At 44.1% G+C, this 72,089-nt stretch overlaps 2 long non-coding RNA genes across 2 annotated transcripts; both read right to left on the bottom strand.

Annotated features, from left to right (window-relative positions):
• Positions 1–33,226: 33,226 nt before the first annotated feature.
• Positions 33,227–44,220, bottom strand: LOC139076815 (uncharacterized). Its single transcript, XR_011528799.1, has 3 exons — positions 44,136–44,220; positions 38,053–38,223; positions 33,227–34,002 (listed from the first exon to the last, which is right to left on the bottom strand). It is a non-coding gene; the product is annotated as an uncharacterized lncRNA (long non-coding RNA).
• A 10,686-nt stretch (positions 44,221–54,906) lies between these two features.
• On the bottom strand, positions 54,907–71,058 carry LOC139076814 (uncharacterized). The gene is made up of 2 exons (XR_011528798.1): positions 57,579–71,058; positions 54,907–56,433 (listed from the first exon to the last, which is right to left on the bottom strand). It is a non-coding gene; the product is annotated as an uncharacterized lncRNA (long non-coding RNA).
• Between the last annotated feature and the right edge of the window lie 1,031 nt (positions 71,059–72,089).

The raw sequence follows: 72,089 nt of genomic DNA, 5'->3' as shown, positions 1-72,089 counted from the left end.
ATAGAGGGACATTCGAAGCCTGATGCTCAGGGCTTGTAAGATACTTATCTGTCTCTGACTTGAGTGGCTTTCTCAGCCCCTAGAAAGAAAATGAGCTTCATGAAAGGGCCTTAATTGGCCTGGACATCACCAATAGTAACATAAGTTACCATGGTAGCTAATGCACACACTTCTTTCTCAATAAATAATACCTCCTTATCTGCTTTCTAAACAGAATGAATGAAAGAAGAAAAGAAAGCAAGCTACACCTCCTGCAAAAGATGCCCATTTCCTTCTGCTTTTACTTTTCTGGATTCTCGCTGTTGACTGAGAAGCTGCCCTGTGATTATTTGGATCTCAAAGAACAAATAGCACTTACTTCATAACAGACACAGAAAAGCCGTGCGAGGGAACCTTCTACTCTTTGACTGCTGTAAGGTGGAGGGCATTTTGAGGCACCAGAGGGAATTGGGAGGATTATTCAGAGTCCACTCATGATGACATTTGCAGTAATTATAGAAGAAGAAATGGAAACACGAAAGGCTTTTGGAAATGATTTCTCGCTTTACAGTGGAAAGGATGATCTTACCATATTTTAGGATGGCATTATGTATGAATGCTTTTAAAACTTCTTTGGTGGAGACAATCTGGAATCAGAACCCAACTAAAGATGAAAGGGCTTTGGGGTGGAAGGGGTATGAACTTACTTCTTTGTTTCATTGGTTCAGCTCCAGTCTTTCTCCTTCATAGAAACCAGACACAGGAAAACCCTCTGAGGTCATCTTATGGATGCCCCGCAGGGTCAGAGCCGGTCTATTCTCCTTACGTCTGAGTGAAGAGCTTCATTCAGACAATTTTGAAAGGATTTAAGTAATGCAGCTCCCACCACTTCCTTTGGTAAATTTTAGCATTCACAGCCTTAAGCAAAGGTTTGGGTTTTTTTTCTGTTTTTTACAAAATGGCAGGCAGATAATGCTGGCTGTCACTTTCCGGCCAGCAACCTGCAGGCTCTGCTACTGATAGAAATGCCATACATGTAATAGGACCCTTGCTAAGAGCAGGCTCCCGAAATGCCTCAATGTCAGGGGTGCATCCAGCTTGTTGTGGAATGGTAGAAAATTTCATTTTCTTCATTTTCACATTTTGTCTTATCTTCTGGAGGGAACCATCAAGTGCTACAAGCCCTCAGTTTTCCGCTGGGGAAAAGCCCAAGGGCCCCCTGCTATGAGACACGACTGGCAGGCAACCCACAGACTGGTGGGTGGTTTGACAACAAAGCCTCTAGCCAGAAGATTGTTGGTGACAAACCCCAGGCCAGTCAGATTCTGTCTCTTGTAGAATCTCAAATATAAGGTACAAGTGCATTGAATGGCAGTGAGCAGTGAGAGTCCACAAGGGAACCAAAGTTAGGAGGAAACAGAAGGCATAAGTATTCCTGAGCTGTGGGCTAGCAGAAATCCCTGACCTAGAAAAAGATACACAGGATAGAACATGATGCAGGTGGCAGGTAGATGTTGGGAAAATCCAAGGGAAGACAAGAAGAGCTCTGCTACTGTCATGGTGGAGATTCAAAATGTCCCCCTGACGGACTGACAAAATAGGCCCTAGAGAAATTTGAGATCTTTCCAATTCCTGAACTCTATTCCCTCTTCCATTAGGACCCTTTGCCTTCTAGTCTGGGCTCTTGTGGGATCCCCATCTCTTGCACTGCCGTGTCTGTCCTTACAACATCCCCCATTACTTGAGGCAGCCTGATGAACCACCCTACCCCAGAGCCCCAGCTACACCTTGGACGTCACGTGAATGGGCTTGGGCCAAATAGAGAAAGAACAAGAGTAGAAAAAGAAGTTCTAGTGGAAAATCTAGAGGACGTGAAGTACAATTTAAAGGCCAAGTTTTAAAAACTCATTCATGAGCCTTCCCTTGGTCGTTGGCCTCTACTGGTGGAATAGAATAATTTGCCAAATGTTTAGTGTGTGGCAAAACCAGGAAGAGATTCTCTCCATGTGGGGCACATCTTGTCCCTCAGAGATAGACTCTGGTACACAGTCTGCCGCGTGACTCTGAATGGAAGCTCACTGGGACACGCAGGTGGAGTAGAGGCAGAGTCATAGGTCTGCCCAGTCCTTGTCACCTCTTCCCCTCAGGCAGCAAGCCTGGGAAGCCAGCATTACACAATTTCAGGGTGAATGGGGGCCCTGGAGATATACAAGTCAGCCTTGCCTGGTAGCCCTTTAGGAGGCCCAGTGGCAGGAAAACATGTTCCCTCAGCAGCAGCAGATCCTGAGCCTGCCCCCTCCCCACCCCCTGCACCTCTAACCTGTGCCATCTCACTGTGCTTCCAAGAGATAACCCCAACTTGATCACTTTTCAAACACCCAAGTCCTCCTACTCAGTCCCCTTCTCCCCAATCCCACTACAGCTCCTTTTGCTGTGACACAAGAGGTACCCAGAGCAATAGCATCAGCCGACCACGACTTTTAGCCACTAACAAACGGCAACTCTTCCTTCTGAATTAAGGAGAATGTGATGTGGGACCTCCTAGGGAGGGCCCAGGGGGAGCCATGCTGGTGCTCTGTCCTCTGGGGGTGATCCAAAGAAGCAGGGGTGCTAAGGAGGGAGGATCAGCACAGAGCAAGCACATCTACCATTACATTTCTTTACAGAAATTCACTGCCGAATAAACTGTAAAGAGAAAGAAATAGGGTAACTTCAAAAGCACGAATACAACTTATTTGTGTGTCTGATTTCATGTAGTCACCAAGTAGGGAAAGGTGATTGGTCTGTTGGTTTTTTTTAAAGTTTCAAATCCAGTACTTGTAAAGTGAACTCTTTCATGAGAAAGTGGCTGGCAAAGGTTCATACTACTGGGGAAGTGTTTCAGACTCTTTTTTTCCAATGGAGACTTAGAATAAGCAATTCCAGAAGTTTTCTGGAATTTGTGGCCAAAAAAAGTAGGTAGGACAAAAAACGGCCCCCTCCCCCATAGTATTAGTGTTCTTTTATCCGAATGCTGAATTCCTTAAATCTCTATGCGCAGTTTTTGTTCCCAAAATATAGTTATGAGTTCAAGATGGCCTGTTGTTCAGACCCCACATTCTTGACTGTGGATTACCCCTGAGTCCTGGGTCCTGGCAGGCCAGCTACGGGTGCCTATCTGGAAGGTCACTCACAGGCAGGACACATCCAAAGAAAGAACTAGGAAGGATGTAGGCACACTCGGGCCTGCTTCCTCAAGAAATGCCTCCCCTGGGAGTTGGTATTTTAATTGACACAAGGTGCTTCCACCCTCAATGCCAGGATGGGTCCATCAAAAACTATGGAAATGTCTGCAAGTAGCAGGAAGGTCCTCTGGTTCTGAAAGACAGGACTGAAGAAAGGACCTTGTGTTTTAAGAGAGTAAGGAACGGGAACCATCGATGGAGAGAAAAAGAATTCTTCCCTTCATTCAAACTTTTAAAATGCTTCATTCCAAATTTAAAAATGCTTTCCCCTGTTGGAATAGAGTTAGAGTGACCAAGGTGCGGTTTTATTTCAGTTAAGACCTCTCCCCAGGGCCAAGCTTGTTTGCAGTAGGGCTTTGCAATGCATGGCCTTCTATCCTGATGGCTCCATTCCCATGCTTTTGGCTCCCTGAAATTCTTTTGCAAAACACTGCCTCAAATCCCAGCTCGCGGGTCTATCAAGATTCTATATGAGGATTTAGAACAAGGCTCAGCATTCACCAGGACGCCCAGCCTTCTTTTCTCTCCCATTATTGCTATGTTAATGAATCTGTTGGGTGTCGCTGTGACCTACAAGCTCCTACACAGCGGGAGAGCCCTGCATCTGAACTCTGGATCTGTTGCACTTAGAAAGGAAGAGAGGCCCTGGCCAGAGAGAGGGGGCCGGGGCGTTTCGGAAGCCTTCCAAGACTTAGATCATTGTGTGGAGATGCAAAAGATCGCAACTCTCCTGGCTATTACCAGCGATAAATGGCTGGGTGGGTGGTTCTGCACCACAAGAATTGCTGAAATTGAGGAAGCCTCCTGGAATGAACAGCAATTGAGGAGGAAGCAAGAGGCCTATGGTGGAGTGACCTTAGTGGCAGAAAAGCCATGTGTCACATTGCTGTAATAATTTACGACAAATATTGCTCTGTCTGGGATTTGCCTTTAAATAGAAATCACAGAGGATGCAAGCTCAGGGGCATCACCTCCAGGCACAAAGTCCTGCCAGTGCAGAGAACTGCATGGGAGGGTTTCGCGAGTTTGGGGAACGTGGCATGAAAGAACCCAGCTGTTTGAGTCTCATCTGCTATTTTTTAACAGCCACTGAATTTGTGAAAGTTGCAGCTGGGAATGAACAGCCTTTATCTCATAAGCTCTTAAACTCAGGATTTTCAGCTCATCACTGTGCCTGAATTCACCCAAGCAGCTCAGACTTTGGGACTGTCTTTTAGGGGTAACACCTGTGAGGACTTCACGTGTATCTCAGGCCTAGGGGAGGGGTAGCAGTGTCCACTAGTCTGAAGAAGGCATGCATAACCATCGGGTCCCTCTGGCACCATCAGGCACACACATCTTCTAGTTTCATCTCCATTACTTGAGAAAGAATGCTGAAAAGTATGAAAGATGTCTGGGTTGGGTTGGGTTACCTCTTCAACACAGATAAAGAAATGCTCAAGCCCCTAGGAAACTGAGCAGACATTCCAGACGTAGGACTTCCAGGGATTCAGAGAAGGTTCCAGCACAGGGGGCTGGCCATAGGAAGTACTTGATCTAGGAGTCGGCAGAAAGTAGTGTCCATTAGGCTCCTCAGCTGGTGAAAGGAACAGTTGCATCCTTTGGCTCCTACCCAGGGATCCCTAGTCTTGGCCCCAAGTCCTTCAAACTGCAGCACTTGTCAGTCATGAACTTGCCTCCTCTTCCTCTGGATCTCATGGAAAATTTCTATCCCTGCATTTCCTCGGGGAGAATTGTCTCAGATAGTTTCAGCTGAGGGAAGGACTTGACTTGGTCATCACAGCTTAAATACCATGTTCTTCTTGTGCTCCCCATCCCCCTAGTCAAATAGGGCGACTCTGATGGTTATCAGACAGCTTGTGAGGGCAAAGCATTCCACTCTCTAGGGCTTGAAGTGAGTCAACAAGGAAACAGAACCTATTCTATTGTTAAGCAAACAGTCTCTTTGTGGGCATTGGGCCCAAACAAGTTTTGTTATATGGAGCACACTGATAGAATTTAAAATGTAGAATATTAAAAACTTAGTGCCAGGAATCAGTGGCTCAAAATAAACATGGAGGTGAAAGATCGCAAAACACAGTCACAACTCGAAAGTATACAGTGTTCCTAAATAGAGATGCAGAAAAAGATCTGTTAAAATGCAAAACATGGTCAGAAACAAGCTCTGATGTCAGGGCTTACACATACATACACACAAGTGTAGACTTGTGTGTGCATGTGCATTTGCATACATGTATGTATATACACACGTGCATATATTATGTACAAAGAGAGAGGGGCAGAGTGGGGGAAGATCTCCTGGCCACCATTCTCTCTTCTACTAGCTAATTCTAAGAAGCAAAGAAATAGCCCTCAAGATTAAAATTTTAGGTTAGGGGACCCCCCTCGGATATTAGACACAAGGGCATCAGAGCAGCTAACAGAAAGTCTTTTTACTGTCACATGACACGATGTGGTTATCTTGACACAGGACCCTGGTTACCCAGCCCCCTTCCTCTCCCATCCCTTCACTCACCTGGCCTTCATGTCACTGCCCACAGCTGCACAGATCTCTCTGCAGATGTAGTATGGACTCTCTTAGGGAATTACCTGCAAGGAATCCTGTCTACCTGGTTTGTCTTGTTGGACAGCAGATAGATGAATTATTTTCTGGTCAACAGGTGGGAGAGAACAGCATTGAGCCTTGATGCCAAGCTATATTTGCACGGGCAACTGTGCTGACCACTGTCTTCTCAGGCCAAGTAGCAAAGAGGAGTGACTGATGTCAGCTGTCATCAGCCCTGAGAATTCCACATTGAACTGAAAGCAAGACCTCGGAACAGCGGTTCTAGATAGGATCTGCGATAGCAGGATGTCAAGCTTGGGAGCACCTCACAGGAATTCTGCTTGATTGGCCATGGGCATCCCTTATCATTTCAGGAGCTGAGCACTTTCTTCTAGGAACAGATAACTTTCTCAAAGCAGAGTCTTTGCCTGTCCTCAATGCTGCCTTATCGCTATAAGATGTAGGAAAACCTCCAGTGTGTCAGAGTTAGAATGTTTGACCTTTGCTGTTCCAAGACATTTGCTGCATCAGGGCCCCCAACATTCTTTCAGAAAGTTCATAGAACAATATGGAAACAAAAAAACAAAAGGAAAATCCTGGGGCTCTAGGAAGACTGAGATGAGGGAATTCATCTTTCTATTCATTCTCTTTATGATGCCATTACTAAGAATGTGCTAAAGTTGATATGCATTTTTCAGGCATTTGGCCAAAGCACCAAGCCATTTTAAATTTAACTAGAAGGAGAGTTATTCCTTCAAGATCGCTACCTTGATGAATGTTTTTATTTTATCCCCTGGATGGATTTAATTCAAAGTCATCTGCTTATTGCACTGAGAAATTCAAGCTCAAAGATATTTAATTATGCCTGACCTTTATCCCATTAAGTAGATTAAAAGTCTAAAGCATTGGCTGGGCTGCTGTATGGTTAGTCTGTTCGATGGGTATGTTCAATTGCAGCTTGCAAAAAGCAAGAAATTACATCAGACTTAAAACAGTATTTATTCAGGATTTGGTTCTATTTTGAGCTTACACTTGGTATAATTGCACAAAGCAAGAAAATAATATGACGGCGAAGCCACTGAATTCATAAATATGTTTCTATTCACGAGAAAGGCCAAAAGAGTCATCCAATATAAATTTATCCTTGGCTACTGAGTGATTACTCCTTTAAGGACTTGGGAAATTAGCAAGACTTCTGGTTCTGTACCAGCAGTGTTCTCAAATGTTGTCTTATAATAGGGGGAAAATGCCACAACTAAGAAAGGAGACGCAGATATCTTATTTGGGTGAGGCCCCTCATGATACGGAACCCCTTAAAGGGAACTCAGAGAGAAATGTAAGCACTGTGATGTCTAGTAATGTTTACCTACTTGCCCCAATAAGCAGGCAGATAAATATCTTGGTAAGAAATCTTAATCGTGAATGATGCATATACCACAATATTTTGATGCATGACAAGGTTTTCCTTGATACGTTGTGCTGACACATATAGCAAAGGTGGTAATGCCTGTGTTAAAAAGAGTATGGAAGAAGTCCGCATTGAGGGAGGGTGTGTGTGTGACTGTGCAGTGGTATGCCGGTAAATGTTTAAACAACCAACCCTCTGAAATAAAAAGCCCCAGTTTGTAGCATTTGCAAATGTCCATGATGTGAATACTCCCGCCATGGCTGATTTCAAGCCACCAATGTGACTTGCCGGAACACAGTTGGGAAGAGACGCATGGTAGCACGTGGTTATATAGTATTCCCAGCATACAGATATAGTAGGCATAAATAATTAGGAAATGATGAATTTTGAGTATTCATTATTTTTGCTTTTAAAATTATTTAATTATTAAGTTTATATAAATTTTAATAATGGTTGTAGTTAGCTGTTGGCTCGCAAATTTCCTGAAAATTTATCAATTGGCTCTAAGGAGTTGGCTCCAGCACAACAACGTGTGTGTGTGTGTGCGCATGTGTGTGTGTGTGTACACATGCAAACGTGCACATGAATGTAACTGAGGTCTGGAGAAAGTATAAACCTATCTATGGCCCAAGGAGTGTGCTGGTACTAGAGTGCTTCCCTTTGAATCTGAAAAGAATTCCAGAGTAAAGCAGAATGCCTAGTAGATAGAATAGAATTTGGCCATGGTCAGGAATCGGGAGTGACTCCAAAAGCCAGAGTATAAATTCAAGACTCCCCAAGAGTTTGGGTGACATTACTGTCAGGCGGCAATTGAAAAGGTGCTTCCACCTTGGCTGACCCCACCCCACAGCACAGGATCTTAGTACCATCCTTTCAGCTAATTACCCAGAGAACACTGTTTTTCTTTACAGTATCTGAATTTTTAATGAAAAAGATATATTTCTGCAGCTTGAAAATATCCTTGACTGTGGATCAAAGAGCATAAAAGAAAGCGCTGCTAAAATTCTTATTGACCAATTCTTTCATGTGGTGGACTGTGGCCACATATTTTTCTTTCGGTCTAAAACTTCATGTACATCCTTCTTTTGGTAACTGATCCAATCCTCCTGACCAGAGAATTGGGTTTATGACCTAGGTCTGCCAAATTAGAGTATTCCATCCCTCTGGAAACAATAACTGGCCCATAACATCTGTGTTTGACTCCCTGGCTCTAGCTGAAACTAGATCAACCCCTGGACTTCTCAGTTCCCAGTTACATCAGCTAATCAACTTCTCTTCTCGCCCCCTGCCCCCACCTCTTTCTTAATTATGCTAGTTGGTTTCTGTCACTTGCAACCAAGAGACGTAACTAATAAAGAGATTGGAACAGGCAAAAAAAACCCCTCTATTTAAAATCACCGGGAAGGAAGGAAGGAAGGATGGAAGGGAAGAAGGAAGATGAAGAAGAATAAACAAGGGAGGATCAAATTCAAGTGATAAATTCATGTGTGGGAGGTAGTTGGGAGATGTGCCTAATGGATTCTTGGTTATTTGGGGGTAAATATTTATGAATTATTACCAAAAAAGTCGTTACCCAATTATTCTTCTGAAAAACTCAACACTTCCCAGATATGCTTTCACAAATTCTTTCTCAACACAAGTTTTGGACATAAGGACCAGGAGCAGTGGAAGAAGTGATTTGCTCCTAGTGTTACTAGGAGAAGACTGGACAAGAGTGTTCCACCTAAACGTCTCTGAAGTCTGGCCTCCTCACCTTTCCTGTCATTTGCTGTGGCCCTGAGTTGGGCCCTCTGTACTCTTGCCTCGACCGTGGCCATACTCTTCTCTCTGTTCTTCTTAGTTCTAATCTCTTCTTTCTTCACTCAATTTTTATATTACTGTATAAATTATCTTCCTAAATGGAAATCTGATCATGCAAAATAGAGTCTAAATGCTTTGATGTGGCCCATGACATCCTTGACCCTGGCTCTCTAGCCTTAGTGCCACCATGCCCATCTTGCACCCTGGCATTCCAGGCAAATTTTCTGTTATTTCCCAAACACATGGGGCTTTTCCCTCATTGTTGTACTCCTGTTCATGATACTCCTTCTTTCCGGGATAACTTTTCCTCTTTTCTCTTCCTGAAAAAGTCCTTGATTTCCTTAAATACCCAGTTAAATGTCACTATGAAGCCTTCCTGAAATTCTCCATGGAAAGAGCTCCTTTTCTGCACATTAATATTATTGCAATTATTACAACATAGAAGAATAATTTATACATTTATTTTTCTTACTAAGCTGTGACCTCCTTCAGGAGAGGGACAGTTTTCTGGATTACCATTACCCAGCCTGTTATTTGGTATATTTTGGACACTCGGCATATTATTTGATTGAATAATTGCATGAATGATCAAATTAATGGTAGCAGATATTCTATAAGCACTTACTATGTCCTAAGCACTTTACTGGATTATTTTAATTCATTCCAGAACCCCATGAGGTAGCTACTATTACTGCAACTTACCCAGGAGGAAACTAAGAGTTGAGTCACCCAAAGGTCCCACAGAAAACGGTGGTGGAGCCAAGATTTGACCCAGGACATCTGACTCCTACTCTCACTCCTATAGTAAACTGCCTCCCTAGATCAAAAATCTCCCTTTGCTCCAGATATTTGGCTATTTCTTTTTTGCTGTCTAGGATTGGAGATCTACACAGCCAGTTCTTATTCTGGAAGCCATTGGACATCCCATGAAAATTCAATCCACAATCCCAGGTACGCTCTTCCTTAAGCTTGGAAGGAAGGTCTGTCTACTCCACCTCTGAGACATCTGGGTGTAGGGCAGAAAAGGATTACTCACACCCCACAGCAGAGCCCTTTGGGAGAACTCTTTACTGTCCTTCCAGGGTGGGGCTTTAAGATTTAAAGAGCTAGTCTTAATTAGAGCATTTCCTGGCTGAGTAAATATTAAACTCAAATTCAGCTACGCCTTTAGTTAGCAAGTCACAGCTTGAGGCTTCGCCTTCCACGTTCCTCCCAGGTCCTTCATGGGGGAAGGGAGGTGGGAAGGCCAGGGGAGAATGTAGCCTAGGGAGCAGGGAGACCCCAGGCGTGCTGATGAGGCAGAGACTCAGTCCACCTGCATTGCTGATCTGTTATTAAACCCCATACACTCAGTTACCCCTTCCAACTGGTTAAATGTTAATCTGTGGCACTGTTCCTGCCCTTGGGCATTAATTAGACTTTGTTTAAATAAGCAGTTCTGAGAGTTACCTGCCAGGAACGCTACCTTAAGCAAAGCAAGGGTTTCTCCACATTCTAAGAGGCCAGATACTTGTCAGTCACAAATGAAGGACTCTGTAGTTTTATGGGGCAATGAGAACATCCCTGGACTTAATCTCAATTTTCTCATTTTAACTGGAACACTGGCTAGAGGACCAAAAAGAAGAGTGCTACACCTGAAAACCAACCCAGCCCATCCCTCTGAGCTCAGGGGAACATGTCAGACTTTCCAATGACCTGTACATACTAAGAACTGGGGACTGAGGGTAGGACAGGCTGACCAGGCACTCTATTAGAGCTGCTATTATCGTGGGACCTATTGTGTGAACTGATTTGGATCTTTTAGGAAGCCATGGGTCCTAAAATAAGAAAGGGTACAGCTGTGAAAAGTAGAGAGAGGGAACTGAACACAAGGACACACTCCCAGGCATCAAGGAGGTCAGCACCTACAACACTTAGCAGATAGTGGTCCTGCTAACCAATGTCTATCCACTCTTCTGGAAGCAGTACCCTGATTTTACCCTAGTGAACTACCTTCTCTCCTTGGGTAGGACCATCAGTCAAGGCACCCTGCCCACTCTCAGCCAAGGAGAGGGTCTCTGACCCAAGCGAGACTATTCAGATACTTTCTCTCAGGAATCTGAATTTTGAACAAAGTGACAAAAAGACTTTTGGAGTCAATTCCGCCTAGTAAGAGAGTATCCATCAATTCTCCTGCTTAGAACACATCTTCCACTTCAGCTCAATCGTCTTAATTCCTGCCTGTCCTGTCTACTTCTTCCACTTTCCTTTTGATTCTGTGAGCTACTCCACAGCCGTTAAGTAAATGCCTTTTCTGTTAGTCAGAATTTGTTTCTCATGCTTGACACCTAAGAATCATAATTGATATATGATGCAAATCCATCTATCTTATCTTTATTTATATGTTGTGTTTATGGATATGTGTTGAAACATCATCTTCCTACACACACTGAATATTTTTCACTTTTCTCTATTTCAGTACCTGAAGTCCTCTCACTGGACATAGTTTAGAGATTTTTTTAAAAGCAGACAAGGAGAATAACCACTATAGGGGTGATCAGTCAAACACAAACTGGTGACAATCAATTCAATGAGACTGTTTTCCAGCCACCAAGAGGGAATGAGAGATTTGTCTGGGCAAAAAAGAGGGAAGTAGTTGGGATGCTTGGGGCTGATGGGGAAATTGAGCAAGCCTGGGGGAAGATCTGATAAAGCAGCTTGACAGCTCTGCTGCCTAGGAGGGGACCTCCAGGAAGGGAAAGACGCAAATAAAGGAAGGTTTCCTTCGCCCTCTTCTTGATCCCTCGTCCCAGCTGCTGGATCTCAGGTTAGTGCAATCAGATAAGAGAGTGACTTCACTGTCAGCGACAAAGGTGTTTGCAGGAAGGCCTGGGACTCTATGGTCTCTTTAGTGTTGTTTTTATGGCAACACATTTTTCAGGTATCAAGGAACTGACGCATTTTCTGGACCTACCATTTTCTAAATGTTCCATGCTCCTATACCTCCTGCATTGCTTCTGGCATCACTAGCATGCCTGGAAGGCTTGGCATTATTGCCATCTGTGGTCTTCTTAAACGTTAATATGAACTATCTACATATCGATATCCCTAGTATGCACGGGTCACTTATGCCCTGGCTAAATTTGACTTTGGATCAAGTTAGGCAAATCCTAACTCATTCTAGTTAACAGAAATTTTAACATGCAGGGGCCGGCCCTATGGCCAAGTGGTTAACTATATGCACTCCACTTCGGTGGCCCAGGGTTTCGCCAGTTGGGATCCTGGGCACAGACATGGCACCACTCATCAGGCCATGCTGAGGCAGTGACCCACATAGCACAACCAGAAGGACCCACAACTAGAACATACAACTATGTATTGGGGGGCTTTGGGGAGGAGAAGAAGAAGAGGAGGAGGAGGAAAAGAAGATTGGAAACATATCTTAGCTCAGGTGCCAATCTTTAAAAAAAAAAAAATTTTAATATGCAGAAATACACCGTAATTACTACAGAATGATGCCCATTACGGAATAGAAGCTATAAGATCAATTGTCACAGATGAGCAAAAAGTACATAAAAATTTGGCTCCAAAGAGATTTCTGGGCACTTTTACATTCAAATTAACGTAGAGTTATGTTTATATGTCATTGGAGTCTGTAGCTGTGTCTTCTGTTTAGTCCTGGAACATTGATAATAGTCATAGGTCAATTTATGAGCTTTTCAAAGGAATTGTTTCCCAGACCAGGCAATACAGATTCCTCTGTCAAAGCCCCTACTCACCAGTCGTCCATAAGAAGATAAAGAAATTGGAGTCAGGACCAGACCTGTCCAGTTAATTAAATTTCCTGAATTGTATTACAGAGTGATCTTCCCAGCATAGCTCTAGGCAATGTTACCTGGGGGTGAGAGAACAGAAATGTCATTCCCCATTGAGTCACTCACTGCAACGTCCTGGGTAACTTACTCACCACCTAGGGCTTTACTTACTGGAGGGACAGGATGAGAATGAGGAAAAAAGAATACCAAGTACATACATAATTGAGAGGAATGGAGGAGAGATTAGTGACAATATCTGCAAAGGATTACAAGAAGCCACAAATAACATCTTTCTGGCAGGAATGTTCATAATCAGAAATGTAAATAGGCTTCCTTGTGTGTATTCTTCCTTTCTTCCCTCCATAGAGATAGCTGAGACCTTCACCACTCCAAAGACAGACGACTGAGATTTTAACAATCACATTTCATCAGTTCAAAGACACCCATTCCCACATTTTAGCATTTCTGAAATCTGGATGCGTCTTACAATTCTTATTTTCACATCACTGACCTAGGGATACATCTTACAATTCACAGCATCTTAAATTTAATGACATAACAGCATTTCTTTTTTTCACTTATACAAATCGGTCTACACAGACTTACCTCCTTTGACCAATTGGCTTGCAGAAGGGATCGTGGATGCCTTATTGCCTTTGGAGCCCTGAACTTTTGCAAGGGCTTACACATTCAGAGGTAAGCAGCAGCACCCTCGATCCAGTGGGACAGATTCATTTGAAACACAGCTTGATTAGTGAGTGCTCTGACAGGGGGACACACAGCATTCTATGAGACCAGCCAGTCAGATGCGGGTTGGAGGAGGGTTGTCAGGAAGACGTCCTGGAGGAAGTGATGTGTCAGCTGAGACTTGAAAGAAAAGGTCAGAGTTATCTAGAACAATGCTACTCAAAGTATCCACTAAGTCTATTTGTTAGCATTCTTCCCTGGGTGAGTACAGAAATTGAGAGTAAGCATTTAGAAACTTTTATAACAGTTGGACAAGGTAATTTTATATCTATTGAATCTAATAATAAAAAAATTAGGGAATGTACTTTCTGAGCCCGTTTTTAAAATTTTAGTTTCCCTGGTAATTAATTTTATTGTACTTTACAAAAATATCAATCAAGACAGATTGGAATGTTTTAAAAAACAAAGCAAAAAACCAATGGGCTCTTCATCAGAGATCTTGGGAGAAACACTGAACTAGAGGCAGAGAGGAGGAGAGACTTCAGAGAGATCAGAGGCATTTGTGCGGTCCCGGATCTGAGAGAGAGAGGAAGAGATGCGGGTGGGCACAAATGATGACCATTTTAATAAAACTTGACATGGGGGGCCGGTCCCATGGCTGAGTAGTTGAGTTTGTGCACTCCGCTTCCATGGCCGAGCGTTTCACCGGTTCGAATCTTGGGCATGGACATGGCACCACTCATCAGGCCATGCTGAGGGGGCGTCCCACATGCCACAGCTAGAAGGATCCACAACTAAAAATACACAACTATGTACCGGGGGGGGGCTTTGGGAGAAAAAGTAGAAAGAAAAAAAAAGGAAGATTGGCAACAATTGTTAGCTCAGGTGCCAATCTAAAAAACAAAACAAAACAGACAAAAAAACTCCACTTCACATGGGAGTTAGGAGACTGGAAAAATATGGACCAATACAAGTTGTTTATCTCTGGATGGTCAAAGAGTGGGTCAAAGAGTGGGTGTGAGACCCAAGCTACACCAGTGGGTCTCTCTCCCTGAGAGTTGCAAGAAAATAAGAGTGTGGGGCTCCTTCAGCCCAGGTGGCAGTGTCTATTTGTCCTGACACCAAGAGCTCTGAGCTACTCTGGCTTCTGTGTGGTGCGAGCCTGAGTCTTCAGTGTTTCCCTCCTTTCTCTGCGCTACCTCATTCCCTTCAGACAAACTTCTTTTGGTTCAAGTTAGTAGAATCAGTCTTTGCTTGCAATCAAAGAATGCTGTTTGTTAAACAGGTATGTATTACCTTTGCCATAAGAAAAAAATTGTTCGTGAGACTAAAGCCTCCGGTGATTGACTGAGAGCACTACCGAATGGTGAAAAGCTTGAGTTCCAGAGTCAGAAGGCAAGCCTCAAATCCTCCTCCAGCCACCTACCAACTGTGTGGTTTCCGGCAAATTTCTAATCCTAATCTGGGTCTCAGTTTCCTCCTTGTAAGAAGAGAATGATAAAAGCACCTACCTCAGGATTATTGTGAGGATTAAATGAGGTAACATACGCAAAGTGCTCAGAACAGTGCCTGGCACAGAGTTGCTGTGCAAGCATTTGCTGTTCTTGCTTTGTGGATAGAACCCTGGACCCAAACACAGTGCAGCTCTGGACATTGGTTTATTTCTTTGTCGGTTCAGTCTTGGAAGTTCGTTGGTTTCTACTCCAGGACGGCAGCAGTTGCGACATTCACCCACTCACGTCGTGTCTATTTCTCTTCAGATTTGTTCTGTGTACCTGATCCTTACTCTTTGGCTATGTTTTATAGTCAAATCCTGAGAGGAAAAGGCTCTGATTGGTCCAGTTCACCTCCATCATTGTCCCTATTGGCTAAACGCTGTTGCCCGGTCAGCCTATAGATTAGCAGCCCTTGGGGCGGGGCCTGTCCTAGTCCACTCAGCTCTCACGTACTGCCGAGCCAATCAGCGAGGGGCAGGGAACCGCCGTGGGCAGCCTGTTCTGTCACCCCGCGGGGCTGGCGGACAACTGGGACCTTTCTAGGATGTAGAAGGTCTAGCATCCGCCTTGCAGCAGCACTAGCCCCCAAGAAGCCTGCCCGCTTTGTTCTGTTTCCTCAGGTGCTGCCCAGAATTGTCAGAGGGAGCCAACGCATAGTGTTGTCTGAAAGCCGACCTCCAATGGTTTCTTTCAAACATTTATAGAATGCACAGAAAACAGGGATGTTTCTCTACCTTCTCTTCCTGGAGTAGCTGCAGGCATGTTATGTCAAGGGGGAACTTATCAAAAAATTCAAATGGAGAATGAGCCTTATCCCCTTCACGGGAGCTGGAACATGAATGCACCATGACCCAGCTTTGACTGTTTTATTAATGAGCTCTTTCTATGTAACAAACCAGCCCAAAGCTCAGGCTTCAAACAGCAATCATTGGATCTCTCAGAGGGTTGGCTATGTGGCTGTACTTCCACCCGTGGGTCTTGCTAGGGTGAGCTCTGATCTGCTCCATGGTGTTCATTCTGGGGCCCAGGCTGGAGAGGCAGCAGCTACCTAGGGGAAACTCTTAAGTGTCATGGCACAGGTGCAAGAGGGCAAGCCTAACAAGGCAGGCACGTTTCAGGCTTCTGCTTGAGCCACACCTACTAGCATTCTAACCTTGGCCAAAGCAAGTCACATGATGGAGTCCAAATTCAAGTGGAGGAGCAGAATACTCCTCCCACAGAGGTTGGGGGAGTAATAATCTAATGTAACTCAACCATGCAGGCGAGGATAAAGTCCCAGGATGGAATTGCTTTTTTGTTGTTGTTTTTCTTTCCCCATTAGAAGGTTCTTGAAACCAATAATTATGTCTTAAATAACTTTTGAATCTCTAGCACCTAGCGCAAGATCTATCGTAGACTGAGTGTACAGCACAGCAGAACTCTGCCCAGTCTTTTGCACCATCCTCTCCATTGTGCCATATTGGACATATGCTCCACTGCTATTCATAGAGTTTTCATGTCCATTTTTGGGGAATTGGGTAGTCAAGTCCTTTTTCCTAGCCTGTCTTAGTCTGGAAGCTCCTCTGAAACATGTCCACCATGCGTGGCCCTGCTGGTATTTGAAATACTGGTGACATAGCTTTCAGCATCACAGCAACATGCAGCTGCCACAGTATGGCAACCGATAGCTGGGTGGTGTGGATCTCTGACAGAGACACAGAGCCCAGGCCACAGTGGTGGGAGCAAGAAATCTTAACCACTAGACCACCACGGCTGGCTAATGAGGCTACAGCAGTGAACAAACAAAGACAAACTTCCTGCCCTCAGGGAGCTTGCATTCTATGGGAGAAAGAGAGAAACAATAAGCAAATAAGTAAAAGATAGAGCAGATCCAATGGAGGGGTGCTTGGGATATGGAAGGGATGGAACTCTCTGTGAGAGTGACATTAGAGCACAGACCTGAGGAGGTGATGGAGCAAATGTTTAACTATCTGGGAGAGAGCTTCCGGATAGAGGAGAGGTCAAGTATAAGGGCCCTGGGGTGGGCTCCTTCCTGTTATGTTCAAGGAATAGCAAGGATGCCAGTGTGGCTGTAGCAGAGCATGCAAGGGGGAGAGTAGTAGAAACTGTCCTTGGATGTGGATTTACCAAAGAAACAGCAAAAGCCCAAATAGGTTTAACCATCTGGGTGTCGTTACAGCCTATTTAGTCAATAAGTGTTCATACAACAGGTTTCTGTGGCTGTCCAAAGTTGTGAAATCCATACTGTTGAAGCAGCATGTGGTGCCCTTGCCCAGGTATCTTTGTGAATGGTGAGGGTGGTGTTCAGCAGCCAGGTACTCAAAGCTCAAACCCATTTATATGCTTGGGCTCATTCATCTATGCTCATTCTCAAAGAATGAGTCTGGAAAGTCAACATCAATACTCAATCAATATCAAGTCCAAGATGGCCCTATGGGTACAATTCTCAGGAGCTTCATGGCAGGCGTCCATATCTCCTCTCCATTGCTCAGAGGTGGATGGCCCTGAAAGGGAGAGACTGGACTGTGTGGGGCAGCTCCCACTCTGCGTCTCTGTAAATCCATATTGGCCACATCTGTCTTCACTTAAGTTCCAAGCCCATGTGCCCCTCTCTGCCCCACCCTTGCTCCCACCTCATTCGTCTTACTTTTTAAAGAATAGCCATAGCCATATTTTGATTGTAGCTTTTGGGCCGGCCCGGTGGCACAGTGGTTAAGTTAGCACATTCCACTTCGGTGGCCCGGCATTTGCTGGTTCGGATCCCAGGTGCGGATGTGACACCGCTTGACAAGCCATGCTGTGGTAGGTGTCCCACATATAAGGTAGAGGAAGATGAGCACAGATGTTAGCTCAGGGCCGATCTTCCTTAGCAAAAAGAGGAGGATTGGCGGCAGATGTTAGCTCAGGGCTAACCTTCCTCAAAAAAAACAAAAAAAATTGTTGCTTTTTTTGGTGGAAAGGTGATGTTGTGGATCAGGAGGGGAAAAGTTTCAAACAGAATGAACAAAACTGAGAGATTCTGAACGTACTGTCTTAAGGCAACCTCTGGGGATCTATTAACTGCCTAAAAATTAGGGTTGGGAAGGTGGGGTTGACTGCAGCTTCCCCTGCCTTTTTTATATATTCTAGATGGAATAGTTTGGATAGTAAAAGTCAAATGCTGTAAGGTTATTGCCTTTCAAGCCAATCCTATAAAAACATTCTCAGGACTGGTGTGTTCCAGATGTGGTAAACATCGGGGCAGAGGAGGAATTTTGGAAAGGGTGTGCTCTGTTTGTGGATTCTGACCTGTTTGTTATCTGTTGTTATGGGTTCTTCAGATTTCAATGGGTCTCTAGGCTCAGCACTCAGAATCACAGGTCTCTAGTTTCCTCAAAGGGAAATAGCCTTGTTTCTTGTGATGTATTTGCCTAGTAAATTATAATTTTATTTGTTCTATTAAGCAGCTGAAGTTCAGCACATTTTTATTCATTTTGTACAATAGGCATTAAATGACTCTGAATGCCAGGCACCTAATCAGATTAGGAAAACCTTCGTGTTGGCCAAAGGTCTATGCATTTGTACTACAGTGAATTTCCGCATGATCTGATCTAAATAGGAAAGTCAGTTCTTTCTTCTCTAATGCATCTCAAGGAAGGAGGTGAAGCAACCCAAGGCTTTCAGAGAAGATCCTTCCTCATACAAGGCCTTATCAGATGTCCCCCTACCACCACCCTGGGCTTTTATATTGGGGCTGGGGGTGTGGAGAAGGGGCCCAGTTACACAGGATTAATATGAAGATTCAATTTAGACTCATTTCATGGTCAATTATTATTATTTTTTTAGCAGCCAAATTATATCTTGATATGCCAAAACTGAGCTTAGGTCTCAAGCAGGCTAGATGCAGGCTGTGGCAGAATAACCATCTATACATACTCTGCTGAGAAGCTAAACCTTTAGTCACCTTCCATAGGAAAGTCAGTTCTAACCCAATGCTGTTGAACCAGGTAACCAGATGACCTGGGACTGGCATCCATAGCCTCAATTTTTGCCCTGATCATACCTTCCAGTTGCACTTAGCAATTTGTCATATCAGAAAAAATAATAGATCTAAGGTCACAAAACATTAGTGACGTCAATTTCAAAGAAGATGTCACAGAAAGACAAAAAAGATTTTCATCTTACACCACCCTGAAGCCTTCATAAAAGTCTTTTTAAAACATTTGTCATTTTTCCCCAAAGTTTTCTCTCTGGGTCACCATTTCACTTTCCCTTCTCTCTCTTTTTCTCCACACAGCTTCTAAAACTCCAACACAAGTCAATTCTGGTGCTCAGTTTGCACATCTCACTCAGCAAAATAAAATCATGGTGGTTGATTACTCAGCCATAAAAAGAATGAAATACTGATATACAGTACAAGATAGATGAATCTTGAAAACCTTATACTAAGTGAAAGAAACAAGACACAAAAGGTCACCTATTGTATGGTTCCATTTATATGAAATATCCAGAATAGTTTCCCATTTTAGAAATGAGGAAATTAAACTTAAATTTAGAGAAATAAAGTGACCCATAGATGCCTGGTAAAACCAAGAGACACTGAGTCTGATAATGAGGGGAAACCCAAAAGAGTGTGCTATGGATTGAATTGTGTCCCCCGAGAAAAAACATGTTAGAGTCCTAACTCCCAGTATGTCTGAATATGACCTTATTTGGAGATAGAGTTTTACAGAGGTGATCAAGTTTAAGGGAAGTCATCAAGGTGGATCCTAATCTAATATGACTGACGTCCTTATAAGAAGGAGAAATGTGGACACAGAGACAAATTCTCCTAGAAGGAAGACAATGGGAGGAGACATAAGGAGAAGATGGCCATCTACAAGCCAAGGAGAGAAGCCTGGAACAGATCCTTTCTTCACAGCCCTTGGGAGGAACCAGCCCTGCTGACACCTTGATTTTCGACTTCTAGCCTCCAGAGCTGTGAGACGATAAATTTCTGTTGTTTAAGCCACCCAGTTTTTGGTACTTTGATATGGAAGCTCTAGCAAACTAATACAAGAGGGAAAGAATTATGGGGAAGTGCAGACATGGATTCCTCGTTAACGGGAAGGGGCAGCACGCAACATCACTAGAGAAACTTCACAGTATACTGGTCATTCTGCTCAGCTTGGGGCACCAGCATCCCGAGAAGGACTGCACAGGAAGTTTGGAGTTCCTGGTGGATGAAAGAGCCCCTGTCTTGGAAGGGAACTGCAGCGTAAGTGGGAGCCCTGGGAATCAGCCTGTACGTGGAAGGTGCCGACCGATGTGGACACAGGAATATAAACAGGAGATGTAAAAGGAAGGGCAGGTATAGTGGTGGCCAGCTTGAGAATGCATCTTGGCCCCCTTCCCTGTTTTTCTCTCTTCCCTCACTCTGACTACCTAGGATCACTTTCCAAATAAATTGGCATGAACTTTGGCTACTCTGAATTGAGTTGTGTTGGAAATATAAAGTATGTACTACATTTCAAAGTATGAAGAAAGAACATAAATCACCTCCTTCTATTAGTTACCTAGTACTGCTGTAACAAATGACCACAAATTTGGTAGTTTAAAACAACAGGAATTTATTCTCCTGCAGTTCTGGAGGCCAGAAGTCCGAAATCAAGGTGTCAGCAGAGCCGCGCTCCCCTGGAAAGCTCGAGGTCCTCCTTGTGGCTGCGTCCCTCCCGTCTCTGCCTCTGTAGTCACATGGCTTTTCCTCTGTGTCTGTGTCTTCTCCTCTTCTGTCTCTTATAAGGACACCTGTCAATGGATTTAGGGCCCACCCAGATAACCTGAAATGATTCCATCTCAAGATCAGTAACTTAATTACATCTGCAAAGACCCTTTTTCCAGACAAGGTCACCTTCACAGGGTCCAGGAGCTAAGATGTGGACCTAACTTTTGGGGAACCACCTTTCAACCCACTATACTCCTTAATAATTTTTTTTTATGTTGAAAACATGGTATATTAGTTTGCTGGGGCTGCCATAATAAAATACCACAGACTGGGGGCCTTAAAGAACAGAAATTGATTTTCTCACAGTTCTGGAGGCCGAAAGTCCAAGACCAAGGTGCCAGCAGAGTTTATTTCCTCTGAGGCCTCTCTGCCTGGCTGGCAGGTGGCCACCCTCTTGCTGTCCTTCACATGGTCTTTTCTCTGTGCACACACATCCCTGCTGTCTCCCTTATTGTCCAAATTTCCTCTCCTTATAAGAACACCAGCCAGATTGGATTAGGGCCCATTCTGACAGCCTCATTTTAACATAATGTCACCTCTTTAAAGACCCTATCCCCTGATACAGCCACATTCTGAGGTACCAGGATTAGGGTTTCAATATGAATTTTAGGGGAACACAATTCAGCACATAATACATGGTGAAATAATACTTTGGTTATTTGGGGTTAAATAAAATATATTATTAAAATTTGAATTAAAAAAGAAGGGTGGGGACATCTTAAGTGCACTTTGACTCCTCACAAATTTGCCCAGGCTCTGCCCTTCAGTCTCCCCCTGTCCTCTACCAACCCTGGCCACAAGAGGGGCTGTTCCTGGGAAATCCTGGGACCTTGGTTCTCTGGGTGGTTTTGAGGAGCACATGAGGAAAGGAAGCCAAGATGGAAGTCCTAGTGGTGGTGTTACTGAGGGACTTTCAAGGACAGAACGAGGAGACCTATTAAGTCTGTTTGAGTACCTATTCTGGAACCATGACATCCCCCCCAACCCGCATGCACACACACACACACAAACACCATCTCTGCAAGTCTTGAGCCAAATCCGCCACACCCCTTAGTGTCTTGTTTCTTTAAAGAAATTAGGGAAAGGGCCTGGACGGCGTGAACCTGAGAGGAGAGAGCAGCCCCAGAGGTGGAATGTGAGGGAGACCAGGCCAACAGGAGGAGGAATATGGAACCACGGTGACCACAAAAACCCTGGGAATTTGCAAAGATCTTTGGGAGGGTGTCTGACTTCCCACAGGATGTGTGATAGGGGGCTTGAGCTAATTTTATTTAGATCTCAAAGGACAGGGTGACGTCAACTGACATCTGGGTTACACTTGTTATCAAGGAGTTGAAATGAAGACACAGGAGGCATGCTTATCAAATTTGTAGAGGACAGGAAGCTGAAAGGAACAGCAAATACATAATTAGAATCCACAAAAGTCTCAACAAGCTAGAATGCCAGCCTGAATTTAATAAGAGGAAACTTAATAAGGATGAGGGGAATGTCCTGCACTTGAAATTAAAAAAATAAATAAAACAAACTATCTGTAAGAAGCACATAGAAACGGGTCAGGAGTTTCACTCAGATGAGAGCACCCTCAAATCAGATGGGATCGGAAGCTGTTCTAGCAGAAAAATGGGATGCAAAGGAGGGAGGAGGCAACTGGGTTCATTCTTTTTGGTTAGACCCCTGGAAAGTCACCTTCAGGCCGGCCCACCGTACATTCAGAAGGATGCAAACCGGACTGTGAGCAGAGAATGAGCGACTAGTGTGATCAGGGAACCCCAGACCACATAAGTCAGGAACATAGCTGAAGAAGAGAACCTTTGGGGGAGAAGTGAGAATTCTCTACAGTATTTAAAATTCTGCCCCTTGAAAGAGGGTTTGGGCCAGAAATGGATGGTTCTGAGGAGTGAAATCAGGACAGTGGGTGGCTGCTTCAGGGAGAAAGTGGAATAATGTAAAATGAAGAAAACAAATGCATCTATTAGGATTTGTTTAACTGGAAGCAACAGAAAAACCTGATAAATAATGCCTTAAACAGAGGCTGGCCCAGTGGTGTAGTGGTCAAGTTCGTGTGCTCTGCTTTGGCGCCTGGGGTTCTCAGGTTCGGATCCTGACGTGGATCTAGCACCGCTCATCAAGCCGCGCTGTAGTGGCATCCCACGTAAAATAGAGGAAGGTTGACACAGAGGTTAGCTCAAGAACAATCTTCCGCAAGCAAAAGGAGGAAGATTGGCAATAGATGTTGGCCCAGGGCCAGTCTTCCTCACACACACACACACAAAATAAAATAATGGCTTAAACAAACAAACAAAAATTTTCAAGTACTTAAAATAAAGGCTAGAAGTAGCCTGTGGTTAAGGCCACAGGCTTTTTCCAGTCTTCTTCTCCACCATCCTCAGAGTATTGGTTTTATCCTCCTATTTGTTGCCTCATGGTCATAAAATGGCTGCTGAAGCTCTAACAACACAAATTAGCATTCAAAGAAAGGGAGGAGGGTGATGGCAAGGGGGCAGGCAATGTAGCAAAGAGGACCTTTACCTTAATGGTGCTATCATCTTGTCAGAAAAGGAAATAATTTCTCAGATGTCCTTGTATATCTCATTGGACATTCTTGGTTACATGGCCAATTCTACCCACAAGAGAGGCTGGAAGAGGAATGTCCAGCTTTTCCAGCCTACTTAGTGGGAGGCTGGCAAACGAGAAGGGAATGGCTTTTTATTAGTCCTCAATAGTATCTGCCACAACAAAATTGCTTGTAAATCAACTACCAATAGATTGTCTTAGTCTTTTTAATGCAAATATACATGTGTTTATATAAATGTATATGCTCACATGTAAGTTTTTATGTATGTGTATGGTAAATAGTTTTATTTCCTGTTTTTATTAATATTTTGAGTGTCTTTCTATAACATTTTGAAATTCCTTGCAAATATAATTTTCAGCAGCTGTGTAATTTCCTGCATGCTATTCCACATTCAACCATTCCTCTACTCTTGGACATGCAGGTTATTTCCAGTTTAATGAAACCTTGTAGTCATTATCTCCAGAGACAGAATGGTGTGCCTTGGAAGGTAATGAGGTGCCCACCCTTAGAAGTATTCCATCACAGGAATAAAGTAAATAAGACACAGCATGGGGGTAGGGGGATGGTGGTCATTCAACTCTGTGACATTTCAGGCCCTTCCCCACCACCTCGAGATGCTGATAATGGGGTGTAAGAGAGGGCGATGTGGTCAGGGAGGATCACTGTGCCCTCTCCATTTCATCTTCCCATTCTGCTGCCTGAGCCCACTGGCTGTGTGACATTCCTACTCTGGATATCCCCAAGGTCAGCACCCCACACACTTGTCACACCATATCTCTCATTATCTCCTGTCAACGAGAACAGCTTGAATCACTCTTAACACGATTTAAAATTGCCTGCATGAAGACAGCAACACCTCTGGCTCTTATCAACGGGGCCAAACATGAGAATCAGTGTGAAGGACTCAAGCCCGAATGAGAGGGGCCAAGGATGGAGAGAACCTAAGACACCAAGAGCTGATGACAACATTCCAGTGATGCTCCTCTGCTGCCTCTTGTTGCTTTGAATCCTATTTGTGGCTTTCCGGCATGCCACGGGGACAAGTAGGGACAGGTATCTTCATGTTGACTGCTCAGCAAACACCACTAGGGTCATGTAGGTGAGCTGGGTAATGGAAGGAGTGAGAAGTGTCATCTCCCAAGGTTAGTGTGCTAGGGGGTCACAGACACCGGAGTGGTGTTGGGGGACAGGACAGACACCTGCCTTATCAGTGAAGGACTTGATGTCAGCCTTTGCTATATATAGTTATGTTTTAAGGGATGTGATTTGACCTAAGTCTAAATGAATCTAAATTTGCCTTCCACGGAACTGAGATGTATTCATTCTCTTCAACAAGGTCAACATGCCAAGTTTACAGTTCAAAAACTAGAATGAAAAACCAAGTTTTTTAAGGCACAAGCCACTTGCAAGATGACCACTCAATGACCAAAAAAGTAGCCATTAGCAACTTTGCTGGTTTATTCTCAGATATGTGGAGGTTAGCTCATTCCTTCAGTATCTTGCTCTTTTAAGTGGTTTTAGGGAACAAATATTTAAAGTTCAAATAATTTTGGTAGGTTTTTGTGATATAATATTGCTAACACTAAGCACAAAACAACCCAGTAAGAAAAGTTGCAATAATTTGTTCTCTTTTCTAAAAATGGAGCCCCAGTTGCTTGCTGGTTGTATGGAAATGGAAAGGTCACATAATGGGCAAGGGTCAGCAGCCCCAAAGGTCATTTTCTTGCCTATGAGGGCTTTGTGTCTACCAGGAACACCACACGGCACAATCACGTCTGCACCACCAGCTCACTGGGGGCAGACCAAAGGCTGGAGCACGGAGCTGAGCAGAGGAACTCATTTGTGTCTCAGCTCTGCCGACAGCTGCCCCTAAAGCATGGCTCTCAGTTTCTCCATGTGTAAGTTCTTGTGTGGGGTCCAGGCATCTGGCCACCAGAAGGAATCTTGAAAAGTCCTTTCTACGAATAGCTGCCCCTTTTCCCTAGGTTAATATCAAAGAAACCCTCTTTAATTTCATTAAATTAATAAAATAACCCTCTTAATATTATTTTACTTTTGGATTAGGGACAAGTCTCATTCTATTAATCACAAGTCTCTTAAAATTCTATTGATTCCAAGTCTTAGAACAGAACAAAATGTGTCTGACCTTGGTGAAGCACTAGTTTGAGAAGATCTTAAATATCCCACTTGTATTCTCTATTGCAACCCTCACGAGACGCAGGACATTGTATGAGGCATCCTGCTGGTTTGTAGAACTCAGTAGGCCATGTCTCTGGTCTCCAGGAACTTTCAACGTGAAGGGGAAGGGACAAATGATTCATATAGATACTAAGAGAGAAAGGAGAAAGGAAGCATAGGTTACACATAAAATATGAACAGCTATAGCAGACACATGTGGGACATCTTTCCAGCCCACAATGACCTGCTTTCTCTGAGAACTGCCTCCTCCCTCAGATACTGCACCCGCAGCCGTGTTCACAAACCATCCCCACCCCCTACCTCAGCCATAGCTGATTGGACCAGGAGCGGACACCTGACCAAGCTAAGCCAAATTCTCTTTCCTGGGAATTTGGAATTGTGATTCAGAGTACCTGTAAACTCAGACGATTCAGGGTGGCTGTACATCTGGAGAAGGAGCACAAAAGAACAGACAGAAGCAGTCCTCAGACCCAGCGTGCCTCTCCTCCCAGAGACTGAGAAGATGGCTGCCATGATCACTAACAGCTTTGCCTTTTCTGATTTCAGGCCCCTATGGGGCCCCAGTGACATTCTTATCTTCCTGTAGCATCCTTGTTTCCTATGAGAAATTTCCCCTTCCTCCTTGAGCTGGCTCAACTTGCTGTTGCATTCAAAACAGCCTTGACGAGGACTTGAGCACTAACATGCCCTTCCTCGTGTAATACGTGGATAATCCAAAGTAGCCAGTAATCCAAAAGCTATTTTTGGCTCTGGAGGACATTGTGAAATGAATATGTTTAAATTGCTGGAATTCATAACACCTTGAATGAAACTTACAAGCCCACAACAATGTAAACTTGATTGGCAGACACCAGCGAGAAACGTCCATTTCCCTTGTCCTGCCGTTGGCTCTGCTCTGTTCGGCTCTCCAGTCCTTATAGGATGTGTAAGCATCGCCTCTTCCCCTCCCTGCCACCTCATGTTCCCAACTTTCCCACAGCGCCTCCTAGGTCCAGCTTAGTGCCTACATCTTTTTTGGGAGGTAATTTTTTTAAAGGCCCTCCCGACAGCAACAAGCAAAAGAGACGGCAATCTGAGAAAACAGTCAATAGAGGAGGCAAGAAGACCACTGGATTCTTTTTAGAAAGAGTTTACCATTGCGCCTCAGATGGTTTATAAAACAAATAATGCTGAAAGAGAAGCGAGAGAAGGCATTTGAGTGACAGCTTCCTGGCCAATGAGGGTTTCCAGTGTGGTTCAGAAGTTTTGATGGAAGAACTGTGTAGAAAGGAACTTGTCTGAGGATCCATAGGAATAAACACTGTTGAGGGGAAAAGAGGGAAGAGGACTATTTCAGAGCTGTCGGAGTGTTTGTCTGGGCGAGGAGGGTGTGCTGAGCAGGGGTGTGGGGTGGAAGTGGAGTGGGTGTGGCAGGAACACTGGAGCAGTAGTTACAAAGGCTGGGCAGGGCCCCATATTCCTGGAAACAGAATCTACCAATTACATTAGAAGAAATTTCTTTGTATAACCCAAGCTCTCCTCATGGCAAAATAATCCTTTCCTCTTCCTCTTGGCAGCTCCCCCATGAGTAAAATTAAGTTAGAAACACACATACATTTACTCGGTCTCACACACACTCTCAGACACACATGTATGTGCACAGGACCACATATTCTACTGCGTGTTCCCAGAGTTCCCCTCTTCACTGCCCAACACCTACATCTTAGGTAGTTTATGGACCTATTAAATACCACAGTGACCGAGGATCATGTCTGCTACCTCATAGATGTGCCCATGGGGAACAGCTTCCAGTTTATAAGGACTCTGTCATGGGGATGACTTTATTCAACCACAAAACAAGGAGGCTTGGAGGAACCTCAGGGAACCCCCTTCCAATACGATGCCCTCAATTTCCAGATGAAACCAAGGCTTGGTGTGGTTACAAAAAATGGTCTTAGTCCAAGACCTCATAGCCTTGGCCAGACTATTCTTTGTCTCCCAATCTAATAGGACAGGCCAGCCTGGCCTGGCTCCCAGCCCTAGCATGCAAGGTTTTGCCAACAGGCTTCCCAAATGTCCAGCAGAGAGGTGGCCAAGTTCAGGCCCCACCCTGGCTCGTTATCTGCAGGCAGGGCTCTCCCATGACTCTCTGGCTGGCCCTGCTGCCAGCTCTCTTTGTGGGACAGCTGTACCAGCTTGGCTGCTGGTGTGTTCAGTCACAGGTCCTGCCTTTGGTTGATAAGCACGGTCAAGTTCCAAATCCTACTGCTACGACACAGGCATTCCTGCCCTGATTCTCTGCAAAGTCTGCACTACCTTGACACTTTATCACTGAGGGCCTAGGGTGACCAGGCGTGAGGCTTGGGTACAAGGGAGAAAAGGATGCTGCAATCTCCAGCAGTCACAGTGCCAGGCTTCTCTTTCCGGAATCACCCTCCCGCATTTCCCTGCCAGTTGGCTCTTTGTAATTACTCCTTTGTGCTTCCATGACTGCAGTTCTCCTATGTCCTGAAAAGCTTGCTTCCTGGGAAACACTTGAACCATCCCGGAAAATCACTGACTAGCTTAAAAGATCTAGGTCAATGTTTCAAAAAGAGAGGTCCGGATCAGAAACACTGGGTTCTTGTTAAAAATGAAGGCTGAAGGCTCCTTTCCAAGCTTTCTGACTTAGAGTCTCTTGGCGCAGGCACCGGAACTCTGATCATTGAACAAGCCCCCAGGTGAGTGTGATGCTCATGGAAGTTGTAAGACCAGGTGTGGATCTGACTCAATTCCGTCTTGCAGCATGGGGTAGTTTTGTGCCTTAAGTCCTCCAAGTCTTTTCTTCTGAGACTTCTGTGAAAAGAAGTACAAAGCACTTTGAAAATGTCAACTTAATGACTAAAATTGTTATTTCTTGGAGGCAGGAGTCTGTTTCTTTCTCCCTGACTTCCCTTCATCAAGTCCCGGTGGTAGACAAGATAATTGCCCAGGGAGGAGACCCAAAGCCGGTGGCTCATGGACCACCTTCCATCCCTCACTCCATGTGGAATTTTCAGTCCTCCCCATCATCCTGTGAGATCCATTTCAAAGTTTTGTGACCATTTTGGGGGCACAAATCTACAGTGTTTCTTTTACTATAGCAAAGGTCTCTGGAGCCCTTGACCTCCATTTTACCTGTTTAGAAAAGAAGATAACATGAGGATTCTGAGAATTCATTTTTTAGAAAAAAGGCTACAGGAATGCAGGAGGCACCACACCCTTCACAAAACAAATGTTGGCCCAAATTCCGAGATAACTGAATGAGATCTTATTCTTGTGCCCAAGATGACTCTTCATCCACTGACAGGGGTGACAACTGATTTTAGGTCTGCATCCTTGTTCTAACCATGAGCCAAAAGCTGACAATGCATCTTAACACATATTTTGTGTCTGCATCTTGCCTTTAAAGAATACAAAGCAGTTCCACCTGTCTCTGTGTGTCCTCTGTCATGGAGGAAGGCAATTATCCAGTCTATATCATATATTACCCTTCTTTGGCTAAAGGAGTCGTGATTCGTCCAAGGTAGAGCTCTTAAGTAACAGAAAAATTCTAGAAATTAATAAAGATGACTTGATCCTTGGGTCAGAGAACTGATCTTACCCTCTTTCCAAATGAAGTCAACCCTTTGGGTATTCAAGACATTCTAATCTTCTTAGCATTCAGTGTGCAAATAAAGCTGACACATAGGTAACTCCATTTCTGTATCCTTTTCCCCATCTGTTATACCCTGTTTTCCAACATTAGGGATTTCTCCTGTTTCTGTTATTCATAAGAAAAAAAAAAATAATGAATTAATTAACATTAGGATGTTAGGACTTAACATGTTATCTTCCCCATAAGTATCTGGATTATGGAAGAGAAGCTTAGAAGAGGATTGTTTTACCCAAGGAAATGGCTGGCTAATGGTGAAATTTTAGGCATCAGTAGGATAGGGAACTTCCTGGTATTCCTTTAAAGGTCTACTTATTCTGCCCAAGCAGAATGCCAAAACCTGTCTATAACATAGAGTATATTAGGGGCTGGCCCCATGGCCTGGTGGTTAAAGTTCCGTGTGCTCTGCTTCAGTGGCCTGTGTTCACGAGTTTGGATCCCAGGTTCAGACCTACTCCACTCATCAGCCATGCTGTGGAGGCATCCCACATACAAAGTGAAGAAAAGATTGGCACAGATGTTAGCTGAGGGTGAATCTTCCTCCTGGCTCCCGCCCCCCCCCCCCCCCGCCCACCACCAAAAAGGAGTATATTAGAATGAAGAAACTGTCAAACATAATATGAATTTAAGCAACCAAACTCTGTTCCAAAACGTCTCAAGAAGGTGATGTTGGCAATTTGGAATCACAATGTTAAATAAACCTGTAAAAGATTATCTAGCTTGCACACTTCCACTGTGGATCAAGATGGGGGAACAAAAACTGGATTTAACTTTTTACTTGAAACAACTAAAAAGCCAGACAAAATATATGAAACAATAGTTTTCAACACATTGGACAGCAGGCAATGAAGGGCAGTGATCCCTAAAAGATGGGAAACAGATGAGGCGAGCCCTAAGATTGCTCCAGCTTATTGCATTGCGAGAATATCCAGGCCACAGTGCAAGGAGGGGGAATGCATATGGAGTCTGGCTGTGTCCCTGAGTAGAGGAAACTTGGGAGGCCAAGGTGGCTAGAGTCCGCAGGACGAAGAGGAGAGAGCTGCATGGAGAGAGGACTTCAGAGATCTGCAGAGGGTCCCCCTTAAGTATTCAGTTGAGTATTGCGGAGCGTCTGCATGAGAGGAAACTGCCTGAGACCATGGAAAGGACCACCTGAAAGGATTAGAGAGGATAAGGAGCAGAGGGAGCTCATGAAGGGCTGGGAATAATGCCTGTTCCCACAGCTAGAATGAAAGCCTTATAATTCACAGGGTATAGGGTAGACTACTCAGAAGGGTCTTAACTCAGTAGTAGGGAAAACTAACCCTAGACTAAACGCTGCCTTAGTCTCACCTAACAAAGCTTACTCAAGAAGAGACCGATAACCCGAATAGGCTTATTAAAGAAATTGAATTTGTAGTTAAAAACTTTCCCACAAAGACAACTCCAGACTCAAATGCCTTCACTTGGGAATTTTACCAAACATTTAGAGAAGAAATAATATCAATTCTACGTAAACTCTCCCAGAAAATTAAAGAGGAAATACTTTCCAATATTCTATGAGGCCAGCATTAGTCTGATACAAAAACCCAGACAAAGATATGACAAGAAATGAAAACTACAGATCTATATTCTTCATACAGAGAGGCAAGAATTCTTTTTTTTTTTTTTTAAAGATTTTATTTTTTCCTTTTTCTCCCCAAAGCCCCCCGGTACATAGTTGTGTATTCTTTGTTGTGCGTTCTTCTAGTTGTGGCATGTGGGACGCTGCCTCAGCGTGGTCTGATGAGCAGTGCCATGTCCGCGCCCAGGATTCGAACTAACGAAACACTGGGCCGCCTGCAGCGGAGCGCGCGAACTTAACCACTCGGCCACGGGGCCAGCCCCGAGGCAAGAATTCTTAACAAAATTTTAGCAAATTGAATCCAACAACATATAAGAAAGATAATATGTTATGACCAAACAGGGTTTATCCTAGGAATGCAAGCCTGGTTCAGCATTAAAAAATCAGTCAATGTAATTCACCATACTAATAGACTAAGAAAGGAAAACCATGTGATCATCTCAAAAGATGGAGGAAAAACATGGACAAAATCCAACATCTGTTCCTGATACATATTCTCATAAACCAGGAAGTAAAGTGAAAGGGCATCTCTATAAAACAAAGAAACAAACCTACAGTGAACATTACACTTAATAGTAAAGACCGAATGCTTTTCCCCTAAGATCAAGAAAAAGGCAAGGATGCCTTCTCTCACCATTTCAATTTAACATTGTACTGGAGGTTCTAGCCAGTGCAATAAAGCAAGACAAAGAATTTAAAGTCATTTATATTGGAAAAGAAGAAACGCAACTTTCTTTATTCCCAGATGACATGGTCATCTATGTGGAAAATCCTATGGAATCTACAACAGAGCTATTAGAACTAAAGAGTGAGTTTAGCAAGACTGTAGGATACAAAATCAATATACAAAAATCAATTGTACTTCCATACGCTGGTGAGAAACAATTGGAAATTTAAAAGCAGTGCCATTTATAATAGCATTAAAAAATAAATACTTATACAAGAATTACGCATTAAGAAATACAAAACATTGCTAACAGTAATTATAGAAGGCCTAAATAAATGGAGAGATACCATGTTCATGGATCGGAAGTCTCAGAATTATCAACAAAATGCCAGTTTTCTCTAAATTGATCTATAGATTCAACGCTGCAATCCCAATCAGGCATCAGCAAAGTGTTCTTTTCTGTTTTCTTTCTTGGTAAAAAATTACAAGCTGATTCTAAAATTCATATGGAAACTCAAAAGGCCTAGAATAGTCAAAACAACTTTGAAAAAGAACAACTTTGGAGGATTTACACTACCTGACTTTTCAAAACTTATGATAAACCTACACTAATCAGGACAGTGTCAAATCAATTAATGGAACAGAATACAGAGTCCAAAAGTAAACCCAAACATATAAGGTTAATTGAGTTTTAGAGGTGGAAAGGCAATTCTATGGAGAAAGGATAATCTTTTCAACAAGTGATGCTGGTACAATTAGAAATCCATGTGGGGAAAAAATTGAACATTGATTCATATCTTGCACCACATAAAAAGTTTAACTGAAAATGGATATAAACTTAAATGTGAAACTTTCTGAAGAAAACATAGGAAACAATCTTTGTGTTAGGTAAAGATGTTTCAGCCAGAACACCAAAAGCATAATTAAAAAAAAATTTAATAAATTAGACTTTATTAAAACTAAGACTATCTTCTCTTCAAAAGACACAAGCAAGAAGTTGAAAAGACAAGCTGAAGACCAGGGGGATATATTTGTAAATTACATATCTGATAACAGACTTGTGTCTAGAATATATGAAAAACTGTCTTAACTTAATGACAGCAAAATAACCCCATTTAAAAATGGTCGGGGCTGGCCCCGTGGCCGAGTGGTTAAGTTCGCGCGCTCCGCTGCAGGCGGCCCAGTGTTTCGTTGGTTCGAATCCCGGGCATGGACATGGCACTGCTCATCAAACCACGCTGAGGCAGCGTCCCACATGCCACAACTAGAAGGACCCACAATGAAGAATATACAACTATGTACCGGGGGGCTTTGGGGAGAAAAAGGAAAAAAATAAAATATTTAAAAAAAAAATGGTCAAGAGATTTGAACAAACACTTCGCCAAAAAAGGTGGAAAGAAAACCACCTGAAAACTGTAGAAAAATGTGCATATAGTTAAAATACTGTGCTATACAGTTAAACATTTGTTAAGAGGGTAGATCTCATGTGTTTTTTACCACAATAAAAAAGATTTTTTTATGTACATGAAAAGATGCTCAATATAATTGGTATTAGGGAAATGCAAATTAAAATCTCAATGAGATAGCATTATATACCTATTAGAGTGTCTAAAATAAAAAATACTGAACATACCACTTGTTGGGCAAGTATTGGTGAGGATGTAGGGAAACTGGACCTCCTGTGTACCGGACCACTGTCCACTGGTGGAAATGTAAAATGGCCCAATCCTTTTGGAAAACAGGTTGACAGTTTCTTTAAGTTAATCATGCATCTACCTTATGATCCAGCCATTCTACTCATAGGTATTTACCCATGAGAAATGAAAGTGCATGTCTAAAAAAAAACACGTACTCGAATGTTCATAGCAGCTTTATTTGTAATTACCCCCAAACGTCCATCCACAGGGGAATGAATAAACAAATTGTGGTATATCCGTATAATGGAACACTACTCAGTAATAAAAAAGGAATGAACCACTGATACATGCAACAGCATGGATGAATCTCAAAATAATTATGCTGAATGAAAGAAGCCAGACAGAAAAGATTCAATGCATGGTTCCATTTATAAAAAATTCTAGGAAAAGCTAACTATAGTGACCAAAAGTAGATCAGTGGTTGTCTGGGGGGCAGAGGAGGTAAGGATGGGCAGAAGGGAGCCATTGGAAAGGGGCATGAGGAGATTTTTGAGGGAAATGGATATGTTCAAGGTGATGATTTCACAGGAATATACTTGTGATGGCTAATTTTCTGTATCAAGTTGACTGGCCCACAAGGTGCCCAGATTACACATTATTTCTGGGTGTGTCTGTGAGGGTGTTTCCAGGTGAGATTAGCGTTTGAATTGGTGGACTGAGTAAAGTAGATTGCCCTCCCCGCTGTGGGTAGGTATCATCCAGTCCGATAGGGGGTTGGATAGAACAAAAGGTGGAGGAAGAAGGAATTTGCCCCTTTTTTCTGCCTCACTGCTGAGCTGGAGCATCTCATCTTCTCCCGCCCTCCGACGGGGATTTACACCTTTGGTTCCCTTTGTTCTCAGGTCTTCAGACCGAATGACACCACTGACTTTCCTGGGTCTCCAGCCTGCCGATGGCAGATGGTGGGACTTCTCAGCCTCCAAAAGCCAATTCCTAAAAAAAATATATATATATTATTGATACTGTTTCTCTGGAAAATGCTGACTAATACAACACCTATGCTAAAACTTATAAAATTATACTTTAAATATGTGTAGTTTATTGTATGGCAATTATACCTCAATAAAGTTGTTTTTTAAAAAGAGAACAAGTAAAACACACACATATTATCTACCCTGAGAAAGGACATGTTAGGGGTGCCACCATTCTTCCAGCCCACGACAGTCATTGCTAATCAATTACACAGTGATCCGGGCAGCCATTACCAATCAGAGTCAGGTCTTGAGAGAAAGCCTACTTTGCATCTCTGACCCAGGTCAAACACTTCACTTTAAAAAGCCAAGGCCTGAGAGCAGAACAATTAGTAGCTAACCTAAAACTGGTCTTGAGGTCTCCTTGTTACTAGACCAGCTTGCTTTCCACAGCACAAACTGGAGTAGGGAGAAACTGAAGCCACAGTCTAATAAAGAGAAGCTTGCAGAAGAGCATGAGAAAAAAATCAAGGATTTGGATGGGATGTCATATGCGAACTTTTGAAGAATGTCAATGAAGTGTTGTAGTGCTGGTTCTAAATGTATTTTTCATAAGACTCATAATAGTTTTCACGCAAAGGAAAGAATTATCCACAAGAAAATTGATGTAATTCTTAGTTTTTATAGTTTTAATAATGAAAATGTTAAAATGACTCAAACTGTTTTTGACCTAACATGAAAGTGATCCTTAAGCCTGGAAAATTGCCCTATTTGCAAATAAAGCCAAGAAGCAAAATGATGTAAGATTACACAAAATGTAAGTCAATAAAGTCATAAGTAGATACATAGAAATAACATTAATCTTGATGAGAAAAGTCATCATTAGTTTGAGGCACAAATATTTCTCCTAAAAAGCAATGACTTATTTAATAGCTATCTGTAAGCCATATGTTCACTTAATAATAATCACACGTGCTGATTAAAATAAAGACAGAATACGCGCTGATGGGAGACCGTGGCTCTGCCTTTCCAGGGTTACTGGTACCGTGCATTCCCCCATGAGTGAGAGCTGGGTTTTCTCATTCATATCGTCAGGGCCAGCAGAATCCCTGGCATATAAGCAGGCCTCTCTTCTTGCTTCCAGCCTCTTAGCATGTGAGATAAGAAATGTCCTTGCTGTTTGAGCCAGTCAAGTTGAAGTTTTCTTACTTGAAGCCAAGGGCATTAGAAGGGACACACCACTGCATGAGTCCCAGTTTCCTCAATCATAGGAGAGAGAGACTAAAATCTGCCTGATAGGGTTTCGAGGCCAGTAAACGAGACAATGCGTTTAGAACTCCTTGTACAGTGTCTATCTCACCAAGTGCTAAGTAAATAAACGTGAGTTCCCTTCCCTTCTCTTTCCTCTTTATCTCTTACGGAATTTTCAATTTAGATATTAGGGAGACAATGTTCAACACACACGCAGCTTATGGAACTCTCCCTTTGTTATGTCTAAATGTGCTAAACTTGATGCCACCAATTTTGAGAGAATTGCTTATTACATTATGATTTTCTCTCTAATTTTCATTACTATTAAACTCACGAAAGGATTTATCCTAGAAAACTATTAAAAGAAGGTCTGTGAATGAAAAGCTAAATTTTCACCGGGCAAGCAACAAAGAAAACGGCTGACAAGACTCTTCCTCCTAAAAGATAACCCATTATGCTGGTAGCCTGGCAGCTTCGGTCCATGTTCATTCCACCGGGATTTTTTTAAAACTTTGTATTTAGAAATGTCAAGTTTACAGAAAAGTTGCAAGCACTAAGTATAATAATACTAAGAACACGCGTATACCCTTCACCCAGATTCACCTATTGTCAACATTTTGCCCATTTGCTTTATCATTCTCTCTCTCTCTCCATCTCTGTCTCTCTCCATCTCTATATGCATACTAAATTTTTCTGAATCATTTGAGAGTAAGTTGGTGATGATGCCCATTACAATAAATTTAATTTTAAATTTAATTTTAGAATTTAAACACTTAAAAGATATATATATATACTTGTATATGATTTGTGCAAAGGGGATAGAGTTTACAAAAGTCTTCCTCCCAGTCCTATACTCTAGACACCCTGTGTCTCTGCATGAGAGTTTAAAATGCAAAAAGGATTGGATCTTGAGATTCTCTGCATCCATTTTCTTTCACAATTATATGAAAACTTCCACACATCCAAAACAATTGAGAAAATTCTATTTACTCAAAAGAGCGTGTCCAAGAGACCTAATACCTATTAGAACCCCTCAGGAATCACTGCTCTTTCTGGTGCTGCAAAGGTTTGAGACTTTTAGCTTTACTTAGCCATTTATTTGCTCATACATTTCTTCATTTTTCTACCAATCCTCTATTGAGTCCTAGGCCCTGTGCTAGTGTGACAAATGGCATTTTCCAATACTTCTCACCCCACATGCTCTCCTCACAGTTTGTTTCTGACACTCCTCCCTTGAAAAGGTGGGGGTCTATGTTCCCTCCCCAACTAGTGACCACAGCAGAAGTGACGTTAGTTGACTTCCAAGGCCAGGTCATAAAAGGCAATATGGCTTCTTCCACCAGGTTCTCTTGGGATGCTTGTTTTTGGAATCCAGACACCACTGTGTGAGGAAGCCCAAGCTGCCCAGTGAAGAAGCCTACATGGAGAGGAACTGACAGTTTGCACCAACTTGCCAGCCATGTGAGTGGTCTGTATTGGAAGAAGATACTCCAACCCTAGTGGAGCCACCTCAGCTGATACTGCATGGAGCAGAGACAAGCTGTCCCTGTTCAACCCTGCCCACGTCATAGCTTCGTGAGCAAATTAAATAATTTTTGTTGTTTTAACCCATGAAGTTTTGGTATATTTTTGATGACAACAGTTAACCAGAATAACCAGGCAGAGGGGATGCAAAGATAGAGAGATCTATCAGGTGGGGTGCCTGCCTTGAAAGAGCTCATCCTCTAGTGGAGGAAGTAGGCAAGCCAACAAAACTTAATTAAACACAATGTGATGGGGCTCTCTATGCAAACACCACTCTTATATAAAATTTTAAGAGATGAGGGAAATTGTCTAAATTTACTGGAGCTGCAGAAGGGTTTGAAGAAAACAAAGTTGAGTTAGTTCTTAAAGGATGAGTAGGAGTTCATTAGGTAGAGGAGAGAGGTCATTTCCATCACTGCAGTGTCCTCTGACTTTGTGGTAGAATGTGAAGAAGGGTGGTGAGGAGGCCAGGGCCAAGAGTAGGATAAAATCAGAGAGAAGGAAGGACCCAAGTTAAGGATTCTGGTTAGAGTGAGAAAAGAGACAAAGGAGAAAGCAGGAGTTGGGGAGGCTCTGAGGGGGAGAGAGCAGGAAATGAGGTCACAGGACAGTTGGGGCTACTGGGCAGGGCAGGGCCCTCAGAGAGCCCAGGACCAAGATCTGGGCCTGATTTTGCCTCTGACATATGAACCATGTGAGTTGTAGGAGCCTGGGAGGATCTCTTCAGTCTCTCAGTCAGTCTTCCCTCTGTCAAGTGAGAGATTGGAACATAGGAGCTTTAAGGCCCTGTCCAATTTTGTGATGCTTCAAGCCACAAGTCTAAGAGTCAGGGTTTCTCAAAATGTGGTCTCATTGAGTCAGGATGCCTGGGCACCTGGGAATCCACCTCATTTCAGTTCCTCGGGTTATCCTGATGGCAATTACGTTTAAGAAACACTGTCATATGAACCAAATGGAATTGAATTTCCCTTGTTCTTGGTTTCTTTGCACAAAGTAGAGAACAATGAAATTTTTCCATTCTGTGGGCAATACCGTAGAAATGCAACATCAAACTGTGTAAGATTTCTTTTAAATACCAAACCATTTTACCCAAACTGCAACCTGAATGTTTCTTTTCCCCTCAGGTAAGAAAGTGGTACATCGCTTTCCCTTTTTCCTTAAGGAAGCAAACTTACTATGTGAGAGAGGCCAGTAAAGTGGGCTCCCTGACAGCAGAAGCTGAGGCTCCTACCTAGAAGGCTGGAAAGCCCCAGTGAGGGAAGGTGGTCGGCAATTCAGGGTGGATGTAGAAACTTACTCCAAAACCCCCTCCTGGCTGGGCAGCTGCTGAAAGCATTGGCCTTCTGTTTGTGGTAAACACTGCAAAAACACCAGCATCTTCTGGACTCTTCTGGACAGTCGGTTGTCAAGAGATGAGAGTGATTGATCTTATTGGCAGGTGCAGAAACAGAGCCATGAGAGGAATCTTCTGGAAGAGAAAATCGGGGCCTGGACAAGCTTCTTGAAATCAGACAAGTAGAAGCAGAGCAGAGGCGCAGGATTTGCTTTTCAAATGTTAATGAGTGTTCTTAATCAGATAAATGTGGCTTTCACTGCGAGTTCTGCTCCCACACCCCTGGTTTGAGACTGAGCTAGACTGGCCTGGCCAGGCACTTGATTAAACTCAGCGGAGATCTTATCCAAGGGCAGCCCTGCTGTTTTTCTCTTTTAAATCACCAGGAGGATTCTAAATAAGACAAATTTAGGAAATATAAATTCCTCCTCTCCCTGAGTCCCTACAAACCCATAGGAGCTCACACATCTATTTTGCCCAAAGGATTCAACACTTAGCTGAAAAATTTATCAAATCCTATAAGAAAAGGAGGGAAAAGAGAGAGAGAGATTGAGAGACTGGAAAAGGGAGCTGGTAGAGTGGAGACCGACCATTTCCGGGTGGTGCAGTCTGGGGCATTAACTTGTGTGGGCTCCTTCGCCTGGTGAGGTGAAAATGGGCCTCAAGCCCTGAAGGGAGAAGCAAGAAGCCCCGTGGGGAAGGAAGCACTGCGTCCTGGCCCAGGGTCCCTCCCGCTGCCGACAGGTCTGCAGACTCACTGCTGACTCCTAAGGGTCACTGATCTTTGGCAGCAACTGCTGGCAGCGTTCTCCTCTCCTCCCGCAAGTGGCGCTCACTGCTGCCCGTACAGCCCTTCCCACCAAAGAAATGGTCCAAGGAAGCGGCCGCTTTTGTAAAGCACTCCTGGAATTTGTGATTTGTAGGAGGGAGACAGCCCTAGGTGTGAGAGCACAAACTCCAAAGAGATAAGGATCTACAGCGTGTATTCTAATTCTTCCTTTTCCCTGAGCTACAGCACTTCTAAAGGCGTCTATTAAAATCTAAATCAGGGGACTCTCAGAGCTTAGAATTTTTTAAAAGGTGGAGAGAACTATAATAGTCTGTTGCCTGATCTAGCTTCCTCCTCTCACCCCAACTTTTTCAAGGATTTATTTCCACTGCATTTAACCTCCGGGTTCTTCATGACATAATTGTCCTGCCTTGATTTTTGCAAACCCAAATTCATGTTAATGCCAAGACAGAAAATTCTTGCAAATTGTAGGACTTCCAAGGCAAGGTTGGCTTTACACCATTGGGCACTATATGTGCTCATGGAGTTGTTGCTGGGTTTCAGGCTCAGGGTGGGGTCACCAGGAGGAACAATGGGACTCAGCCATTACTCACCACCTGAGTCCATTCCCCTCCTCACAACCCCAGCCAAAAGATAAACACCAAGCGGGAAAAGAACTGCACATAAATATCCCCAAGAAAACAAAGAACAATGTTCGTGTGTTTTATCTGCCCGTTGGAGCTCAGGCACGAAGCCATAGTGCACATTTCTTTTTCTCCCACATTATATAATGACACTGTTCCCCAAGACAAGCCCCTGTACCCTCAAGCAAGGGGAACCCAGATCGCCTAACATTGAAGGGTTTACGAGATAGCCAGGGTCAGGCTGCCTCCTCCAAGAAGACTAAGCAACCAGATCAGGGAATGGAAAAAAGAAAATAGAATCTTTTTCAAGGTCCTCCCATGGATTTTATCACGTAGTGCATTCAGTTAGATTAGAAAGTCCAAAAACTCAAGTCTCATAAATGAAAAAGACTGTCTCCTGCTCTCCTCCCTTGACCTTTCCCCCTTAGCTGTTTCTTATATGTTTCCTCCAGATTTCGAAATAATAAGCTTATACAGCTATTGATGGATCCACTTGGGACATCATTTCTTGGCTTCCTGTTATAAGACTCTCACATCCCCCTCCTTGGTTTGCCTCCCGCTCTTTTCCCAATACAGATAAATTATTTTTTGGTTAAATCAACAGTCAGTGTTTACTTATTAGATATTGTTACCCTGAGGACAGAAGTGAGCTATAATATGATTTCCTTTGTCTTCTGGCATCCAGAGTTGCTATCGGGAGGTCCTGTGCCATTCCAACGGCTGTTCCTTTGAACAGTACCTGTTCTATCCCTCTAGGGAAATGTTTAGGGTCTTCTCTTTATTCACAATTTCTGAAATTTCAAAGTGGTGTAACCTGGTGTGGATCTTTTCAAATTCACAGGGAAATTTTCTGGTATCATTTCTTTGCCAATTCTTCCACTTTCATTTTCCTTATTCTCTCTTTCTGGAATTCCTATCAGGTGAATGTTGGCCCTCTTGGACCAATCCTTTGATGTTTTTATCGTTTCTTTCCTATTGGCCATCTCTATCTTTTTGTTCATCGTTCTGGAAGATGTTCCCACTTCATCTGCCAGATCTTCTTTTTTTAGGTCTTCTATTTTTAATTTCTAAGAACTCTTCTTTCTTGTTCTTGGATCGTTCCTGAATTAAAACATCCTGCTTCTGATGAATGGGTGCAGCCCTACCTCTTATCTCCCTAAGAATATTAAATTTATGTTTTTTGTGCATTTGTGAAGCTTTATTCTGTTCTCCTGCTTTGTTTGTGTTTCCTCCTAAATCTTTTCCCATGCTTGAATGATTTGGGTTTCTTTCATCTCAGAGGCTTTCCTCCAGAATCAGGTGATCCCGGATGTCCATTCATATTGAAGATCCAAAAATCTGATTTGCAGGTTTGCTTTGAGGCGGGTGGTCAGGGCTTGTCAGCTGGTGAATTTCATTGATGGAGACCGAGTGGTGAGCCAGGCTTTTCAGGGTGGGACCCCAAATGGCATTCTCCTCAGGTCTGTTCTCTGCAGCCACTCAGTTCCCCCAGGCAGAACCCCTACACTCCAGCTGTGGAGGATGATGCCTGGCTGCCAGCAGAGGCAGGGGCTGGGTGCAGAATCGCCACCATTCAGTGATTATCAGTGCTGACTTTCGCTTTCCCCCTGGTATCAGCCCCAAGCTCCCTCCTGCCCTCCGCTGCATACTGTGGCCATGTTCAGAGTCTTTTTGGTTCAACACCTCTAGAGAAAAACTTCCAGCCTTATGCGAGCAGGCGCCGAGGAAGGGGAGGGGACGTGCTGTCTGGTTGCGTGGGCAGGGAGTCTAAACCCAGACTTCGGAACGATCCCCTGTATTCCGTTTCTCAACTCCTCCCAGCCTCCTGCACACCTGGCGCCACAGAACCTCAACCTTTCCAGGGTTCTGTGGGGGGTGCAGGGGGCACAGCTCACTCCTCGTTGGATGCCCCCCTGCAGGCTAAGACAATCACCCTCTCCATGTGCTTTCCATCTGCCAGAACTGAAGTCATTTCAAAATCTGTGCCTTCCAGGGCATCTGTTTTTATGCATTTATAACTTTTTTTTATTCCTTTACTGGAATTTTTAGTTGGCATTTGGGAGGAGAGAGTCTTCAGTCTGCCATGTTTAACCAAAAACCCTTTCCCGCTATTTAGATTTCACATTTGCTCTGCTTGCCTGTAGTCCACAGGGCCCGGGGGGTTCCTGGGCTTATTAAGGTAGAAAAGACTCTGACCTTGGATCTGCCGTGTCCCGAATGTGTTACCTTGGGTTAACTGATTCGCCTCCCTGGGCCTCATTTCCTCATGTAAAAATTGAGGATGGGGAGGGCTTCTGTGTATTAAAAATTTTTTGTAAATTGTTAAATTATCATTAACACAGAATTAAATTAAATTGCTTATTGTGTTAAAGATAATATTCATAATAATAACCAAGTGGGTAGGCATACAGCACCCCCATTTTTCAGATAAGTTCTACAAAAAGGTCTCCTTGACCCTCTTGGGGGGGGGGGGGCAGGGCACTTGCCTGGTGCTCTGTGACCTAATTCTTCCTTTATTATGTTTCACCTTCCATGTGAAATCCAGATTTTTCATTAGATGGGTGATTCTTTAGTTTGAAAAGTTAAATGTGGTGATTTGGGGAACAAACAGAAAAAAAAGGAGTTCTGCTTGGTTGTATTTAGGAATATAGAAGTAAAGAAAACCAAGGTCCATAACTGAGAGGAGGGGTCTTGGTCCCTTTGGGCTGCTGTAATAAAGGTGGCCCATAAACAATAGACGTTTCTTTCTCACAGTTCTGAGGCTGGAGGTGTGAGATCAGGGTGCCGGCATGGTCTGGTTCTGGTGAGGACTCTCTCCAGGTTGCAGACTTCTTGTTGTGTCCTGGAGGAAGACGTGGAGGAAAGGAGAGGGAGGGCGGGCTTTCATGGGCCTCTTTTATAAGCACTAATCCTATTTATGAGGGCTCCACTCTCATGACCCAGTTAGCTCTCGAAGGCTCCACTCACACACCATCACACTGGGGGTTAGGATTTCGATGTATGAGTTTGGGGAGGACACAAACATTCAGTCCATTGCAGGAGCGGATATTCTGTCTCTCTTTGTGTCCTTAGTTTACCTGTATTTTAAATGGTCTTTCTTTACTAAGTTGAACTTCTCAGTGTCCAACTTAAACTGGCCTGATACTTCCTGACAAATTTTAAGTCAACAATCTTTCAAGAACGTGAAATGGTTTCCTATAGTATTTTGCCTCTTTGTAAGCTAAGTAAGATTTGATGTATATTTCACCTGCTGAATATTGCCCCCCATGAGGACTTGGGATTCACTCCATTCTTCTGTCAGCCACAGGATACAGCACACTGCCCAGCACATCCCACATCACAGCCCCAAGGAGCTGCAAGAGACCTTAATTTATCTGGTCCAATCCCCCTCTTTTACAGATGATTTCGGCAAGCCCAAACAAGATGAAATCACTTACCCAAGGACTCTAAGGAAGAGCCCAAAACTTAACCTGGACCTCCCAACTCAGTGTCAACACCCTCCACTCTGCCACATTGCCCAGAACAGGTGTTCACTAAGTATCTCATGTCCTCATCACAACCGAATCTTCCACGTCCTCTCCATCGTAGCCCAGCTTTCCCTTTTCTTTTTAAATGCTGTTCTTTTAACAGCAATAATGCTTAACAGAAACACTAATAGCTAATTACATCAAGAGGAAAGAAAGCTGGGCCCTTAAATATTAGATGATGAAGTACATACCCTAATATAGTACACAATCAAAACCTCTCTCCATCAATATTTCCCTCAATTTACTCTCTCATAAAGCATGTCACCAGTATGCATGCTTTCTGCCCATGGATGCTGACTGTTTTGTGTACCTGGAGAGTCTTTACTGTGACAAAATTAGCTCCAACTAAACTCTGTGCTCTCTAATCTTAGTGCCACCTTTATTAGCATCACCTGAGTGAGTTCAGATCTGAACACCAGGCTTCAAGTAGATTCCAGTTGTTTGACTTTGTGTCTCCCCCAGATGGACTTGCCCCACATCACCATTCACTCTTCAAATGTTCATTGCGGGCCTGCTGTCTGCGAGGCACTATTCTAGGCCCTTGGGATACAGTGTGAGCAAAACAAAGGCCCCTGCCTATGGGGAGCTTACATTCTAGCAAGTAGCATTAAAAAAAAAAAGTAAATTATACTGCACGTTGGAAGCGGGTAAGTGCTGTAGGGGAAAACGTGCAGGGTGAAGGGATTAGGAGTGCTGAGCAGAGTGGTCAGGAGAGGACAACGTTGAAGGCTTGACGGGTGAGGGAACGAGCCAGGAAGACAACAGAGCAAGAGCCTTCCCAGCAGAGGGAACAGCCGGGGTGAGGGTCCCAAGGTGAGAGTGTGTCTGGTCTGTTGGAGATTATACCACTTCCTGATGGGTGACATGTTTGGGGAAAGAATCCTAAGTAAGAGAGAGTTATCATTCCCTGATTGCAGACAGACCAAAAAAATAAAATAAAACTTCTAGAAAGAAAGAGAAACTGGAGGTACAGAATCTGTAGCAGTGGAATGAGAGTGGCATGGGAAAATTGGGAAACCAGAAAATCTCATTGAGAGATGAAGGGAGCCCTTTAGATTCCAGCGATCGCCACGGGTGTGGTTAACGCTGGGACTGAATCTCACTCACCTTTGGATTCACTGCATCTGGCGCAGAGCAGAGCACATGAGAGGCTAAGAAATGCCTGCGGAGTGAAGAGCTGACTAAATGAATGGAATCGTTCCTAACACATGACTCTTTTTCTTGTGCTTCAAGTGGTAAAGGACTGGAATCAGCCCAAGAGCTGTGCAATGAGGTGTGTTGCAAGCTTGTCCTTGAACTTAATTTAGTTATAAGAAGGGGGATTCAAAACCAATACAATATCGTATGTCAACTATACTTCAATAAAAAAAAAAGACAGACTCACCTTAAAGAAAAGTTTAGCTGTGCTTTTTCTATTCATTGGTTTATTCAGCCTGCTTAAAACCTAGTCAAATGTATTGTGGAGTCTGTGAAATAAACAAGTTGCTTTATATGTGAGGAGTTGCAATCTGGTAGTAAAACAGCATATGAGTGCAGTGTGTGTGTGTGTGTGTGTGTGTGTGTTTTATCAAACTGTATGTTAATGGCGTTGGGAGGAATGGATATTAACAGAGTCTACAGATATGCAAACCTTTTAAGGAGGTTTTAATACACTGTACATTGCAGCATCAGGGTTCTTTTGGTTAAGGTAACAGAAAGCACTCATGTAAACAATAGTAAGGAGTAATTTATTATAAGGATCCAGGGGCATATCCTGGAACCTCTGGGCAGGAAGATCAGTCAGACATTCCCAAGGAACTGAAACTCAGAACTAGCAAGCCAGTGGGAACTAAGGAAGCTTCCTGCTGTCTTGCTCTCTCCTGTCCTCACTCTGTGGGGCCAGGTGGTCCCTTATCCCTGCCTCTGTGCATGTGTGTGTCCCTCCCTTTCTCTTGGAGACCTCCTTTCTTCCCTGTCCATCCTCACAGCCACCCCACCATGCCTGAGTTTGTATTCCCTCAATTTTAGCAATAAGTAGAGCCTGAGACCAGTATTTTTTTTTTATTAAGATTATGATTGTTTACAACCTTGTGAAATTTCAGTTGTACATTATTCTTAGTCATGCTGTGGGTACACCACTTCACCCTTTGTGCCCTCCCCCGCCTCCTTTCCCCTGGCAACCACTGATCAGTTCTCCTTATGAGACCAGTGTTTTTCCATCTTAATTCCAAAGTCACAAGAGAAAGGATCTGACTGCCACTGCTTGGGCCCATGTCTCCCTCATCTCCAAGAAACCACAACCAGTGGGACAGCCATTAGTTCAAACTTGACTGTCCAGGTGTTGACAACTGACCTAAGTCAATTTGGCCGTTTACATTCATTGGGGTCTTTTTCAATGGATAATGGCAATCACCACCCATTAGAGGTGTGTGAGAGCTATAGCTCCCCTCCCCAGCTACATCCCTCTGAGGAGGTGTGTGAAGATGACGGCAGTTCTCATTCAGAATTCTGCCATGCATACATTCACAAACAAGTAGGCACAAAAATGTCATACCATCTACTCATGTATGCTCAGAGAAATAGCATCTGCCAACATCTTGCATGGAAAGTTCACTCGAGGAAGGTAGACGTGACAGCACTCCAACAGCACAATCGGTTCAACTTCCAGTTGCGTTAATCCTCCGGTCGGCCTTAGCACACAAAACTCAAGAAAGCCCCCATCCCAGCGCCTCTCCAAGGGGCCGGTAAGCTGGAGGACTCGCTCTCATACCATGTTAATGTGAGGGTACAGGTGCCTTTGCAGTATTTCTAGCCAATGCACATGTCATCCATGAAAATCTTTGTGCTAATTGACAGATCCTCTAATCAAGATGCAGGTGGTGGTCTTCTGTCACATTTGGAGAGGAGACTCCTGAGCAGGACCCTCCAAATGTACCTACCACGCCCTGGGATGTGGATTCCTGATTAGGGACTTCAAATGGTTTAGAAGAAAAAGAACACACGCACACACACACACTCCCTGGGTGGCAGTGGTGGGCTGGTTGCAAAAGGGCCCCTGCCAGATGCATTGGCCTCCTTTAAAGGGTTGTCGTGGAAGCTGGCCCGCCCTCCACTGCTGCTTACACGTCACTGGTCAGCCCTCTTAGCAAACAAGTCTGGGAATGTTCTTTTGTAACTGGCCATATCACTATCTGAACAAAACAGGGGTCTTGTTACCAAGGAAAAGGAGAGAGTACAAATTGGGTGGGCAGCCAGCCATCTCTGTTGCCCTGGCTCATCTAAAGCAAATCTCTTAACCCTGTCTCAGTTTCCTTATCTATAAAACAGGATTATCAATGCCTACTCTGCCAGTCTCAGGATTTGTGGGTGAATCAAACGAAAACACTTGGAAAACTGAGAGGCCTTGTTCAAACAGAGGATATTATTCTGACAGCTTATATAAGAAACCACAGTGTTTAACCATCAAAAAGGTCATTCTTTCAAATCAAAATATAACCATACATAAGCACATATTCTTGATCCCCAAAGCTTACTTGTATTTTCCAGACCAGCATGAAGGTGTTATATTTTATTGTCAAGCATCCTGTGTGGCACTTACTAGTTTATGGGAGGCTGACTGGACATATATGGAGGCTATGTAAGGTTACATAACATTTATTGGGGCTTGCTCTGTGCCAGGCACTGTGTTTCACACGGCTTATCCCACTTAATCCTCATACAGAAGCCTAGGGTGGGCACTGCTATTATCCTCTCAGCCTGCTGATAAGGAAGCAGAGACTGAGTGCAATCAACACCTAACACGGGAAAGCGGAGAGCCAGGGTTTGACTCTTGGCCAGGTCTGGAATGCCTGAGCATCATTCTTCAATTCTAAGATGCTGTGGCTTCTAGTTACTGTGTATACTGGGTAGGACTGTGTCCCCCAAAAACGTAAGTTGATGTCCTAACCCTGATACCTATGAATACGACCTTATCTGGAAATAGGATCTTTGCAGATGTAATCAAACTAAAGTGAGGTCACACTGGATTAGGGTGGGTCCTAATCCAATGACTGTTGTCATTATAAGAAGAGGGAAATTTGGACAGACATACAAAAGAGAAGGCCATGAGAAGGCAAAGGCAGAGATTGGAACCGGAATGCATCTACAGGCCAAGGAAGACCAAGGCTTACCAGTAAACACCAGAAGTTATGAAAGAGGCAAGGGGTGGTTTCTACCTTAGAGCTCCGGAAGGAACCAACCCTGACAGCACCTGGATTTCAGACTTCTGGCCTCTAGAACTGTGAGAGAATAAATATCTGTTGTCAAGTTTGTGGTAATTTGTGACAGTGGCCTTAGGGACCAATATACCATGTGAATATGTGACAGTCCTACAAGAACCTGGTGTGGCCGACTGCTCTCTAGGGGGTCAGGCTCGGTTAATTCAGGAGTCACCAGGAGACCAGCCTCAGCTTCCCGAGAAGGCTCTGTCTTCACAGAAGAGGAAGTCCTTTCCCAGTCTCCCTCCCTCCTGGATCTGCGGAGGGACCCCTGATGGTGCACCCAGCAGAGGGTGGGCAGAGCTGTAAGCGTACCTGCGAGATGCTGGGTTTAGCCAGAGCAGCTCAGCCACAACCATGACAACTGACCCACATGTTCAGGCCACAAGATCCATTAGGGCTGGACAAGGGGAAGAAGGCTCTGACTTCTCTTTCTATGCCACTTTTACTAGAATTGCACTGAAATCTTTGTTTGGGAAGGACCGGATCTATTTGCTGAGTAAAGAATCATTTGCATTTTCAAACTCCAGACTTTTCTACCCTTTTTCATTATTCCACCTTCAAAAAGGTTTGTCAAATCTACACATCACCTGTGCTTTTTTAAGAGCAGATTTATCACACTCCCCAAAACAGAAACAGAATCACAAAACAGAATCATGAAAAAAATGTAAAAATATTCAAATAAAAAATATATATTGTTTACTATTTATCTATCATGGAAAGCCTGGCCAGGGAAAAGGTAGTTGGTAAATTGGGGCAGGATCAACACTACTCTGATAGGCCAGAGAGTTTTTATGCTAGAACTACTTTGAAAACTACTGGAAAAGATTAAGTAACAATATGGAAGAAATTTCCTATTGCAAACTTTATTATTGCATTGCTGTGAGGATTCTCAAATCGCCACAGATCCTCCTGTTTGGCACAACATTCTGTGGAGAGAACGTTCTAGAAGGGATAAATCAAACAGGCTTCTAAATACATGAGTGCCTCTCACATTTAAAGGAAGAGATGCTAGCAATTCAAGTCTGAGGAAATTAACCGTATGGACATCTGCCATCCGTATGACCTTGCTTAAGTGTTACTTTATCACCCCTGATAATAACTGGTGATGTGTCTTGTCTTGACTGGAGAAAATAAATAAGACTACTGGGCTAAGAAGAGATCTTTTCATTGTGCTGGTAAGAGGAGAAATCTGGAAACCCAGCCAAAGAATACAGGCTAACCTTTGTTCCAAGACTCGCATGAAGAAGAGAGGAAAGGGCTGTTGGGATAAACAGATATTTGTTTCCCACTTGTAGTGGCCGACGGGACGCAGCACTCCACAGCACACAACAAGCCCTCTGCTCCACTAAGGCTTGACACAAACAAATGTGTCTTTTTAGGTCTAATATTGCTTTTCCTGGAGTTTGAGGTGAAGACCCCTACATGGATGTTATCCCAATATGGAGATGGAGGCATGAGGAATGCCAAGCAAGTCACCCAGATGGTAGGCATTAACATTCAAGAGTTTGGGCGCCATGTAAAACACCAAGGAAGTTGTGCATGTGTTTCCTTTTCCTCTGGCACGATGCCGTTTACAGGAGTAGCTGTGTACAATATTACTTCCAAGCTGCTACTACCCTGTATTCCTTTGCTGCCATAACAACTTACCTCAGACTGGGTGTCTTAACCAACAGCAATTTATTGGCTCACGGTTCCGGAGTCCGGAAGACTTAATCAAGGTGTCAGCAGGGCCATGCTCCCTTTGAAGGTTCTAGGGAAGAATCTGTTCCAGGTCCCTCTCCTAGATTCTGGTAGTTCCTTGGCTTGTGGCAGCATAACTCCAATCTTCACATGGCATTCTCCCTGTGTGCACATCTGTGTGCAAATTTCCCCTTTTTATAAGGATGTCAACCATATTGGATTTGGGGGCTGCCCTACTCCAGTATGACCTCATCTCAACTTAACTAATTATACCTGCAACGACCCTATTCCAAGTAAGTTTACTCTGAGATACTGGGATTTCAACATAGGAACTGGACGAAAGGGCACAATTCAACCCATAACACACTCCTAGGCCTGGAGAGGCATAGGGAGGAGAAGGTGTCCGAGAGCCAGTTTGAGAGGTGAAGCCCAGGAATGGCTGTTGTCATGGAGGGACAGAGCAGTGCCAGAAGTGCACCAAAGCAGGAGGCAAACAGAGAAATAAATACTCCAACTTCTCTCTCATCTCACTCTCCAGGCAGCAAACCCAACCAGAAGGCAGAGGACAAGAGAGCCAGGTGATACTGTTCGGGGAAGTCAACCTTCCCCTGGGACAGGGCAGAAAAGGATGGAGAATGGATGGGGGCAGGGCCAGAGGAGCAGGTAGGAAGTAGAAGAGAGAAACCAGCAAAGTGAACATCCACTTCCATGACGGAATCAAGGGATCCAAATGGGTTAGAGAGAGGAGTTGATTTATAAGTCTTTTCCTAAGTAGATCTTGGGAATCAGAGTATTTAGAAAATGCAAAGAGAAAACTCAAGGTGTGCGTTCTTCCCCAAGGAAGCTGTTTGGAATCTTCTTCTCTTTAACTGAGAAGTCAGTTCAGAGGCAAACGTCCACATTTCCAACTGATGCAATGAAGGCCTCCCGAGAAAACATCACCCTTGGGTGTACATACAGAGGAGCTCTGCCCTCAAAGCCCCTTCAGGTTACTTCGTCACATCCCTCTGACCTCCTGAAACCTGAGTCCCCACAGATGTCCCTTCGTTTCGTCCCCAGTTTAATCACATGCTTCCATCTCCATTCTGGCCTCCGTGGTTCGGGACCTCCTCACTTCTCCCCCCGGGGTCCTCAGTCAACCACAATCCATCCTTCACACTGTGGGCTGCAGAGTAAAATTCAGACTGCCCTGCATGATGGTCTAGGCTCTTTGTGATTTGGTCCATGCCTACACTTCAGGCCCCATCTCCCTCTCATCTACTTCCCAACCTCCCCTCTGGTTCTCCAGTAAAACTTAACCCACTCTGTCAGAAAAAATTGTGAAAATTTTTGAAATGGGCCAGAAAAAGATTACTGAGTGTGCTATCCTCTTGGGTTCCCTTCATCTTTCCTTGGTTTTGAGCTCTTTTATTTCTGTAAGTTGTAAACTCTTCTATATTTTATTTCTACAAATTGTACACTGGTGAAAGTGATGCAATGACTCCTGACGATAGAAGAGCAAATTGTGTCCCTGGAGATACAGAAGATTATTTCCCTGTGGATACTGACCAGTTTTGCATCTATTTGTAAATTCTTCTCAGCATTTCTGATCACTTACTTGTGAATGTTCTTTAAATTCTCCTTTGAACCATTTGTAACTCACTGATTTCCCAATTAATTAATGAGTTAAATAAAATCTTTGACAGATGCTCAGTTTATAATTCTATGTGAGTCATGATTTTCTTCTTTTAAAAATTTTATCTTTTAATAACTCCTATGGTTCTCTGATCAGACCATGCTCTTTCTCCCCTCTTTGTACAAGCTGATGGCACTTTCCAGAATGTTCTTCCCCATCTTTGTCTACCGGGTGGACTCCTAATCATCCTTCAATGCTTAGCTAAAGGTTACCTCTTCCATGAAGTCTTCCCTAATTATCCAGTGAATACTCCCAAGTTCAATAGCACTTTATACATGCCTGTATTTCCACACTTAGAGCATGTGTCAGTATCTTCGCCCACTTACCTTGGAACTCCTGTAGACAGGGGCCATATTTCACTATCTACTCCTGCCACAGCATAGGCATTTAACAATATTACTGAATATTTATTCAGTACCTTTACCTGGGTTTCCTTTTAATCCTCACTACGGCCTTAGGAGGTAGATAATACTCATGTCTCCCCTTTACAGGTGAAGAAACTGAGCTTAAGAAGATGAGTAACTTGCCCAGGGTCACACAGCTTTGGGAGGGTCTGACCTAGTGGGTGTGTCTTCAGACCGAATGTTCCTAACTGCAATGTTAGACTGTTTGTTGAGTCAGCAAATCCGTAGTCCTCAGGTCCTTTTTAAGTAATGCTTAAACAGAACAACCATGACTTAGAAAACTAAGGGTAGACTTTTGGGTTTTGTTTTTTATCCAAGGATAACATATCTTACCAGCCTGGAACAACGAAGAGCAAAATGATTTTCAATACCTTAATTTCTCCCTCCTAAGAAATTAGCCAAAACGTATCAACCAAAGAGAATTGGCTATCCAAAGGAATTCCTGGTTGTTGCCAGACAGTGCAGCTTGAATGAAAACGACAGTTTCTTGCTCACACAGTAAGCACAGCGCCTGGCACAAATAGGTGCCCAGCAGGTATCTGTCTGCCGGTGTGTTGCACGAGGACGTTCACGATGCGCGGGCCAGCTGCCCTGCGGAGCAGCCCGAGATGCCCCGCCCCTACTTCACCCGGCCCTTCTTTCCTGGCCAGCCTGCTCCTGCCAAGGGCAGTTCTCGTATCAGGGCTGCACTTCAGGTTTGGAGTTCACGGAAGCCTCTGGAGCATTTAAAAAATGCACCCAATTGCTCAAGTCTGCCAAGCAGGTAAAGAGTGAAATAAATGCTGCTTCCCCACCTGGGTAAGTGCCAGCCTCCATCCTTGGAGTGCATCGGGGGTGATCTGACCTCCTGCCACCCACAGGGTTGAGATAAGCACAGCAAATTGCCATAATAAGGGAACTGAGGGGCAGGGCCAGGCTGGGCTTTGATTACCTGGAGTGGCGTGATTAGGGTACCTTTGATGTTGATAAGCTCTCTGAGGGCCCTTCATCTCAGCGCCCCTGTCCTTGGAGGCTTGGGCTCCTGCAAGCCAGTATAATCATTACCCACTGGCTCCAGATTGTGCCAGAAAGCAGGCTGTGCAGAGGCATGGGGAGCAGAGAGGCCAGGCGGGCCACAGATGCATTTCCCCCTGTGCCAGGAAAGGTTCTAATTCAAAAACAAATGTATTCATCACTTCCAAAGGCTCCGCAGGGCAGGGCATCCTGCCTCAGGGTGGAGTGTCAGTGTGCAGCGGGAACAGTGGCAGGCGGCCAACGGAAATTTCACATTTTCACCAAGGTTCCTGCCACTCTGCAGTGGTCCTGCAGGCCCAGCATCACACAGTAGAGAGTCCAGCCTCCCAGTCTGCCCTAGAAACACAGGCACCAGACAAAAGCCAGGCCCTCCAATCACCCACCAGTCAATCCCTGCCAGAGTAGGCTGGACACTGAGACTCACTGAGCCATCCCCACTTGGTGACTCAGGCTCTTTCTAAGATGGCCAAGGGAGGAATCCATCATGAGCAGGAAGTGGTGATTTGTCTGAATCCCCATGACCGATGCCTGGTGGGCTCCCTGAGTAAGGAGCGGAGGCTTCTTCTGCTCTAAGACAATGCTGCCTTTGCCTGGTGGTCCAAGGGGCTGGCTGGACATTTTCCAGAGAGAAGAAAAGGAATTGCAGACGCTGGTAATTTTCCAACTCACCGGACTCTAGGCTGGTGAACACTCCTTCCTCCTCCAATCTAGGCTTCACCACTGCTGCTGTTTCTAAAACAGACTAGATCCTGTCAGTCTCCAACTGAAAACTCTCCTGGAAGAAGTCCACACCCCTCTGGGTGCCATACCAGGTTCTTCCTGTACCTCCCTGTCCTATGGCAATACTTTCTCCTTCCTGTATCTTACTCACCAGCCCACAACCCCCCAGCAAGCCAGTGCTCTCATACCACCCAGAATGAGCTTCTTATCTGCTGTACTGTCCCCTGCTCATGCTTCAAGGCTCGGCTTCAATCTCACCTCCTAGGTGAAGGCTATCCTGCCCCTTCTACTCTCATCCAGACAGAACTTGAACTCCTTCCTCCCTTGAGGCTTCCTAGCTTTGTGTACCTATAGTAAAGTAATGTTACTTTACTGTAACGTTAAACCACATTGCAGCTGCCTTATTAACTATACTGTCTGTCTGTCTCTCTGACCTGATTGTGAGTTCAATCCAAGGGATTCTTTTTTATTCTTCTATTCTCAGTGACTAGGAAAGTCCCTGGCACATAGTAGGTGCTTGATAAATGAGAAGAATGAAGCAACAAATCCAAAATCATCCCCTTTCCTTGGAGAATCTCTTTTCTTAGGAGGAAGTAATCCAATTCTGAGCCTTCCAAGAGTCAAAGGACATTTATCTGTGGGAAATTGTTTGCTCGGGATAAATTCTGCCTTTCCCCATCCCTAGAGAAACCCCGAGGCAAAGAAAGCAATGTGCAAACTAACCGCTTCCAGATAAGTGTACTCTCAGATGCTAACAATTTTACTGTGTGTGAAGAGCGAAGCCAAACCACACACAGAAGTGAAACTTCCTGAACATCCCACGCTAAGCGTTTAGTTTGCTGCTCTGTTGGAATTTTGATGACAATAGCTGTCTGAGTAAAGAAGCCCTGTGCAAGAACAGAGCGATGCTGATCGTTCTTTTATGTATAAATCTTTGGCCTTTAACTTCTGGAGGCATTGTACCCTGCAAGAAGGTAAAAAGGTGCTGTATCCTTGGTTTATGACCTGGGCCGCACCATTCCTAGAAAATTCTGAACCTTCAGTGTCAGAACTGTTACGCTCTCTGGATTCTTTTGCTTTGCAAAGGATTATTATTATAATTCTCCTTATTCAGATTGCTGTTATTGAAAATCACTTCCTCTAAAAATAAAATAGGCTAAAATCTGAAGCAAACATTCCAACTTTCCCAAAGATAGAATTTATACTTTCAATATTCTTTTTTTTTTTTTTTTTGCTTTTTAATTATTTTCTTGAGGTCATATTGGTTTATAACTGTAAATTTCAGGTGTGCATTATCATATTTCAGTTGCTGTCTAGACTGCGTTGCATTCACCAGCAATAGTCTAGTTTTACCCCTCACTGTGCGTGTGTCCCTTTACCTATTTTGCCCTCCTCCCACCTATAATTTCAATATTCTTATAGTAAGATCAAAGTTCAATTAAGCATAATAAGCTAAAAGTTATACAAGGGTGTTACATTTACAAAGCACTTTCATATAAATAATCTCATTGGTAAGAATTGCTCTAACTCATTAGTTCCACACTCGGCAAAAGGGGAAAAACTTTAAACACTTTTCTCCTACCCCCAATACTGCTGAGCATCTCCTTCCCACTCTACTGCTCACCCCAGGTGGATAGGAAACCAAATACTCCTTCACCTGTAACACCTCCAGCTCCATTTCCGGGAAAAAGAGGTCACAGCTCTCCCTTGCAGAAAGAAGCTGAGTCCCGCATCCCAACCCCTCCCTCCGTCTCCAGCCTACTTCTCCCCACTTCCCCCTACACTCAACTATCGCTAAACTGAGCTGCTTACAGCTCGCCAAGCGTACCTCAACCTCATCCCCTCCAACACCCCTCACCCTCACTCCGCACCTCACTCCTACTCGGCTTTTGGGTCTCAGTTAGATACCACCTCCTCCTGGAAGACTTTCCCTAGCTCCCAAGGCTGAGCCAGGGCTCTTTCAAACTGCTCCCTGCTGCCCTCTCCTTCCCCTGTCCCAACAGTAATCGCATTGCCCAATGATCATCAATTACTTGTCTTTCTCATGCTCTAGAGCAGGGCTGTTCAGTAATAACATCAGGAGAGCTTTAATTGCAATTTTTAACTTTCGAGCAGCCTCATTAAAAAATAAAAGCAAACGGGTGAAATTAATTTTAATAGTATATTTTATTTAACCTAATATATCCAAAACATTCTGATTTCAACATGTAGTCAATATAAAACAATTGTTAATGAGATATTTTACACGCTTTTTCTTCCTACAAAGTCTTTGAAATCTGATGTATATTTTACACTTACAGCACATCTCCATTCAGACATTTCAAGTGTTCAATAGTCACATGTGGCTGGGGGCGACTGCATTGGAGAATGGGGGTTTAGATTAAACTCCTTGACACAGGGCACAGGCTCACCCTCTTGCACTAATGTATCCTGCACTCTGCTTGGCACAAGGGCAACAGTGTGAATGTCTTAGTCCATTCGGGCGGCTATAACAATTACCATACAGTCGGGGGCTTACACAAGCATTTCTTTCCCACAGTTCCTGAGCCTGGAAAGTCCAAGATTAAGATGCCAGGAGATTCGGGGTCTGGTGCCAGCTTACTTCCTAGTTCATAGACAGCTATCTTCTCATTCTGTCTTCACATGGCAGAAGGGGCAAGGGAGCTCTCTGGGGTCTCTTTTATAAGGGCACTAATCCCATCCCTGAGGGCTTTGCCCTCATGAACTAATCACCTCCCAGAGACCTCACTTCCAAGTACCATTGCATTGGGGGTCAGGATTTAACATATGAATTTTGAGAGGACACAACCATTCCGTCTATAGCAGTGAACCATGTCTATGAGTGACTTCATCCCCCAAGGGAGGGAGGCAGAGGGTGTGAGCGCTGCCCTGTGGCCCAGAGCAATGGGTGTCTGTAATATATGGTGTAAATGAGCACATGTGGATGAAGCTAAACTTCTATTCCAGGAAAACTCTCTAAATAAAAAGGGCGGCCAAATACAGGCCAATCACATTCACATTTCAAAAATTATTCAAAATGACAGAAATATCATTTCCACAAAGCAAACTGATCAGCCCCTTGGAATTTAGCATAGTGTAATTAACCTTCATGTAAGATGGAAACACAGCATCTCCAGGAGACTTCCTTGAAATGGATCAGCCTGAAACATTCTCTACCTCAGGACCAGGCAGGAAGGGGCTTGAGGCTGAGGGGTAAGGACAAGTGTGGAGTTAATCTGAGTTGTACCCACATTTTGTTTCAAGATTCCTAGAGTTTTTATCCTAAAAGCTGATACTTTTAAAAGTGCTTTTTAGAACCAGCAAAGCAGTGGTGCCAGGAAAAACAATGACATCAGCCCCAAACCCCAGAGAAGCAGCCTTCAGGAACACCTCAAGGACGCACGAGGAGGTGACGCTGCAGAGCTCAGAGAACGCTTGGTCTATTTTTGCTCTGTCCCGTCAGGTAGTTCCAGATTCCCAAATATGCAGATCCCAAGGGCTTCTGAAGGAAGAGTTGCTGAACCAGCAGTTCGTAGGCTTTAGTGGGCATTAGAATCATCGAGGGGGCTGGTTAAAAGTCGGAATTGCTGGGCTCCACCCTTCAGGGAGTCTAATTCAGTTGTCCTGAGGTGGGTCCCAGGAATACACATTCTTGTCAAGGATCTCAGGTGATTCTGAAAGGGAGTTCCACACTTTGAGAAAAACAACCCAAAATAATGGTAGAATCATCAGTTATCAATTTGGTTTTCTCTCATCTCTCCTTTCTAAATGCCCCCAAAGCTACATCTGCCGGGCCGTGAGTACAGTTGTACAATTCAAGTGCTGCATAATGGCTCCCAGCTGGGAAGGCAAGTGGGAGCTGACATCTAGGTGCCTGGCATGGGGCCACGCCAACCCGGAGTACTGAACACTCTTGGAGCAGAGGAAGCTCCGACTTGCAAACTTTGTGCCCTAGTGTGAGGCTGTGTCAGCCCAGAGGGGACATTTTTTTCTGATTCATACAAAGGCACTATATAGGCTAGCAACAGCCCTGAACCTTGGACACCGCGTTTTCTCCAGACCAACACCTAGCACCCTCAACCAATCGCTGCTCTTGAAGGTGAAAACCAGAAATGGGTTTGACGGCTCATCATTTTTCTTATGCATCATTAGCCAGTCAACAGCCAGCCAGGTCTTTCCTGAGCACCCACGATGCCCCAGCAGCGGCAGGCCGGGCAATGGGTCAGTTCCTCCCTGAGCAAGCCCAGCCAGCTTCTTGGTATGAATGAGGGGTGCACCATTGCCTCTCTCTCCTGGAAAGATTCTGCCTCGCTGATGTTATGTGCAGATGGCAGATTTGTCCTGGGCTTGGTGATTACTTAACAGGAATGATGTCTCCAGGGGTGTAGCTCCTATACAAGTCTCCAGGTTGAGGGGCTTACTGAGGGGGGAGACTGCTGGGTGGGACAGACACCCAAGTGACTGACTGTATTTTTACAAATGCTCTTCTCTCTCTTCTCTTCTCCCCATCTTTTCCAATTTTATAAACTGGGTGAAACTTCATGACAGACTGTGTGTGTCGGGGCAGACAAAGAGCAGGTCGTTGGACCTGCCGTAAATCTAGACCCGTCCTTGGTGATGTGAAAGAGGACTGCCCTGAGCTGCTGAGAGTGAGGAAATGCAATCTGGTGAGGGCTGGAAACTCGAGCTCTGCTACAACCTGGCTAATTGCTACCGGGCAGAGACACAAAGAGCAGATAAGAATTTGTAGGCACTAGAGAAAAGAAATCTGAAAGGGATTGAACCATTTAGTAAGAGGACAGCTGGAATCTGAACCTACCTCCATTTGTTCAGCGAACAGCTATGAGATGCCTCTTCCCATCGTGTCACAAGCACCAACTGTCCTAAGTCCAGGGACACAGGTCCGTCAAAGAGCTCACTCACAGAAAGCAGGTGGCGTAGGAATAAACAAACAATTGCAATAAAATGTGGTAGGTAGCAAGAAAGGGAAAGGCACCAAGGACTGTGGGCACACCCAGGAACAAGGGCCCCCGAGGATGACGGCAGTCCCCCAGGTGGGACACAGGGAAGAGCAGAGAGGACAGCAGCTGCAAAGGCGGAGAGGCCAAGCGAGCTGCCCGAGGTAAGGCTAGGATGGCAGGCTGGGGCCAGCTGCAACCTTTGTATGATGTGCTAAAGTAGCTGGAAGTTCTTCATGAGGATTGTTGAAAGTTTTTTGAAACAAGGGAGTAACTGAGATCAAACCTGTGTTTTTGTTTGCTTTCCTACTTGTTTATTCAAATGAACTAGTTTTGAAAAGTAATTTGTGTAGATGGTAGTAAAATTCAAATACCCCCCCCAGGGCAGCACAGAGGACAAGCCTCCTTTCACCCTACTACCACCAAACTCCGAGTCTTCCCTTCCTAGAAGCAACCTGTCTTTCTGGTTTTGCATGTATCCTACCGGAAATATCATATACAAGTATATAGACAAAGGACCATGGCATATTGTGTAGATTGTGTACAGCATGAAGCCCCCCAGCCACAGAGACAAGGAGGGGTTAAAATCCATTGCACACTTGCTTGCCAAGCTGCTCCGTGGCATGGGGCTGCACATACCAGAGGGAGCGTCTTTTCCTAATTTGTTCAAAAGCATTGCGTGGACTAGCTGAGACTGTTATACACATCACACACATCCACACATGCACAGGCACTCACTCATTCTCACAGCTTTTCATTTATATAGAAGGGAGTATATTCTATATTCGTTGTATAATGCTTTCATTTCACAAAGTATCTCAAGGAATTCCACATGGGCAAATGTAGATGCACCTCACTTCCTTTCACAGCTACCGGGCATCCTTTAGCACCTAGGATCCTTATGGCTGCAAGTGAAAGGCGACTCACCTCAGGCCAGCTAAACAAGAACCAAAACCAAAAGGGCATTCGCCCCGCTTCGGCATGTCACCCAGCTTGACCCCAGTAGGCTCCATCCCCCAGCACACGTCGTTGGACTAGTTCCTCTCTCAGGGTCCATCTCAGGCCTCCTGGAGGCTCCAGGCTGCCCCTCCTGGCTGCAGCTATTCTACGCCTCGTAATCATTCTGATTCATTCTGATTGGACAAGATTTTTTCTTACATGAAACAGTTCTGAGGCCAAGGAAATATGATGGGCTGATTGGCTGCCCTCAGTCAGGAGTGGGGGCCAACCCCAACCAACGATTAAGAGGGGACAAAAGGGAGTGGATTCTAGGGAGCAACTGGCAAATGGCCCTTACAAATTCCATCATCCAATTACCATGATTCAGGGGCCAGCCGGTGGTACAGCCGTTAAGTTCTCACATTCTGCTTTGGCGGCCCGGGGTTTGCCAGTTCAGATCCCGGGTGTGGACCTACACACTGCTTGTCAAGCCATGATTTGGCAGGCATCCGGCATACAAAGTGGAGGAAGACAGGCGCTGGAGTTAGCTCAGAGCCAATCTTCCTTAGCAAAAAAGAGGAGGATTGGTGGCAGATGTTAGCTCAGAGCTAATCTTCCTTAAAAAATAAAAGGCAATTACCATCATTCATTTCAGTAGCTCTACCATTTCAATAGCTTGTTTCCAATATCTTGTCATTATAAACAATGCCATAATTGACATCCTCACACATACATCTTTGCACGTATAAGAATATCAATAGGATAAATTCCTGGAAGTGGAATTTTGGGTCAAAGCGTGCCTGTGCTTGTAACTCTGGTAGATATGACCACGTTGCCCTTCAAAGGGGCTGCACCATTCACACCACAGCATCTCTGAGATTGCTCACTTAGACACATCTTTGTTCGTCTTTGTCAATTTTCTTAGACCTGAGCTTTCAGTGTTCAGTTTGACAATCATGCAATTGTTGGATAGGAGGGAAAATAAGAATGGAGGTTAGGGGAGCAGTTATATAATTAAAATAGTAAAAGGGAGTGATGATAAAGACCTGAACTACTGTAGCTGCCGTACCTTTGAAAAGTAGAGGTGGGATCAAGACACGCCTGTTCTCAATACAATGAAGCAATGGAAAACGTAGCTATTTTGCTGAAATTTTTGCACTGAAAAGGCTTCGTTTTGACAAAAAAAAAAAAAAAAAAAGATTCTGTTATTAAGACTTTTCCAGTTGGAAATAAAAAATGAACATGCTAGGTATGAAAAACCTTAACCCAGATCCTAACAGAGAATTTGAGTTAAACACACTCAGATCTCGAGAACAAACAACCTAGAAATGCAATATCGTGTTATCAGAGCTCACATCAAATGCCATTCTAAAAGCACATTTTGTAAATTCTAAAGTCTACAGTGTAAGAGAATATGACAATAATGGTCTTGTTAAAGCAGAAGAAAGCACTGAATCCTGAGACCACTGTTCAACTTGTGAAAAATCTTTCCTCTCTGGATCCTTCTCCTTGGATGCTGCAGACCAGAGAATTCTCAGCTCTGACATCAAGATGCCCCCTACAATTTAAAAATGTGGACTAAGAGAACAGTTTAGTGGATACCAGGGGAAAGGTGGGGTGGGGGGTGGGCACAAAGGGTGAAGTGGTGCACCTACAACACGAATGACAAACATTAATGTACAACAGAAATTTCACAAGATTGTAACCTATCATTAACTCAATAAAAAATTTTTTAAAAAAAAGATGCCCCCTACACTGTAGGCATCATAGCAAATGCTATGCAGCAGTCTAAGATCAATCCATGACATCTCTCCCTGGTTTCTAAATGACATTCTTGATTATGTATAAAATCTTCCCGTGAATGTAAGGTACTGTATATGATGCACTTCGCTGCTGAGGTGCGGAAAACCCTCTGCATTGCTCACATTTCCTAGAATGGCTGAAACTATTTCTCTACTGGGAGCAATGATGAGGGAAAAGAAGAAATTCTTCCAAATCCCCTGACATTGTAACCACCCACCCGATCCTGCTTTTCTCATTATCTGCACCAAACACTCTGCGATCTTTCTTTTCTATAAAATTCTTGAAGAAGAAAACAAAAAGGAGAACATTTTTTAAATAGTTGCAAAGAGGAGGGGAGCAAACACATTTCTAAGAGGCTGAATGTGCCCATGGGGAGGAGGATCAGATAAGCAAGGTGCGGTAGGGTTGAGGGTTGGTCCTGGACAGAACAATCCAGGTCATCTGATGCCATATCTGGTGGAAGTCCCTGGAGGGTGGGTCAGGAATTTTGCAGACCTGAACGTCAGAGCTGGAGAGGTTCACCAGGCATTCTGAAGCCATCTGGGCACGAGCAGACCCTCTCGGAGCCCAGCCACATGCTTGAGCCCAGCCCAGCGCAGCCCACCTGCTCTGCAGCCACCTGCAACTTTCTCCAGTGAAGGGTCTGGGCAGAGGCTCTGTACTCACTGTGGGTGCCACGCTTATTTCTCCAGTCAGCAAAACCTTCCTGAGCTTCTGTCAGTGTTTCCCTCAGTTCCCTTATTTCCCAGTATATATGCATCATTGGTACTTCTTTGCCAGGAGGCCAAATAGCCCAGCATTCCAAAGAATTCCTTGATCCTCAAACCCAGATTTGCCAGACCCTTCAGTGTAGCCTAGAGTCCTGAGTCCAGTCCTGCAACTGACTGATCAAGGGCCAGTAATCCCTGGTGATAAGGAGGATCTCAAGGCAGGGGCAAGTTTTCCCTCAAAGACCTTACTATAGCCAGGTTGAAAAGCCAGCTCTGGAATGCTATGTCCCTGGCGAGCTCCTTCTCCCTGGCTCAGCCATGAGTCCCATTCCCTGTTTCTGTCCTGCCATCTCTCAAGGTCTGGAGAAGACCTGCCTCCTCCATGATGCCTCCCTTGACCACCACCCACAAGAGGCTCTGGCTTGTTGTTTCGTCACTGCTGTCTGTAATCGATATTGCAGGAGTGGTCTTCTCAGCAAGAGCACCAATCCTGCAGCCCCTACAGGTCCTTCCGTCTCTCCTCAGCGGGAAGCATGGCACCAGCACATAGGAGATAATCAGGCCACTGAATTAAGGTGGGCCATGCTGTTTTACCCTCCCCTGAAACACAGTCCAATTCCAGAAAGAACCCATGTTTCTTGTAGCTGATCACAGGTAGCTGAGAGTCCAGAAGATGATAGTCATCTGTTTACTTCCAGTCAGTCACCTTGCAGACCCTACAGGGTCAAACTCTGAACATGACTAAGTTCCTGCTTCCTCAGTTCCCTCTGTCCTTCCTCTGACCCTCTGCCTTGTACCCGTCCACACACCCCATCACCAGCATCACCAAAGCCTCAGAGCCACAATGCCTCAGGAGCTGGCCTTTCATTCTGAAACAGCCGCCTGAATTCTTCTTTTCCAAGTGGAGCCCTCATTAGACACACAGACCTCTCTCTTGCTAATATAACCTTTCACAGCATAACTTTGATGTATTATTATGCTTCAAAAAACTCCTCCCACCAAGCATGAGGTGGAATCAAGTGAGTGAAGAGACAGATAGTTCCATCACAAACATGCAAATTTCTTCCTCTCAGAAATTTCTTAAGGGGCCTGGAAGGCTTAGAAGATTTCATGGCCATCCCTAAAAGGTACCAAGTGCGCCCAGGAGGTGGCGGCCACAGGGCCGGCCCCTCTGAAGGGTGTGGAGTCCCACAGCGGGCCCTCCGCCCACGCTGGACTCTGCTCCCCTCGGCGCTGAAGTAGGAGGCAATTTGTAGGCAGCCACTCTGTCCCCATCGGGCCCACTGACTACCTAGCCTAACCCATATGTTTTCCCTTTCCTTGCAAAGCTGTTTCCTCAGCGGGTCGGTGAGGAAAGTCCTGAGTAAACAGAGAGCGTGCTGTTGGCCCCAAGGTTCCCCCGAGGGGCACCCCAGGGACGCAACCCCGGGCTAAGCCCACTTCCAGTCCTCTTGCCAGCCCTTCAGCCCGTCACAACTGTTGTTTCTTTCAACGACATTCACCTCAGACTCTGAAGGAAAAGCTTGTGTCTCCAAACAGCGAGGCAGAGGAAACCTCGGAGGCAGATGTCTACCGAAGGCACCGAAGCCCGCTGCCCCTCCCTGCCAGGCAGCAGAACAATGGCTCCAATCACGCCGGGGGAACTCCGCAGGCTTCCAGGTTGGCTCGCTTTCAGCATCTGTGTGGTTCAGGGCCCTCATCTTGTGTGAGGGGTGGAGTGAACAAGAAGTAGCTTATGTGTGAAGCCAAAGAGGCATAGATATGGCAATTATTCCCATTTTACACGTGGGGAATCCAAGGCTCAGAGGTCAAGAGCTAAGAATTGACAGGACCAGAAAGCTAACCCAAGGTTGTCTGGTTTGAAATCCCGTATCTTAACCATTACGCTTTATCCGTAGAGGGTTGTTTGGGTACATGGGGCCAGGGCCACAAACCAGCCTTACCATCTTGACAGGAAGGCCCTCAATGTACAGCCAAGCTCAAGGACTGGCTCAAGAAATAAGTGGGCTGCACCTTAGGAGGGGGACCGAGGAAAGTGGGTTTTGGAGGTAGCAGAAGACCCTGTTCTTTGCTGGTATTATTGTTGCTGGTTTTGATCCAGAAATCCAAGAAATAGTAGATAATCTCCACCATTTCCTGGTAGAATCTTGAGCAATTTACCTAATCTCCACATGCCTCAATTTTCTCATCTGTAAAATGGAAATAATAAGAGCCCCTACCTCATAGGGTGGTTTTGAGAATTAAGTTACTTAACATGTGCAAAGCACCCAGAACAGTGCCTGGCACATGGTAAGTACCGTATATTGCTGATGATATCATCATCATCATCCTCATCCTCATCTTGGTCTGACACCGCCCCTACTTCTCCCCAGGCAGAATCAAGCGCTCCTGCCCATTTCTTCCACAGCCTTTAATGGCACCTTTATTATAGTCCTTATCCCTTTGCATCAATGCTTCTAATCTGAGCAGGAATTATGAATCTTCATCTCTGTATCTTCAGTGCCCACAGTGCCTGGCACATAATAGATATGCAATAAGTGTGTGTTGAACAAATGAAAAACGGTGCTTAATTCTAAAAATAAGGCTTTCAGATATGACAAAGGGTATTCGATTTTTATAAGCTTTTAAAATATGCCCCTCCCCTTCATCATGCCTTAGAGATCAGAACATAATAATAGATAAGAAAATTGAAAGGGCTTTAAATTGTGACATGGTAGACACATGTAAGAGATTTCCATTGTGACAATCATTGTATCAAATAATTGTAATGAGCCCCATCTGAAGCAACGAGTGTCCCTCATGCTCTAGAGACACTCCCCCTTCAGCATTTGAAGACTCAGAAATAGGCAATCCCAAGAAGCATCCCCATGAGTTTTGCCCTGAAGGAAAATTTTTCCAAGAAATCACCATTGCTTGGAATGTTTTAAAATAAACTTTCAAAGACAGACTCCAAACATAGGTTCATAAAATACTGATCGAGCCCCTCCTGTGTGCCAGACACTGGACCTACAAATATGAAATAAGACGTGGTATCTAGGAGGGGAAACAGACACATGGACAGATAATTCAGATATGGTGAGTGATATGTAGAGGCAAGCCCAACATGTTCAGAAAGTGCAGAGGACAGGCCCAGTCTGAGGGTTTGAGGTTTTCTAAACAGCAATAGAGCTTGACCTAGGACAGTGAATGCATTTTGAGGTTCTTTCCAGGGCAGCTGTGGTTCAGAAACACCAAGGACTGCCAAGCACATTGCTGCACATTCTAAGAAGATGCAACTACCACTCTCGTAACCCTGCCTGGAGTCCTGGGATGGGGTGCTCCCCCCCTCCACCCAGTGCATCGTCATCTCTGCTCCAACAAAGCCAGCGCTGCCCCTGACTGCTGCAGGCTCAGCCACAGCCCACAAGCCCTCCTCACCACGAGTAATAACGAAACGTCTTTCACCTCGTCTTGAAAATGCTCCCCACAATCGGTGCCCTGGGGAGGAGCATTATCCTGTCACGTTGTGATGACTTCCTTCCTTCAAGCCCAGGCCTGTGCACCCACTGGTCATTGTGGGTGTGCTTCTGGTTCTCAAGGAATGGCTACTCGTTATGTTTGGATAATTATTCTTAAATAAGTGAAATGCTGTGAGAAGTGCCTCACAGTAGTGCCTGCTGGTGGGTGGTGACCTTTCAATCACCTTGCGCAGCGAGATACTCCAGACTAGAAAGACACCTGGGAGTACAAATAAAGGAAGCCCTAAGGCTTGGGACCAGGGCTCACCCTCCTTCTAAGGAAAGAATCTTACAGCTCAGGCCCCTGTCAGTCAATATGGCTGCTGGGACACAGCTTCCTCAAAGGGCTGGCTGCCCATTCCTGTGCAGGCGGGACTCTGGTGCTGAGCCTTGCAATGAGGTAAGGGGATTAATTTAAGAGTAAGGGGATTAACAAACCAGTCGTCCCAAGTAAAACTCCTCAGTTCTCAACTAATTACCCTCAAGTAACCTTCCCTTCCCCTTGGAGGTCTGAGGGCCTGTGAAAGGCTACTCCTTCAGGCTTCCAGGCACCTGGCAATGCAAGTCCCAGGAAGGAACTCAGGGAAGAGGCTGGGCTGGGAGGAGGAGGAGGTGAGGGAGGAGGAGGAAGGCTTGGCAATTCCCCAGCTGGCACTGGGCCAAGCACACTGGCCCTGGAGAGTCCTATGTTGCTTTCGTAAACTGAGAAGTGCCACCAAAGAAATTCCACACCCTGGAGGCGCTTGTTGGAATGCGGAAGGCAAAGGAAGCCAATGCCAGGACACAGTGGCTTTTCAAACACAGCCTGTGCAAGAGTCATCTGATTTGTAAAATGGAAAAAGTGTAAACTTGTAAAAAAGCAGAATCGTTCTACACTTTGGAACCTTCGGCCAGCTCAGGTATTGGGTCATTTTTGCAAATTATGGAATTTTAAAATAATAACAGCACATTGGTTTCTCTCTTATTATAACAAGTTTATGGCAAAAAGTTGCAAAAACACAGAAAAATATAAAGAAATAGTCAAAATTCCCAATAAGCCAGCCACCCAAGAATAACCACAGTTAATACTTGGTGTCCCACTTCCCCATCCTTTTAAACTGTATCTACCTATCACCTAAGGTTTTTTACAAAAGTCATATAACACAGTTGATATAATTAGATATTTCATTCATTCATTTCACAAATATTTTTGGATGGCCTACTGTGCGGTGGGAATGCAGCAATGAGCAAAACAGACAAGTTCCCTGTCCTCCTGGAGCTGGCACTCCTCATATTGTCTGGAAACAGACAATAAATAAATAAACGTGAAATACGCCTTGTGCCAGGCTGCCGTAGTGCTGTAGAGAACAATAAAGGAGGGGAGGGGACAGGAAGTGTGGGGTGGCAGTGGGTGGGCTGAGGAGCGGTTACTGCTTTTCTATAGAGCTGCCAGGGATGATCTGGCTGCGACGGTGAAATTCGACCAGACCCCGAAGAAAGTGGGAAGCAGCTGTGCAGTTATCTTGGGGCAGTGTCTCAGGCAGAGGGAAGAGCATGTGCAAAGTCCTGAGGCCACAAATACTGGGCATGTTGGAAGACCATTCAGGAGTCCAGGGTAGCTGGAGTGGAGTGGGTGAAGGGTGGAGTGGGAGAGAGTCCGAGTGTGGAAGGCCTGTAGGCTGCTGTATATCCTGTTTTGTTTCATTTATGGGTATATCGTGAGCATTTCTTTACTTCATTACATTTTTTTCAAAAACATAATTTTGTAATGACAGCATAAAATTCCACCCTGTGGACCAAATGTAATGTATTCAAACAATGTCTTTTGTGGCTATTTTGATTATTTTTCTGTTATTAATAGCATGCTATTAATGCTAAAAGTGTAATTGTCTGGTCAAAGAATATAAACATGCACAAGGTTTTTGATACACATTGCCAAATTTGCCCAGAAAGGGTCTGATAAATTACAACTCTGTATGTGTAAGAATTTCTATTTCAGGGGACCAGCCCAGTAGCATAGTGGGTGAGTTCATGCGCTCCCCTTCAGTGGCCCAGGGTTCACGCGTTTGGATTCTAGGCAGGGACCTATGCACTGCTTATCAAGCCATGCTGTGGTGGCATCCCGCATACAGAATAGAGGAAGATCACCACAGATGTTAGCTCAGCTACAATCTTCCTCAAGCAAAAAGAGGAAGATTGGTAACAGATGTTAGCTCAGGGCCAATCATCTCACCAAAAAAAAAGAATTTCTATTTCACCACTAAATGTGACAACTTTTAAAAATCTTTGGCAACTTGATAAATGAAGACCAGTAGTACATTGTTATTCTAATTATCATTTACTTGATCACTACTGAAGTTGGAGTTTTTCATAATGTTTATTGGCTACTGCAAATTGTCTGGTCATGTCCTTTGTTCATTTTTTTGGAGGAGTTTTTTTCTTATTGATTTGAAGAGCTCTTTATATATAAAGGCTCTTTACTTATTTGTTGTTATTTTGTTCTCAGTTGTTAATTATCTTTAAGTTTATTCATGTTCTTTTTAAATTTTTAAATTCTTAGGTAGTCAAATCTATAAACTTTTTTAATGATTTCATCCTTTGTTTTCTCACTGAAAGATCAGATAAATATTTACCTATATTTTCTATATTTTAAAAATGGTTTCCTTAAAAAAATCAGTCATTGTTTATGAGATAACTATAAAACTTTTTTTTCTATTTAGACAACCAATTAGCATCCTATCATCGTTAATTGAGCAGTGTAACCTTTTCCCACTAATATAAAGCATACATTTATAATGTACAAAATTCATATATATGTGTGTGCATGTGTACACAGTTATCAGATTTCCTATCTTATATCCATTAATTTGTAAGTCTGTTCTTGAAACAACGTCAAATTGATTTGCATATTGTAGCGTTTTACTATTTGGTAGGGAAAACCTCCCCCCAAATTCTTATTTTTCTATATTTTCTTGGTTATTGTCTTCCATTTTTTTCTTCTTATAGCCTTAAGTCATTGTTATCACAATCTGTAAACAATCCCATGGTGACTTTTATTAGAGTGACTTAACACTTACAAATTAGTTTGCAGAGAATGTACATCTTCACAATTGAATCTTGTAATGTGATATGCCTCTAAATTTAGGCAGCTCTCTTATGTACCTCAAAAAATGTTACCATTTTCCTCATACAGATTCTGTGCATTTCTTTTAAGATGCCTATTCCAAGGCATTTTACTTTTTATTGCTTTTGTGAGTTTTTTTTAAGAATGCAATTAAAAAAGCTGAACAGAAGGAGAAATAAGTCTGTGATGCACATCGTGAAGAACAACCCCATGCCTGTGCTAACAGAATTAGAGCATGCCGCCCTGAGGGACAGCTTTCTATCCAGGGTCCCACGCTTGGGGGAAAAGAAAAATAAAAGATCCTATGTGTAGTGTGTATTAGTTAAGCTAAAAGGCTAGGCTGCTATAACCAAAAGACCATACTGTGGAACAGAGAACAAAGAAGTTTGTTTCCCTCTCATGGGCAGTCAGAGATGAGCATACCAGCCTGGGGGGCAGTTCTGGTCTAGGAGGTCAATCACAGACCCATGTTCCTTCCAGGTTATTGCTCTGCCACCTCCTAGGGCATCGTTGTTGTCTATTTGGTCAAAGCTAGATGGCCTCTATGCCAATGTTGCAAATGGTACAAAGGGAGAAGAGAGTGTTGGAGGGGGCCTCAGTCTTCATATCTAAGCCTGGGAATGATGCACAACGCTCAGAGTCCATTGAAAAGAACTTCATCGCACTGCCACACCTCCATGTAGGGGACTGGGGAAATACAGTCTAGTTATTCAGTCAGGAGGAAGGGCAGGACAGATTTGGTGTCTACCAATACAGGTCATGATGTGCCCCTCAAGTAGAAAATGTGATCAGAGAGGGTGATCACTTATAAAGGGATATGTCCACCACACGGTTACACAAGTCTGGTGCACTACTTCTTGCCTTCACATTGCTGCTGCTCTTACCGTTGTGATGCAGCGGCATATTTGATTGACCACTTCCTCTCCTCTTAGACGTAGATAGAAGATTCATAATGACCAAACCAAACCCATGAGAACGTGCCACTGTTCTTTGCATTTGAAGACAATGCTACTTTTGGTGCTGTGCACATGTAATTGCAAGCTGTGGCTTTTAGCATCAACACTGACACATTTGTCCAAAATAAATCCTTTCTATTTGTGAATCACCAGGTTCATCTGTCCGCCATTGTGTCTCACTTCTGTGCTACAGTATGTGAAAGCATCCTGTGGCAGGAATGGCAAGTTGTTCACCAATCTCCAGTCTCCCTTTCTGTAGAATAAGATGATAATTAACTTGGTACTGGCCATTGGAATAGACTCCACATTTCCTATTTTCCTTTGCAGCTGGGTGTGACCACACAACTAGGCTCTAGCTAATGGAGTGTGAGTAGAAAGGATATGTGCAACTTTCAAGTTGTGCCCTTAAACAGAAGGAGCATGCTCTTCCTTTTCTCCTCCCCCTCTTCTTTCTGCCTGAATGTGGATGTAATGGGGGATCTGTGGTTAAGGCAGCACTCCGGGCAGCAGCGACATAGATTGAGTCTGGGTCACTGACGACTCTGTAGAACTGAGCACATATGGACTTGGACTCTTACATGCAAGAGTAATAAACCTCTATTCTGTGTGAGCTAGGTCTCTGTGACAGCAGCTGAGATCGTATCCTAATTCGTGCAGAGTTGCAGGAACTCTCCCTGGCCGCCCGTCAAGTCTGCACCAGGCATCGACCTGGGCCCCTTGTGTGGGCTGTCCTGTGCACGGCTGTGCGGCAACAGCCACTGTGTAGCTCTGCGGAATCCATCCATTCATTCCCTCCCAACATCCACTTACTCCTCCCCAAATGTGTCTGCAACACCTGCCCTTTGCCAGACAGGGGGCCATGCTTTAGGGACTCAAAAATGAATAAGGCAGGGTCTCCATCCTTGAAACTTTTTTGGAGAAGACTGGTCATGTTAAGAAGTGTATAAGCAGGAGTTGGTGCAGAAATTCAGAGAAGGCTAAGAAATCCTGCTGAAAGTAATTGATATCAAACTAGAGACCCAGAGCAGTGACTCTCAGGGCTGTAAACAGGGACACACTAGGCCAGCTCCTCAAGAGGGGAAGGAGGCTCTGGAAGAGAAATCCTAAGATAACAACATTTTTTTTGCAACCTCATTAATTGCCTTTCATATGAGGTTCTACAAAGTTCAGAAACCCTGCCAGAATACAGTGATATAGACTTTGCACTAACATTTTAAAAGGCAGTTAAAGCAAGAATGATTTTAGCTGACCCCCACAAGCTTTCCTCTTGCAGTCCCTGTGACCCGCAGGCCCCACACCTCTGGTCACCATTATTGCTCTTTCACAGAAACAGCTGGGTGGGGATCCAGCCTGGACCGGTCTAGTGCCATCTCCCACAACCTCTCATCCGAACTTGCTCCAATCAAACTCAGTCTCCAGCTGTGTCCTAAACCCACCTGTGCTTTCCAGCTTGTGTGCTTTTGTTTAAACTGTTCTTTTCCCCCAGAAAGCCCTTCCTCCAGGCTGCCCAATGGAATCTCAGATATTATGAGGATTTTCCTGATACCCTGAGTGGGACGCATTCACACACACACATCCTCCGACACTTAGGTGACTGCCTTCCAGATGGTAAGCTCCTCAGACCAGAGGCTGTGTCACTGTGTCTTCCTCATTTTGGCATGCCTTTAGCATATCAGAGGCGCTTAATAAATACTTGTTGGATCTGATTAGGCTGAATTTTCCCTCTCATGGCATGGTAACAGAGAGAAAGGGCACAGTGGGAGAAGCCGGGGCATGGAGACGACATGCTCACCTGGGCAGTGTGGCATTGGTTTTCTCACAGGTAAAACCAGGATAACAACGAAACTTGGTCTTTCATAGGGCTTCAGAGAGGCACACCATGAACGCTAGCTCTTCACGCAACCTGGAACTCACTGATTACCTGTATGACTTTGATGGAATCTCTTAACCTTTCTGGACTTCATTCACCTGGGGAATAAAAAAAAAGAAAAGTGTTGGCAATTGGAACTGTTGGTTATCCATATGAAAAAAAATTATACAATTTGTGACCATAATAAGAGTTAGTGCCAAGCAGATTAAAGATCTAACTGTGAAAAAGAAGATTTCAAAACTTTTGGAAGAAAACCTAGAAAATATCTTGATGACCTCAGTAGGCTAAGCTGCTATGATTAAGAGTCACAGGGCAGCAGAGCCCAGCCTGACGGCAGCTCTGCCGACTGCAGTGATGGGCTTCCCAGCTTCTTCCGTTCTTGCCCTCCTGGCCTGCTGCGGGGGGCAAGAGTGGACATCGAGAAACAAAGACTTCCTCTGAAGCAAGTGAGGTAAGCGTTACACATATCACTTCTAGACGTCCTCCACAGCGCAACCAGCCACAACCCTTTTACTAGAAAAGAAAGGAGATGCAGATGTTAGTGGACAGCCAGCAGTCCCCACCGTATGAAACAAACCAGAAAGAAGACTGACACAGGTAATTACGTTAACCTAAAAATTCTACTCAACAAAGACAACAAAAAGCTAAAAACAGACCAGCATTCGACAGGAAAAAAATGTTAGCAACATATATAATTGACAAAAATTAGTATCCAGAATTTATGAACAATTCTTTTAAGCCAGCAGAAAAAAGAGAAATAACTTAATAGAAACATTGGCAAAAGATGTAAACAGTGCTCAGAAGAAGACACTCAAAAGGCTGACATGCATGTGAAAATATAATCGGCCTCATGAGTAGTCAGGGAGGGGCAAATAAAACCACAAATAGATACCGTTTCACATCCATCAGCTTTGCATGAGATTTTTAATTTGACAATGCTAGAATAAACAGCAGGGGAACTCAGTCCATGCTGGTAGTAGTAGAAATTAACGCAACTGTTTTAGAGAATTTGACACCGTTGAGTAAATCTGAAATGCACATATCATATGACTTATCCATTCCACCTTTAGATTTACACCCTGGAAAAACTCTTGCACCTGGGCACAAGGAGAGTACGCAAGAACGTTCACAACAACATTGTGTGCAACAGCAAAAATTTAAAAACTATAGGCAACTTGAATGTTCATCAACTGGAGAATGGGTAAACAAATTGTGATGTGTTAACGCAACAGAATGCTCTCCAGTCACTAAAATACATGAATTATAGCTATGCAGATTAGTACAGGTGGATCTCACAAGTATGACTCTGAATAGAAAGAGCAGGTTGCAAAAGAATGATACAGGATGATGCAATACATAAAGTTTGAAAATATGCCACACAACTCTACATATTGTTTAGGGATATATAAATTCGTGGTGGAAATGTAAGAGAATGCATGGGAGGATAAATGCAAAATTCAGAATTCTAGTTTCCTAAGGGCTGTGGGACAGGGG

The sequence above is a fragment of the Equus przewalskii genome, chromosome 17 (genome assembly GCF_037783145.1).
Source record: "Equus przewalskii isolate Varuska chromosome 17, EquPr2, whole genome shotgun sequence".
Lineage (NCBI taxonomy): Eukaryota > Metazoa > Chordata > Mammalia > Perissodactyla > Equidae > Equus > Equus przewalskii.
Note: the sequence above shows the minus strand (reverse complement) of the source record. Positions and strands in the feature narration are given on the sequence as shown.